The following is a 72,089-nucleotide window of genomic DNA, read 5'->3' as shown; positions in this document are numbered from 1 at the left end:
GGCTCTGTTGAAAACCAAAATGTATTTAACATTTAACTGGCAGAATTTCAAGCACATCATGAGGGTACTCCAAGGGGCCATAATCATTTCTTCAGCTTTTCAAGCAATACTGGGATATAGTGGAATAATGATAATATTGTCAAGGTATGAAACATTTTCTATGTTATTTCTTTAAAATACATCAAGTGAGGCACATTATGGGGCTTCATGAATGAGATTGTTAAAATGTTTTCAGCGTTATTAAACCCAAAACTTTGTTTATTGGTTGGAGACTTTATTCTCAAATAGGTGGCTAAAGGTTCAAGATGTACCAACCTTGAACAATGTAATGGTTATGATTTAACATTGAAAATCTTTCCGAGAATAAGGAGACTATTAATTTTAAGCTAATTTAAGAATATGGGTTTGTTCAATTATTTATCATTGCTAGTTCCACTATCTAGCCTTTTACTTTGTTTTTTGGTATTTTAGAAAAGAAGACTATTAGATTGTATTTCTTGATTTGATGTCAAATAATGCAAGTGAGTTGAATATATTAACAATAAGACTAATTAAAGAAGATTAATTTCCTATGATAAACATTATATGAGCAAACACAATCACAGAGTTATTGAGGAGAGATTGAGTTCCCGTCAACAACCAACCACCAGGAATTAATGACTCTTGGAAGGGTGGAAAATAGCGTAGAATGATATTTCCGACAATCCTCAAGCTACGGGGTAAATTTTCTTCAAACCAAAGAGTTTGATTTGGCCCAAATGAGGAGGTTCACAAGACAACGCCGAAGTGCCGCATGGCCAATGTTGAGTTTCTGGCATAGTTGTTGGAGTTTGTACAGAGAGGTGATGTTAGAGTTTCGACACATATACGACTCTGGAGTGTATCGGATAGGTGATGCTGGATTTTTGCATAGATGATGCCAAACTTTTGGTCATTGATAATTCATCCCAAATATGATTGAAGTGGACTTACGAATTTTTAGATGGGCTATTGAATTTGGTTCAAATTGGGATGTCCAAACTCCAAATAGACTTTGTTGGCTTGTTTTCTTTTGGACACAGGCTAATATCAATATGTTATTATTTTGGACGCAAATGGCGTTGTGATTCCCACAATGCATGTTAGGTTTGACCGTTCAATGGCGATGACACCGAGATCTTGACCATGACGAAACTTCAATGTGAGCGAGCAGGCACTACTGATGGAAATGTGTGAGGGCGTTGCTACTATTGGAGGAGACATTGAGTTGGCAATGACGGCCTAGTTGTTTCAACCTTTCTCCTTGTTGGGCTATTAGGGCCGCTTGGTGCAAATGTTGCTTGACCTTGCTTTTACTTCTTCATAATCACCAAACTGTTCTTGTAATTTCAAGGAAGTTTTTATCATATTAAACTCAAATTGATCATTAGGTTTCACCATGATTGTCCAGAAGTCTTGGTGGTTTCTTTCTTGTCGAACATCAATGGCTTTCGGTGGCATGAGTGGCTACAATTGGTTGATGTGGATCTGTTGAACTCCACAAGTGGAGGATCGATAGCTCTACTAATGTTACAATCCAAGATCCACTTGATTTCATTTCATGCTTAAATCCTATACAAGTCTATCATCACCTATCTATACACATCATTAATCAAGAATACAATTTAACTTGTGTACTCTATTTATATCATAACTAATACTTCGGGTACTACTTCTCATATTCCATGTTCAAGAACAATTTCTCTCTATTCTACACCACTGTTGGATGTTATTCTGTTGACCAGGCTTTAATGTGCGATCTGCTAGCTCATCATTCTTCTTTTCCTTTCTCAGGTTGATTAATCCTGTTGTTGTGTCCCCAACCATTGCTGCTGTTGGACTTTCTTTCTACAGCTATGGTTTCCCTAGGGTTGGTACTTGTCTTGAGATTGGTGTGGTGCAAATACTACTCTTAATAATGTTTTCTCTTGTAAGTTTCAGCTCCCTTTCTTCTACAGGTCAATTTCATTTCTCACACAATGTAACTACTTGGATTCATATTATATTCTATGCTACCCTGAATAATGTTTTCTTTAATTTTCCTACAGTACCTTCGCAAGATATCTGTTTTGGGTCATAGAGTTTTCCTCATCTATGCGGTATGTTACAATACTATCCTGTGTTTATTCTCTTTATTCTTATTTAGACCTCAATATGTAATATGAGCTCAAATGGGGCTTTTATCTCTCTCACTGGCCTGAGCTTCACTTGATTGATATGTTTCTCAGGTACCACTAGCTTTGGGAATTACATGGGGTGCTGCTTTTCTTCTTACTGAAGCTGGAGTTTATAGCTATAAGGGTTGTGATGTAAACATACCAGCATCGAATCAAATTTCAGACCATTGTAGAAAACATCTCTTGAAGATGACATCCTGCCGAGTTGATACCTCTCATGCTTTAAAATCTGCTCCGTGGTTCAGATTTCCTTACCCAATGCAATGGGGCATACCTATCATCCACTGGAAAATGGTTCTCATTATGTGTGTGATTTCACTGATATCCTCTGTTGATTCGGTGTGTTTGCTTTCCTTTTGAAGGAGCTACATCTTGACATTTGAGCTAACATTACATTACATAACTTAAGTAAACAGTTTGAATATGTTGTGAACATCTTTTCTTATGTGCAGAAAATGCTTATCCATCTCAGCATTTTCACATCATTCCACAACATTTTCTGCAGTTTTGGACTTAATGTGATGATGCATCATATTTTCATGAAATTCTAGTGCTCATTTGATTTAAGTTTATTTAATTTTTATTTGGAAAGAAAACTTTGTTTGATGAAAAAAGTGGACTATTTGTGTTACACGACTAAAATATCTTTTGTATAATATTTTAAAATGTTGTAAAAATATAAAGTAAGGGCATTTTAGTTGATGATGGGATAATGGGTTATTTGTATTAAATCCAAATGTCTTAGCTAGTTCTATATAAAACAACCGTAGTAGGATGTGAATTCCAAATGTTTTTGGACTTATTATTAGTGCTAAGCCTTAAGAGCTTCAATATGATAATATCAGCGGAGTTCGTCTGAGTAATTTGCTTCCTTTCGAAATAAGTTCTTACTATTGAGTAGTTGTACTACAGTGTGCTATTGATTGATAAATTTGCTGCCACTAACATGTTATTATTTCCATTTGATATGGCCCTGTCGGGTCCTGGTGAAGAGTCTGCTAAAAATTTGGTATAACATGTAAAACTGGCTGGAAATTTATGTTTTTTGCATGAAAACCTGACAGTTTCTGACATGGCAAATTTCAACCATCTTTAGCCCTAGATTGCATAACATCTAAATCCAACCTTTTAGATTTCTGTTATATTGTTTATGTTCTCATTGTGACATGCTTATGTTTTTATCCTCAATTTACAGATTGGTTCATACCATGCATCGTCGTTGTTGGTTGCTTCGAGACCTCCACCTCCTGGAGTCGTAAGTCGAGCAATTGGTTTTGAGGGCCTCTCTAGTGTGTTGGCTGGTCTCTGGGGCACAGGGACTGGATCTAGTACTCTCACGGAAAATGTGCACACAATTGCTGTGACAAAAATGGGTAGCCGCCGAGCAATAGAGTTGGGTGCTTGTGTTTTGACCATCATCTCTCTTGTAGGTATGTAATTGTTTGAAAATAAGTGTTTTCAAGTTCTTCTGCAGATTAGCCAAAAATTTGTGACTGGTAAATCCGGTTTGGTTTCAATGGTTACCATTTTCTTACTGATCCGTAAATTATATTGAACAAATCCAACCCCAGCATCTAAAGAAGTTAGTTGCTCCAGAACACATGAAGCTATCCAGGGATGGAAGATTTACTTTGAGAGAGATTTAGGTCTATCTAGTCAAAATGTTTTTGGTTCAGAAAATTCTAATTTTCTCTATAGTTTTCAATACAAGGTGACCTAATTATACAAGATTCTTGGTTTTCATACAATCATTATCAATATTTCTGGTTAAAGATGCATATAGATAGAAATGAACATCATTGTTCCGTGGACATACGGTTTGAGAAAGGCCAAGACTTAATCATGCGAATGTTCTCACCGATCCTGTTACAAATAAATAAATTTAAAGATTTAAAACATGTTAACTGAAAATATATAATTCTAAGGCAATTTAAAGTTAAGAAAAAAACACTTTTATTGGTGTTTATCTAAATAAAGATATATAACTTATTATTTTTATTTGAAGGTTTAAATTTTAAGGCCAATATAGTTGAATAATACGAGAAGATTAACTATGATTGTGTCTTCTAGTAGAAAAGAAGAACGCAATTTAATACCAATTACCGAATTTGTTTCCTATTATATTATTAGTTAGGAAGCTCATACATTTTTGTGTGCATTTTCATTCATTTTTCATGTCCATTGGGTTTTTCTGGGTGTATTTTATCAAATTTCTTATCGATACAAAATTCGATAGTATTTTAGACAATCATTTTCTGCTTTGGTTTATTTATAATGATAAAAGCGAATGCATTCCATGCTGACAGGTAAAGTTGGAGGTCTTCTTGCTTCAATTCCTGTAGTCATGGTAGCCGCCTTATTGTGTTTTATGTGGGCAATGCTTACAGCACTGGGCTTGTCGAATCTACGTTATAGCGAGGCTGGGAGTTCAAGAAACATTATCATTGTTGGTTTGTCTTTGTTTTTCTCATTGTCTATACCCGCCTACTTTCAGCAATCTGGAGTCTCTCCAAATACCAACTTATCCGTTCCAAGTTATCTTCAGCCCTATATTGTGGCTTCCCACGGCCCTTTCCACACCAAATATGGAGGGGTATGCAAATATATTTTTATATTTGATTGATTTGCTTTCTTTCCATTTTGTATGATGCAAAAGTCATTTTGCTTTTCCATTTCTTAAAGTAGATGCAATTGTTATGTATCAGCCTAGATGTCTAGAATTTGTAGAAGAAATACACATATGACAAAAATTGGCCTTAAGACAACCTTTAAGAGAGATAATCCAAAATCAAGTTGTTTCATTCATTATTCAAAATATAGCATACCTACTCTACTCACCTACTAACTACCATTGTACTTGTACTAATTCTCATATTACCTTTATAGTACTAATATTATTTACTGTATTATCCCTATACTACTATTAATTACCATATGATTCCTATACTAATATTAATTACCATATTATTATCCCCATATTACTACTAATTACCATATTTATCCCTATACTAGTTGTAAAGAAATTGAGAAACAGAAGTGTGAATCTGAGAGACTAAAGATGTCAGACAAAAGTCTTGTTTTTCTTATTTCTGTATTACAATTTTGTACAGTAGAGGACTTGACTAAATACAAGTAAGATATATTTACAAGGGTTTGTTCAGATTGGGATTATTTGAATAACCTTGTTCGGATTGTCATTTTGAAAAGTTGGGTTATTTGGTGAAAAGACTTAAAATGATATTAATATATAATAAAAAGTTGAAATTTTTAAAAAAGAAATAAAGGGTAGTTTAGTATTTTGTTTGATAATTTGATTGATCTGACCGATGAGGGGATAAGTAAAGAGATGAGGAGTAATTGGAAGATTATTCAATTAACTCAAACCTAGAAAGGCCCAATAAAAGGAAGCAAATATTATCTAATTTTGAGTTTAGGCTGACTTTTGTGGGTGTCACTACTAATATATCTGGTTGATTTGATTTGTGCATATTTACTACAATGAATCTAAATGCATGCTAAAAAAGAAGCATGAACTGAATCTTGGAAATCTAAACTAATTTTGTTGCAGCTAAACTATGTAATGAACACATTGCTTTCACTTCATATGGTGATTGCTTTCCTGGTGGCAGTTATCCTGGACAATACGGTTCCAGGAAGCCGACAAGAACGTGGTGTTTATGTTTGGTCTGAACAGGACCCTACAAGAAGGGATTCTGCAGTTACCAAAGACTATCAGTTACCATTTAGACTCGATCGAGCTTTCAAATGGGTCAAATGGGTTGGCCTTTGATTTTATAAGCCATTTCAAATCTTCCACGCTATTATTCTGGGACAGGTTTCAAATTTTATTTTTATTTTTTAAAACGGAAATCCTAACCGCAGGCAGCGGAGATGGGTTGTTTTGTGTACATTGGAGGATCTGGTTTGTGTTGTAAGTTTAAATGTAATCCAACCATGTAAGTAATTTTGAGCATTGGAGAATGTTTAGATGATTTTTTTTTATATTTGATTACTTTGATACTGTTCTTGTATATGTAGCAATGATGATTTATTTTTCTTAAGTTACTTATTACAGACGGAGTGGAATAACATTTGATTTACAGAGATATAAATTTGGTGTTACTTATTATAATGTTTTCAGTATGTACAACATTTTGTTACTTTGATACTTATTGAAGAAATGGAGATTAGTTTGTCTAAGTTACTTATTACAGAGTGGAGTAATATTTTATTACAGATATTGGCTCATATGGCAACTTTTTTTTTTTTATACATTTCAAATTTGTCGATTAGAAATGTACTAGTTATTTCTCATTTGAATTCATATACAGGAAAACATTCCGCGTGAGAATGGCTTAATTATTTGTAGCTTCCATATTCTCGTAGCCAACTGGAAAAAATGAATTCTGAAATTTGTTTATAAAGCATTAATATATGATAAAATTAATTAATCTTGTAATCTTGATACTCTATCCTTGTAATAGCTCTCTTGCACTTGCAAATTTGAGACCAATTAATGGTTACTTACTTGTGGAGTTTCTTGGAACACATTAATATACTTTTTATTGGGAGAAAAGAAAAACATTCACAAATGTTATTCACTGGAGGAGACAGCACAAATCTTGTATCAATGCATTTACTTATGGTTATTAAATTTTATATATTTATTATGCCAGTATTAAAATGAGATTGGAATTTGATTGGTAAACTAGAACAAAAAAAAAGGGATATGCAGTTCATGCAATTGTTTTGGATAATGAGATGTAATATTATCATGTAGCAAAAAAGAAGTCCCATATTGAGATGTAATGTTATTAATTATGTAGCAAAAAAGAGGTTCTTAGAAAAATGTTATGTATGTCAAGATTAATTTTAAGAAAACGTGGCACTTGAGTTTGAAATTTTTGAGTTATAACTTCATATATGACACGGTAAAAAAAAGTGTTATTTTAAATGTACCACAAAAATTTTTGGTGGTAAAAAATGTATATAGTTTTCTAAGGATTGTAATGAGTATTCAAATATATATAATTTTCTAAATAAGCTTTAAAAATAATGAAATTTTTATTATTATTATAGAAAATAATATTTTTGACCATCCATTCTTTTTTCTAAAATCATTTGAGGTTCTAATTCAAAAAGTTAAAGAATTTTTAAAATTTTAAAATTAAAACTTGAAAGCAAAAACTGAACTTAAATAAAGTACAAGTGTCTTTTTGGAAGAAGGCTAGAAGTTTGAGGGTCCAGAATTTCGAAAATATTGAAAATGTTTTGAAATTTGGACTTTAATGCCAGAATTGGCCCCTAGAAAAGTCCAGGGTCCAATTGCACAACTTCCCGAATAAGGAGAACTCCAAATTCATCTTCTTCGCAACATGTCTTTTCCTTTGTGCTCCATTGCCGCTTTCCAATGGCGACCCTAAACATGGAGTTCTTTCCACAATAACTATGCTTGAGGTAATCTCAAGAAGCCTCTTTTCGTCGCATCGATGTTCCGTTTGAGATCCTTCTATATATTGTGATCCACTTGAACAAAATTTAGAGTGGACTTAAAATAATAATGAGAAAATTTTGAAAAAAACAAGTATAAAAAAATAAAGTTTTACCATTTTTTTAATAATGAAATAAAAAAATGAATTATATTAAATTTTTAAAAAAAATTAAGAGTAATGTCATATTTCTACCGTAAAAATAAATAATTTTTTTTTCGGGGTGGTCTTCAGCCCACCCGAACCCCTACATAGATTCGTCCCTGCATGGTCTCATTCTTCAGTACAGCAGGCGACTTCCGGCAGATGACGGCGATCCGAAGTTAACATTCATGGAGCTACGAGCCAATAAAATTCTTTGAACTTCTCCTTCATTGAGACACACTTTTATCAGAGCCTCGACAAATCAATCGCATTTGAGTTTAAGTATCAATAAATTAAAAATTGTGAGTATTTATTACCTGCTATACATAACACTAACTGTTAGGATCTAGGTCGCCGCTGGTGGACCGGGGGTTGGACCGGTTAGCGGTTCTCACTCGTAGGGTGGTGGTTAATCCGGTTAGAGATTAACACCGGGGTTTCAATACTACACAACCTGTCACAAATCCTTGAACTAGGTTCAAGCGCGGAAGAGATTTGCTTTCAGGTTGAAGCGGCACGCTTGTATGATAGGCACGGTCGGTTTCGGATGATGGAGATTTGGAGATGGTGGGTCGGTTTCGGTAATCTAGAAATTCGGTATGGTTAGTATAGAGTCGGTTTGGAGTGGTGTGGTTTAGTTAGTCGGTTAGATAATGAGGCCGGCAGAGAGTAAATAACAAGACAGATTTTATGGATGTTCGGAGATAAAACTCCTACGTCATCCCTTCTTCTCGAAACCGCGAGAAGGATATTCACTAAGGAATACAAGTACAGGCCGATCGAGACTTATTTCCTGCTCGATAACACTCTTACAATTTACACCGAAATTGTAAAACAAACTTTAACTTTCAACACTTAGGCTTTCTAAAGCAGCACACTCTTATCACTTGTAGTAAATGCTCTTAATATCTCAATATCACACTGTTGTCTCTTAATGTCCCGCTTAAGTCACTGCATTTACTCTTCTTTAGCTACCCCTTTTATAGGTGAAATATGCCAACGGTCATATTTCACTGCCTTGAATCTGATTGGCTGATCAGAGATGCAGTGATTCAGTGTTTCAGAGGTTCAGACCTGCGGTCATTTCCTCAGACCTGATGGTCAACCTCAGACCTGATGGTCAACCTCAGACCTGGTATTCTATCTCAGACCTACCAGTCTGTAAGACAAACCTGCCGGGTTTGTCTTTTACTTGATGTAGTCACTGTCTGTTGGGCAGTTGTCTGTACTTGGAAGATTTCCTTTCTGGCTTATCCCGAAGTGGAAAGATCCGGTAGTACTGTCTTCTGCAGCCTACAGTCTTTCCTCAGACTTGCATGAATATGGAAGTGTTCAGTCTTCCTTTGGTATCGTTCTCAACAGATACCCGAAATGTCTTCTTGTACTGGTCGGTCATTTGACTTGGCCGAATGTCTTTTGGTAGTGATGTAACCGGACTTCTTCCGGTTATTCTTGTCTTGTGGATGATCGGCTGTTTGATGATTCCGGTTTTGAGCTTTGGCCGATCCTTTCTTTGTGCGGTCACGTTCCGAATATTCTTGATCGGTTTAGTAGCTTGACCGATTGGTTTTCTTTAGTCGGTTCTCTTGTTCATCCGGTCCGGTTCCTTGTTCCTGCATGGGAAGTTTATTTAAGTTAGGTTTATTTGAACCGGTATTAATTTATCTAACAATTTCTCCCTTTTTGATTATTTTATTTAAAATTATCAAAATCATGTAAGTTTGCAACCGTAGGCCGGTTGTTTTGTTTGTCCGGTTTTTGAAAAAGACTTAGAGAATTTTTCGAAAAATTTTGAGAGAAAATTTTGAGAAAAGTTTTGGAAGAGTCTTTATCTTTTATCTAAAAATTTCTCCCTTTTTGATTATTTTATTTAAAATTATCAAAACTAAGTAGAAATGCAAAATAATGCCGGATTCAAAAATAACTTTATATATTTATATATAGATGACCGGAAAAGACAAAATATATAGAAATACTAAGGCCAATAAGAAAAGAAGGATAGTCCCTATTCAGAGTCCGTGAAATCATAGACGCTCTTCTTTTTCTTCGGTTGCTGTTGCCCGGTCGGTTCGGAAGATCGTCGCCTTTTAGACCGGGACCGCAGTTGTTCTCCGACTTCGTCCTCGACTTGGTCGGCTTGCTGCGATGTACCCGTAATGACCGGTTCAGAGACCTCTTTGAGCAGCTCGGCTATCTGAACTTTCTTAGGGGCCTCCCTCTGTCTCTTTTTCGGTGCTGAAACGGAGGCGACCGCCTTCTTCTTCTTCTTTACTTCGGAGAATTCTTCCAGCTTCCGTTTTTGCCTTTCCAATCGTGCGGCATCCTCCGCAGCTCGGGTGGCTACTTTCTCAGCAAACCCTGGGAATATGGCCTCAGCATTTTTAAGTCGTGCGGCTTCCACTTCCGCTTCGGTCAGTTGAGACGATCGCGGTGCCTCTTTATCTTTGCTAACTTCGGCGTCCAGCGCATCCTGGACCCTCTTAGCTACTTGAGCATCAGCCGCTACAGCCGCGTCGTCCGCGTTCACCTTAGCCCTTAAAATTTCGGCCATCTGTTCGGAAAGTGCCTTTACTTCAGCCACGAGACTCTCGTTTGTCTTCTCGAGTTCGGAGACCCGGTTAAGTGTCGTGTCGACCCGTTCGAAGTCTTTCTTTAAATCGGAGGTCACATCCTCCAGAGTTGCGGTTCGCTGAGCCCATTTATCGCGCTCACCGGCCTCTTCCCACAGACCGTTGCCGAGTTCTGAGAGTCGTTCTTGATGTTTTTCCAGAAGCAGCCTTGTCACGTCGGTGAACTTCAGGGCCGAATCAACTATTCTGTTGGATCTATCCTTGAATGGTTGAAGCTCGGACACGTTGTGTTCTTGTATGCGGTCATCGATCCGTTCCGATATGGATGCTTCAAGCTTTTGAAGTTGGTCCTCAACCCATTCTTTAGCAGGCCATTCTTTAGTAAGGTCTGAGGCGGTGACTTCCGGTGGTGGGGGAGGTGATTGCTCCGTGAGATTTGGATCGGCTCTTTCACTGGATTCTATCGGTGCCGCATCCTCCAAGATCGGTGCCGCATCCTCCAAGATCGGTGCCGCATCCTCCAAGATCGGTGTCGCATCCTCCCTTGGAGGTGTTGGACAGTTAACCGGAAACTTTTCGATTACGGGAGCAGTATAGACCGGTACTTGCATTCAGCTGCATATCGTTTCCAGCCGCTCGATTTCTTGAATTATTTCCCTTTTGCCTTTTTCAAGCCTTGTTAACACCCGCGGCGCGACGGTGTCCACCGATCCCATCTTGTTGAGCTCTTCCTTAATTTTCCGGATGCGCTTTCTTAGTTTCCGAAGTTGGATCCTCGGTAACAGGAGACAGGTTCGGCTTTGTACCTCTTGAATTGTGTTGGATTTTGTGAGGCTCATCATCAGGTCCTCTACTTCCTCCAATCTGTCGATGCATTGCTTTTCCGTGTGGCCCGGTAGGATTTCTCTATATGGTGTACCGAACCGGTGCTCATGCCACTCCAAGTATAGCTCTTCAACGTCTTCTGCTCGCTTGTTGACACCCTGAAGGATTTTCTGGGCTAATCTATCGGCCTCTGCTTCTTCGGCCTCCTCCCTCTCTGTGTTGCCGCCTTCATCATCGACTTCTTTATCAACCTCTTCTCCACCCTCGGTGGTCTCAGGGTTGGTGTTCGGTGCGGCATCCTTAGGGCTCTGGACCGAGCCGTCTTCATTGAGGACCGTTCTATCATCCTCCGTCTTTTCGGTGTCTGTTCTCTCAAAAGCCCACTCCTCATCTTCTGTGTGCTGAGGTGGGTCGGAGAAGGTTATCTTTTCTTTTCCTTTGCCTCCGGTCTTTGCTTTGGCCGAGGCATCTTTCTTTGCGGCTTTCTTCTTTCGGCCACCTGTGGAGCTGGGGGCCGGCTGTGTCCTTTCAAGGAATTGCCTTGATCTGATGAGGCAGCGTTTTGCTACCGCAACGCCGGGACCGATGTTGAGATTTAAATGGAGGAATATCTTACCGAGAGGCACGGCGTATCCCCACGACCGGGTTGAGTCCGGTTTCACCATATCCATGAGGTTGCTGAACACCGATCTTGCCCAGTTGACCTCTTTACCCTCCATCAGACCGATTAGCATCTTGATTTTGTCCCTTGTGAGGTTGTTGAGGTTTCCTCCCCTTGCCAGGATCGCCCTTGTGAAGATGTCACATATCGGGATATACTCCGGCCTTAGCATTTGTTTGCTCCCGGATGTTTTGATCGGCTCATTGGTTGCCGATAGAATGTAGCAGGCCGACTCAAAGATGTCCTGGTCTATTTCTGCCGTTGCATCCTGGTCGGTTGTTGGAAGACGCAGGCTTTCGGCCACCAATTCTTCGGTGAGCTCTATTCGGGAACCGCATACAGTCGCGGTGATCTTGTCGTAGGCGATTGTTGCGGTTTTGAAGAACTCTTCGACCGCATCTTTGTAAATGATGTGAGGACCGCCGAGGAAATATTCCAGACCGGTTTTGATTACCCGGTCAATAACTGCTTTCGCCTCGGTCGTACCATTCAGCCGGATTTCCTCGAAATCCACCTGAGAGTAGAGTCTGAATAACGCCGAATCACGACCCATGTTAAAGAGTTTGAGAAAGTGAGAGAGAACCGCTTCAATGAGTTTTAGAGAGCTTAGAGAGAGAAAGTAGATTCGCGTGTGAATGAGGTAAAATGACCGAAAGTCCCTTTTATAGATGCGGTTTGGAAACCCAACCGTCCCATCAATAATGGGCGGGAATTTTCCCTCCAAAATGGAAGAGGCGCCAAACTATGGGCGGTAAACCAAAAGTGGGGGGCGACAATTTTTGGGCGGGAAATTTCCCTCCAAAATCTTTTGCTTATGTCATTGATGACGCAATAGTTCCTTTGAAACCGATTGATTGAACGGTTTCTAAGTCTAACCGGACATTTTGAGTGAACAGTTTTAAGCAGATTTCAAGTGGCCGGATGAGAACGCGGTTATAGTTTGAAGATGTTAACCGGTTACTTAGATAAATGTTCAAAGAATTAGGAAGACACGGTCATTTAAATTGAAATGATATTAAAATTCAAGTAGTAGATAAAGGAAACCGTCATAAGATTCGGTACAAAGATAGGCATACAGAAGGAATGCAAAGTACAGCCTATTGAAAAGACATTCTCCAGATTCGTTCTATTGTTGAATCCCTGTCGAGGATGTTTGAAGAGGAAGCCGGTGTGCCCGGTCCGAATTCTGGTCGGTTCCCAAGAATCAGCTTGCTGATATGCGGTGCATACCCGAGACCTTTCTTGGTCAGCACCATATTCTTTAGGTTTTCCCATATGACCGTTGACTAGTTGATGGCCGATTTGCAAAGAATGTGGGTCATGATGTTGTAGGTATTCCTAGAGTACCGTTGATTAGGTGATTGACACAGAATTGACTGGGTCACGATTTCGAGCAGTAGCTGACCGTGACTAGCAAGTTGGATTTTTGGCCCAAAGTTTTCCACCGGAAAAGGGGTGGCCGACAGGTATTGCGCGGTTTCAAATCCCGCAAGGTCCTGAATAGGAGGAAAGTCAGAGAAACCTTCAGTGGGTAGACCGAATAGTGAGACAAATTCAACCTCGTCTATCCAGAATGTATGGTCTCTGACAGTAGAGACGATATACTTCCCCCTGATGCAGGCGCTTCGAAAGAAGGCCTTGACATCGTCTAGAAGAATAGGACCGGCCTCTTCAAGGAACGGTTGAAGACCGGTTTCAACGAGAGAGTCATACATGAATTTCTGCTTAGTGGTACAGTCCCTTATGCCCGTGCAAGAGTTGAAATCGATGCATAGAAAGTTTCCCAGAGTTCTGCTCGGCATGATTTCGGAATTGAGAGAGACGAAATTCAAGAATATCAGAAGTGAGTTTGTGTTTTTCGGATGTGATAAAATGAGTAGAGAATGACTCCTTATATAGGATCGGTTTTGGAGGGAAAATCTGAGCATTGATGGTCAGTTTTGTTTTATTAAGGAAAGGAATCTTTACCTTTTCAAGGCGCATGGGGAAGTGGCAAATTTTCAAAGCCCTAGGTAAGTGTTGGTTGGGAAGTAACCAGTTTGGTTGGAAATTAAATGTGCGGGTGGTTGGGGGTTATCTCCTTGATTGGAATTATTTCATTAAATGCACTTGAACATAACCGAGATTAATTAGATAGATGCCGAAAATAACAGAGACAATGCCGAAAATGGCATACAAGAACGATGAAGAAACATGAAATCAAGAAAGACACAAGTAAAGCCGAAAGAAACATAGAAGAGGCCGAAACGATCAAACTTGAGTTGGTTAAAAATACACCCGGTGCATGAAGCAAAACGACCGGGTGCAGGAAGGAGTGACTCATGGTGCCTAGGGGTTGACATCACCCTTGTGGCGGTTTCTTCTCCTCCAGGCCCTCTCGAACCGCCTATAGAATGGGTCGGTTACTTCTTTGGTGAGCACCTGAGCTTGGTTTAAACCTTCGCCGGGACAGGTTGGGACTCCAAGCTCCACAAGGAGGCTGCTTATTTGAGGAATGAAACCAACTGATCGGATGCCGATCATCCAGATAAGGGTGTCAAAGAGCACCCTAGACCAGTTTACTGGTGTGCCGGTGATTATGGCCACCATCATGTTGAAGTTCGAGACACTGTAGGTGTTTGTGACGTCCCTACCAAAAATGCTTTTGCCGATCACATCATTTAGAAGCTGATATTCAGCTCTCAGACGTGATTTTGCTCCATGGTCCTCAACCGGTTCGTCAGACCGAGAGAGGGCGACGCAGACTTCGGCTTTTACATCCCCAGGGATGTCCAGATCTGTGATCCCGTGCCTTGGCAGGCTATGACACCTTGCGAAGTCCCGTTCAGTGAAATTGAAGACAATGCCTCCCACCTTGGATTGGATGTGGGTATCAAAGTGGGGGGTGTCCCGAAACACCCTTGCATTGTGGAAGAACTCCAGAACGGAGTCCGGATAGATGGAGTGCTTATCACATTGGAAACTTTGGAGGCCGGTTTCCTCCAAAGATTTTATCATCTTGTATATTTCATACTGGTCTGTGGAAGAACAGGATTGAAAATCAACCTGAAGGATGTTGGGAAACTGAGACATTTTGTGCCTTAGTGAGAGGATGTTCTTGTGACTTGTGAGTGTTGTGGTGAACGTTTGCTTCACTTAAATACTAGTTTAGGGACTATCCTATTGTCCAGGCATTAAATGGGATGATGTCTATTAACTGCAGGATAAGAGATATTGCATGAAATAGGCATGTTTGCAGTCTAGGTGTCGGTCATAGGCCTGGACTGTGAAAGATATCAAAAGATCTTCACATCTTTTTAGGCGCGACCATGTTACTCTGAAAAGGCAATGTTTCAGAACAGATATCTACAAGCATTGATAGTTGTTCCACTTCTGTGTGAAATTCAAATAATCTAGAATGACCTGCTTCCAAACCGGTCAGGTATCAGTTGTTCATCCCGATGCGGTTATTTGGTGCATGCACCAAGTAGCCGGTCGGTTTACTCTATCTGATAGACTGGGCGGTTCTTCCACAAACACCCTGAGGATTCGAAATTCAACAGCTTAGGAAGAATTATCGGTTTTGTCTGTCTGAACCGGTTTCCCTTTAAGCATCCTTTGGAAGGATTTGGCTAATGTCGGTTAAGCCGAGAGTAAGCCTGAATTGAGAAAATTTAGCTTCCTGTAGCGGCTTTGTGAAGATATCGGCTACTTGTTGATCGGTCGGTACGTATTCCAGCCGGATATGCTTCAGCGTGACATGCTCCCGGATGAAGTGATGCCTTATGTCGATGTGCTTGGTTCTGGAGTGGAGAACCGGATTGTAGGTGATCGCTATGGCACTCGTGTTATCACAGAAGATCGGGGACTCTTCGGCTATGATACCGAAGTCCTTCAGCTGCTGTTGGATCCAGAGGAGTTGAGAACAACAACTTCCGGCCGCCAAGTATTCAGCCTCTGCAGTAGATGTGGCCACAGATGTCTGCTTCTTGCTATGCCATGAAACGAGCCGGTCACCAAGGAACTGACATGTTCCGCTGGTGCTCTTTCTGTCAATCTTACAACCTGCATAATCTGCATCTGAGTAACTTGTTAGATTGAAGGACGAGTCCTTTGGGTACCACAGGCCGACATCAGGTGTGCCCTTCAGATACTTCAGTATCCTCTTTGCGGCTGTGTAATGGGATTGCTTTGGATTTGCTTGAAATCTTCCACATACACCAACTGCAAACAAGATGTCCGGTCTACTCGCTGTCAGGTACAGTAGGGAACCGATCATGCCCCGGTATGCAATCTGGTCTACCGATTGGCCCTCATCATCTCTGTCCAGTTTAATGGATGGGCTCATTGGAGTAGCCGCCGAGGAGCAGGTGTCCATACCGAATTTCTTTAGCAGCTCCTTGGTATATTTAGGTTGACTGATGAATGTTCCTTCTTTGAGTTGTTTGACCTGAAGACCTAGGAAGAAACTTAATTCTCCCATCATACTCATCTCAAACTTGTCAGTCATCATTTTTGAAAACTTGTCACATAGCTTAGGATCGGTGGAACCGAAAATAATGTCATCTACATAGATTTGAACAAGTAGGATATGTTCCTTCTTTTCAAATTTGAACAATGTTTTATCCACCGAACCGATGGTGAAATCATGTTTTAATAGAAATGCGGTTAGTGTATCATACCAGGCTCTAGGTGCTTGCTTTAGACCGTATAAAGCTTTATTTAGCCGGTATACATGGTTTGGAAATGCAGCGCTTTTGAAACCGGGTGGTTGTTCAACATACACTTCTTCACGTAGGTCACCGTTCAGAAATGTACTTTTAACATCCATTTGAAAAACCTTAAAGTTTTTGAAAGCAGCAAATGCAAGAAAAATCCTAATGGCTTCAATTCTGGCTACAGGGGCAAATGATTCTTCAAAATTAATGCCTTCTTCCTGTTTGTAACCTTGAGCCACTAATCTGGCTTTGTTCCTCGTGACCAAACCGTCCTCATTGAGTTTGTTTCTGAATACCCATCTTGTTCCTATGACCGATTGATCTTTCGGTCTGGGAACTAAGTACCAGACTTTACTACTCTCGAACTGGTTTAGCTCTTCTTGCATTCCCAAGATCCAATCCGGATCTGACAATGCTTCATCTATTCTTTTCGGTTCAATCTGGGATATAAAGGCTGAGTTAAAATATCCTTCCAGAAGTTGACTCCTAGTTCGAACAGGTTCTGAAGGGTCACCTATAATTTGCTTAGGAGGATGTTTACTGTTTCTTCTGAGATTCGGTTCAGGAGTGTCTACCAAATTACCGTTAACTTGACCAAGGCTAGACATGGCGGTAGGCTGAACAAGATTGTGAGACCGACCGACTTCCTCGGATTGGACCGAAGTGTCAGCTTCCTGTTGTGGAACAGCTTGATCCGGCTGGGTATCAATATTACCCATTTGGTCATGGACAAACCGCCTGAAGACCGGAGCCTCATCTTCACTATCAGAATGAATATCATTATTTTCCAGTCTGTTGTGTAGATCAAAGCATGAAGCAGTATTGCTTTCAACCGATTCATCGAAAACAACGTGAATTGTTTCCTCCATGGTTGCAGTTCTATTATTATACACTCTATATGCTTTACTTACTGCCGAGTACCCTAGCATGATGTCGGTATCGGTTTTTGCATCAAAAGCGGTGAGTGGGGTTTTACCATTTATATGAATATAACATTTACAACCGAAAATCCTGAGGTATTTGAGTTTGGGAACTCTGTTAAAATAAACCTCATACGGTGTTTTGTTGTGAAATCTGTTTATCAAAGACCGGTTTTGTGTATGGCATGCAGTGTTGATAGCCTCAGCCCAAAATTTCTGAGCAATGCCGGAATCGGCTATCATGGACCGTGCGGCTTCCTTGAGAGTCCGGTTTCTTCTCTCGGCCAGGCCATTTTGTTGAGGAGTCCTAGCACTAGACAACTCGTGTCTAATGCCGGATTCGTCAAGATATGCAGTTAATGTACTATTTGTAAATTCGGTACCTCGATCACTTCGAATGCTATTAATACGAGTTAATTTTTCATTTTGCAAACGCTTAAGAAGTGTGATCTGGTTTGATACAGTTTCACGTTTAGATGGTAGAAATATTACCCATGTATATATCTAGAATAATCATCAATAACTACCATGGTGTAGAGCATACCTCCTAGGCTGATGACCTGAATCGGTCCAAATAAATCCATATGAAGGAGGTCTAAGCATCGGCTAGATTGAATGTTTCCTTTACTCTTAAAAGATGACCTAGTTTGTTTACCCATTTGGCATGCTGAACAAACCTTATCCTGGTTAAATACTATATCAGGAATACCTTCAACTAGCTTTTTACCGCGAATGTAGTTTAAGGTTTTCATGTTTAGATGGTTGAGTCTTTTATGCCACAGCCAGGTTTGATCAGTCTTAGCTATCATGCATATAGGATGTTCTACTCTAGTTTTCCAGTCTACCTTGTAAATGTTACCTATCCTATTTCTGGTTAGTAGTACGATGCCTTGAGAATTCTTAACTAAGCATGCATGTTTAAGGAATTCTACCATGTATCCGGCATCACACATCTGACTAATGCTAAGTAGATTAAAACGTAGGTTTTCAACTAGAAGTACATTATCAATAGTTAGGTTACCATGGACAATCTTACCCTTGCCCACAGTTTTACCTTTTGAGTTGTCACCGAAGGTAATTAGAGCACCGATTACTGATCTGATGTCGGTTAGCAAATTGCTATTTCCGGTCATGTGCCTGGAGCAACCGCTGTCCAAGAACCATTCGGAGTTTCCTAGCTGTTTCTTTGGATCCTGCAAAATGTACATATTTACAACTATTTGGTACCCACGTTTACTTGGGTCCACATGCGATTAGTCCCTTAGGTATCCAAACCTTGATGAACCGGACAGTCTTCTTTGCTAGGGTCTTAACTGTCCTTTTGACACTTGGTTTTGTGTATTTCGGTTTTCCTTCAAATGTCCTAAATGGTGATGGTCTTTGGTTCGGTGATCTATGGTTTGACCTACGCGGTTCAGGGAAGTTTTTCTTATATCTGAGGATTTCGGCTTTTCTTTTCTCAGGGTCAAGCCATGAATCGGTTGGACCAACATAGTCGTATTTTAGCTTTTCTTCCCTATAATATGCGGTCTCCTCTTCTTCAGCGGTACAGGTGCTCTTAAGAAATTTTATAAAGGGAAGGTTTCCTTTTGTAAGCCTTGCTTTCTCTATGGGTTTTCGGTCTTTAGAGCTATTCTCTGTGTATCCCAGGCCACGCTTACAACGAGGATGCCTGTAGTGTTTATTCATGTTCTTTACTATATCGCTAGATCTCTTATAGGCGGCCATCTTATATTGAAGTCTGGCATTTTCTTCCTTGGTTAGTTCTCTAGTCGGTTCACTAGGTTGTTCGGTCTTAAGATCTAACTCGCTTTCTAGGGTGTGGGTATCATCAGGTTGTATGACTTCCGGTTCGGTTATGATGGGTACCTCTGGTTCTATTGGAATAGGTGTTATGGAGTCGGGCTTGATGTTGAGGTGCTTAGGTAGCATGGTCAATAGGTTCTTATATTCTTCTACCATGTCATTTAATGCATTGTATAATTCATCCTTAGTAAATTCTTCACAAGGAGAGTCAAATACTTGTTCCTCATTTGCCATGAGACATGTGAGTTCATCGTCACTATCACTGCGAGCCCATAGACTTCCTCCATCGTCGGCTATCAGTGCTTTCGGTACCTCACTTCCTTCACCGGCTTGTTGATAATTGTTTCTGTCATTTTGATAGTCCGGTTTCTGGGTATCCCTCCTCGGTTTCCTGCATTCCCACTTAAAATGTCCCAAACAGTTACAGTTATAGCATCTTACATTGGATTTGTCACCATAGTAGTTGTTTGTCGGTTGGCTCCTTTTCATGAACCTTCCAAATTTCTGTGCAAGCATTGCCATGGCATCTTTAGTGAACTGTTCGGCGGTTCTGATCGGTACGGGTGCAGGGGCCGGTGCCGGTGCAGGTGTAGGAGCAGGTGCGGCCGGTTCTGTAGATGTGATTAGTGCTCTGGTTGATGTTGAGGCCGAGACTTCCTCTTCAGTTCTGGATCTCATCTCGAACTCATATGCCTTAAGATCTTCGAATACATCGTATAATTTCATCTTACATAGGCTCTTTGATTCTCTCATTACCATCGTTTTTATGTCCCAAGCACTTGGAAGAGATCTCAAAACCTTCATAATGACCTCTTTGTTGTCATACTTCTTGCCCAGAGTAGCTAACTCATCTAACACACCAGTGAACCGGTCACTGTATTCCTTCATAGTTTCTCCTGGTTTCATCTTGATGCTCTCAAACTTTTGTGTGGCTACCATTATCTTGTTCTCCTTTGTTCTTTCATTTCCCTCAAAGATCTGGATAACCGTGTTCCATGTCTCCTTCGCGGTTTGGCAGTCTATGATCTTGCAGTATGTGTTTCTGTCCACGCTGTTGGAGATCCGGTTTCTAGCATGATTGTCCAGATTGTTTCTTCTCCTATCTTCAGTCGTCCATTCCTTTCTGTCCTTATCAATAATTATCGGTCCTTCGGTCAGAATGGACTCCATTTCATCATCCAAGGTGACTAGGTGCAGGTGCATGCGTGCCTTCCAGTTGGCAAAGTCATCACCTTCTAGCATGGTCATGTTTGCTTGAGTATTGAAACTAACTGCTCTGATACCAATTGTTAGGATCTAGGTCGCCGCTGGTGGACCGGGGGTTGGACCGGTTAGCGGTTCTCACTCGTAGGGTGGTGGTTAATCCGGTTAGAGATTAACACTGGGGTTTCAATACTACACAACTTGTCACAAATCCTTGAACTAGGTTCAAGCGCGGAAGAGATTTGCTTTCAGGTTGAAGCGCCACGCTTGTATGATAGGCACGGTCGGTTTCGGATGATGGAGATTTGGAGATGGTGGGTCGGTTTCGGTAATCTAGAAATTCGGTATGGTTAGTATAGAGTCGGTTTGGAGTGGTGTGGTTTAGTTAGTCGGTTAGATAATGAGGCCGGCAGAGAGTAAATAACAAGACAGATTTTATGGATGTTCGGAGATAAAACTCCTACGTCACCCCTTCTTCTCGAAACCGCGAGAAGGATATTCACTAAGGAATACAAGTACAGGCCGATCGAGACTTATTTCCTGCTCGATAACACTCTTACAATTTACACCGAAATTGTAAAACAAACTTTAACTTTCAACACTTAGGCTTTCTAAAGCAGCACACTCTTATCACTTGTAGTAAATGCTCTTAATATCTCAATATCACACTGTTGTCTCTTAATGTCCCGCTTAAGTCACTACATTTACTCTTCTTTAGCTACCCCTTTTATAGATGAAATATGCCAACGGTCATATTTCACTGCCTTGAATCTGATTGGCTGATCAGAGATGCAGTGATTTAGTGTTTCAGAGGTTCAGACCTGCGGTCATTTCCTCAGACCTGATGGTCAACCTCAGACCTGGTATTCTGTCTCAGACCTGCCGGTCTGTAAGACAAACCTGCCGGGTTTGTCTTTTACTTGATGTAGTCACTGTCTGTTGGGCAGTTGTCTGTACTTGGAAGATTTCCTTTCTGGCTTATCCTGAAGTGGAAAGATCCGGTAGTACTGTCTTCTACAGCCTACAGTCTTTCCTCAGACTTGCATGAATATGGAAGTGTTCAGTCTGTTCCTTTGGTATCGTTCTCAACAGATACCCGAAATGTCTTCTTGTACTGGTCGGTCATTTGACTTGGCCGAATGTCTTTTGGTAGTGATGTAACCGGACTTCTTCCGGTTATTCTTGTCTTGTGGATGATCGGCTGTTTGATGATTCCGGTTTTGAGCTTTGGCCGATCCTTTCTTTGTGCGGTCACGTTCCGAATATTCTTGATCGGTTTAGTAGCTTGACCGATTGGTTTTCTTTAGTCGGTTCTCTTGTTCATCCGGTCCGGTTCCTTGTTCCTGCATGGGAAGTTTATTTAAGTTAGGTTTATTTGAACCGGTCTGAATTTATCTAACACTAACACTCTTAAAACTTTCCTCTTCAACAAATATTATTTCTTTCCCAATTTTTTTTTAATTTTCATTCTTAATCATTGTTATTAGAAGATTCAATAATCAAAACCAACATTTGGTATAAGAGGCTATCAAAAATATGTCGTCAAAATCAATCATGCGACGGCAATGAAGATCGGAAGAGAAGGGAACGTGATGCTCTCATATTCATTACTCGCGAAGAGTAACTACTTGGTGTGAGCGTTGAAAATGCGGATAAACTCACAAGTACAAGGAGTGTGGGAAGTTGTGATTCTCGACGAGGTCGACAAACGGAAGGATAAAATAACTATCGCCGCCATCTATCAAGCACTCCCTGAGGACGTCCTTCTCATGGTGGTCGAGAAGGATCCTGCAAGGCTAGCGTAAGAGATGCTAAAGATGATGCATGTTGGAGTAGAGAGAGTCAATGAGGCAAAAGTGCAAATCTTGAAGACATACTTCGAGACGATTCACATAAAGAACGAGGAATTAGTGGATGATTTCGCCACGAAATTGACATCCATCGTGACTGGTATTCGCTCATTGAGAGAGAAGGTGGAGGAGATATCCGTCGTCAAGAAGTTCCTTAGAGCCGTACCACAATAATACATGCAAATCGTTACCATGATCGAGCAATTTGGTGACCTCAAGAATATGACCGTCGAGGAGATTGTTGGTCGTCTCAAAATACACGATGAGAGACTTCACGGTTACGAAGACCAAGAGGAGTAGCACATATTGCTCATGCATGATGAATGGATGTCACAAATGAAAAAAAACGGAGAAGACAATTTTTCTTTTGGGTCGTCGAGTCGTAGCGGCAACGATGGAGATAATTGAGGTCATGGAAAAGAGCAAGGTCGAGGGCGAGGTTGTGGAAAAAGCTTATTTCGACAAGAAGACACCAAGCCCAGTAAAGACAAGAGCACGGTGAAGTGTTACGCTTTTCAAAAGTATGATAACTACGCATCTAAGTGCCCTAATAAAAGGCCCAACGATGAGGCAATCCCACTAGCTTCTATGACGAGGAGCCATCATTAATTTTTATTATGGGAGTGACAAATGTGTTACCCAAAGATGAGGAGACAAACCTCGAAGAGTTCGTGCAAGAATCGTCCAAGGAGGAACCAAAGGTGGTGTTTCTCAATGAAGAGAAGCCATGGAGAACCTCCTCGCAAATGGCGATGAGTATAATCACACCGGCATGTGGTACCTTAACAATGGAGTAAGCAACCATATGAAGGGTCATCGAGAGAAGCTCAATGAGCTCGACGAGAAGATCACCAGAAATGTGATGTTCGAAGACGGAGGCAATGCGCACAAGTTTCTTGATCCAATTTGCGAGAAAATCTATGTGAGTAAATATTGAGTAGGAGAAGAGGTGGGAGTGGTGCAATGACAATAATGAGCTCGTACAAAATTCTGTGGAGTTCGGAATTCTACGAGATTTTTATGCAGAGGCACCACTAGTAGAGATGAATTGTTGTTGTTCACCACTAATGAGCCAATAACATATCACGAGGTGACAACCAAAGAGTCATGGTATGAGACCATGAAGAAAGAGCTCGAGTCCATCAAGAAGAACAAGACATGGGAGCTCACCGACTTACCACTCGTTCACAAGACCATCGGGTTAAAGTGAGTTTTCAAGTTGAAAAGAGACAACAAAGGCAACATCCTCAAACACAAAGCGAGATTGGTAGCGAAAGACTATGTGTAGAAGCAAGGCATTGACTTTTTAGAAACACGTGTTGACGCCTTAATTGTGACAAGATCAAGCATCAAGGGCGTTGAGGAGTTCAAAAAACAGATGATGAAAGACTTTGAGATGAGTGATCTTGGGCTACTCTCGTACTACCTTGGTATCGAGGTGGACCAAAAGAAAGATAACATAGAGGTGAAGCATATAGTTTATACAAAGAAGGTGTTGAAACAATTCACAATAGAGGGTTGCAACCCGAGCAAGTATATAATGGAAGCAAAATTGCAGCTCGGAAAGGATATAGAAGGAAGTTTAATGAATCTGAAGGAATATAGGCGTATCATCGAGTGTCTCAGTTACTTGACGCACACTCGACCCAATATCCTATACAATTGTCAGAATGAGTCGATACATGGAGCAACCTACCACTCTACAGTCTACACTAACATGCAGTAAAACACATTATTCGTTACGTGAAGGGAACGACGAGCTATGAGATTAAGTTAAGAAGAAGATGAGAAGTTGAAGAGCTCGTTGGTTTGACTAACAATGACCTAACCGGTGACACATATGACGGAAAAAACACTAGAGGGATGGTGTTTTATCTCAACGGAAATCTAATCACCTGGCAATCTCAGAAGTAGTAAATTTTCGTTTTATCTTCATGTGAGGCGGAGTTTATGGCAGCTAGTGCAGCGTCGTGTCAAGGACTTTGGTTGAGAAACTTGGATGCAAGCCAAGGTCGGTAACCCTCTATGCCGACAACAAGTCCACATAGCATTAATGGAGAATCCAATGTTTCATGGACACACCAAACACATCGATACTCAGTTCTACTTCATCTGTGAATGTATCAAGAACTGACATATCGTCGTAGAGTTCGTAAGTATTAGAGAGCAATGTGCGGACATTCTCACCAATGTGCTAGTAAGAGTCAAATTCGCAGAGATGTGAGAGTTGCTCGACGTGAAGAATCTCAAACCAAATCAAGCTTACGAGGGAAATTGTGAGTCTATGCATTGATTGTCAGTAAATTAAAAGTTGTTGGTCTTTATTTTCTTGTATGAAATTAAGGCTTATTTAATTATTAATGGGATTGAGCTTGTATGTATAAGTAGTTTAAGGTTTCTAGGCTAATCTACTCATTCAAAAGGGTTGTTTATAAAGTTTGATACACAACACTTAAGACTCATACAACTTTTCATCTTCAACAAATATTATTGTCCTTCCCAGTTTTTCCTTAATTTCCTTTCTTCATCATTGTTCACAGAAGATTCGATAATCGGAACAAACATCACACACCTAAGCTCATTTGCTTCTTCCTTGTTGTAAACGATTTCCGACGTATATCAGTTATGTCCGTTGAGCTTCTTTCATTGTGGTTATGAGCCAAACAATGTCAAACTATTCCTCTTCGTGGAGTTACACTTTGATTTGTGTTTCTCTTTAAGTTCGGAGACGATCGCATTACTCGAACATAGAGTTCATTATTGCTATGTCCGATGATGAACTAAAGCGAGTTCAACATGTACAAATTGAAGGTGAGATAAGAGAAGGTCTAACCTAGCACATTCTTAGTCTAATCACATGAACTTCTATCCTAGAATCTAACCGTTAGGGTAACCACATCATGTATGAAATAAATATTCAATTCAAAAATCAATAGGTACTTCTAAAAATCTACACACTAATTTATAAAAATTAAAATAATTATTTTGACTTATTTTTGAATAAATAAAATCAAAAAAATTAACCTCATGACCAAAACCAAATTAAAACAATTAATTAGACTAATTATTGTGATAATTAAAATCTAATTAATTAAAGAAAATGATCAAAATAAAAAAATATATATTTGGGATAAATATTGTACTCATTTATCTTAAAATAATTTTAGAAAGAAAACAAGGAATTAAAATAAATAATTGAGGATGAGATGAGATACACATTTCATCCCCAAAAACTATTTATTTAACCCTAAAAATATATATATATATATATATATGTATATATATATAAATCGGTAAAATATTTACAATATTTATTTTAATATTTTGTGTATTTAAAACTATCAAAATCAAAGCCAAAAGGGTGAAAGCAATCAATTTCAATCAAACCTTAATATTTTAAAATGAAAATAAAATCATAATCGGGTGTAGTCGAAATTCAAAAGAATAGTTATAGCTGAAACCACAACCGCTAGATTTTCATTCAATGACCCAGAAGTGCCTACGTAGCCCGCTGCAACCAAAGGACCGTGCGTCCGCGAAGCATTGAACTCACTAACGCGATGAAATGTGTTGGGAAAAATTAAAAACAAAGTAAAGAAAAGAGCTAAATAAGTAAGAAATAATTAACTTAGAAATAAATAAAAGCTATTAAACATTAAACAACGGAATTTTGATGATGTTTAATATAAAGCTATGTTGTCTATTTGCTTTTGTGCAGGTTCATATATAAGGCTATGCTAATTTAGATGCAGTCTAAAGCATGCTAAATAGACGTGAAACATAGTTAGACGTGGTAGTTTAACTCCTTTAGACGAAGTCTAAAGGGAAACATAGTTAGACATGGTATTTTAACTCCTTTCGTCTAAAGAGAAACGTAATTAGACGTGGTAGTCTAGCTTCTTTAGACAAAGTCTAAAGGGAAACGTAGTTATACGTAATAGTCTAGATCCTTTAGACGAAGTCTAAAGGGAAACATAGTTAGACGTGACAGTTTAACTTCTTTAGACGAAGTCTAAAGGGAAACATAGTTAGACGTAGTAATCTAAGTCCTTTAGACGAAGTCTAAAGGGAAACGTAGTTAGACGTGGTAGTCTAACTCCTTTAGACGAAGTCTAAAGGGAAACGTAGTTAGACGTGGTAGTCTAACTCCTTTAGACGAAGTCTAAAGGGAAACATAGTTAGACGTAGTAGTCTAACTCTTTTAGACGAGGTCTAAAAGAATGCGTAGTTAGACGAGGTCGTCTAACTCTTTTAGATGAGGTCTAAAGGAATGCGTAGTTAGACGAGGTCGTCTTACTCCTTTAGACGATGTCTAAAGGAATGCGTAGTTAGACGAGGTCATATAACTCCTTTAGACGAGGTCTAAAACAATGCGTAGTTAGACGAGGTAGTCTAACTCATTTAGCCAAGGTATAAAGGAATGCGTAGTTAGACGAGGACGTCTAACTCCTTTAGACGAGGTGTAAAGGAAAGCACGACTAGACGAGGTCTAAAGGAAAGCTTAATTATACAATGATGTCTAACTCCTTTAGACGAGGTCTACAGGAAAGCGTAGTTAGACGAGGACGTCTAACTCTTTTAGACGAGGTCTAACGGAGCACGTCTAATGTCTTGCTTTAACAGTCGTCTACAGAAAGCATATGTTTAACCACGATCAACTAGTTGTCTGCTACTCCTACTCCACTCACTTTCGTGTAGTCTGTCAGCCAGTTAATATTCTTCCAACTACTTGTCTGGTACAAGACAATTTTAGAGGATATTCGGCACACTACTAGTTCAGTACGATCACGATCCTTTTTCTCAAAGTCTGTTGTACTATATTACTATGGGTGCCCTTCCAACGGACACTTGCCACGTGTCTACGAAGAAGATTCGACCGTTGATATCCTTCTACTACAATTAGATGCTCAAAGATAACAAACGAATTACTTGATTTACCAATTACTGAATTCATAAGTTTACTCTTGCTCTTACTGATTTCATACATCATTCAAGCTTGAAAGAAGAGATTCAATTACTATCTAGTTGAGAGAATATTGTTGAGAATATTGTAAGTTGAACAGAGGCTGTTCTATTCAATAGAGTGTAGCTAATTCAGTAAGTTGTATTCGATTCAAAGAATTTAGTGGATATCCTTCCGGTTGTGGAAAAGGGGTGACGTAAGAGTTTTATCTCTGAACATCCATAAAACTTCCGATGTTCTTTACTTCTACCTTTTTCCTTCAGTCGTTCAAAGCTTTAAATCTGATGAACACTTCTGCGCTTGAATCTGTTTCAAGTGTTCGAAAGATTGGTTAAGAATAGAAACAAATATTAGTCCCACACAAGATTACTATCGAATCGTTTATCATAAGTTGTTAATAATAGCCTGACCTCAGTCTCTATTATTAGCACTGATCCTATCAAGTGGTATCAGAGCCTCGTTTTTTATTCTCAAGCTTCTAAAGAACCTGAATCGTGACTAAATATGCCAGCTCCTCCAAGATTCTTATGTTTTCGAAAGAAAACTAGATCGTGTGGAAGAAGAGAGTTCGTGTTCATCTTGCTTCCATAGATGATGACATGTGGAGTGTTGTCACATAAGGTCCTATCAAGATAGAGAAAGACAAATCTGAGTGGACAAATAAAGACAAGAGGAAGAACAACCTCAACAACTTGTCCATGGATATCTTATACAGATCTCTTGACGATAACATGTTTAACTACATCATATCATGCGAGTCTACCAAAGAAGTTTGGGAAAGACTCACTCAATTGTGTGAAGGCAACAAGCAAACCAAAGAAAACAAGATTATGGTTGTCACCTAGTAGTTTGACAACTTTAAGATGTGTCCTAGAGAGACGATGTTTGAGTTTGATGCAAGATTCAGCAAAATTGTCACCACTTTATCTATTCTGGGCAAGACTTACAGCAATAGAGAGATTGCTATAAAGGTCATGCGAGAATTGTCTGAGGAGTGGGACATCAAGACTATGGCGATGAGGGAGTCCAAAAACCTCAATAAGATGGAGCTCTTTGACTTGCTTTCCGATCTAAAGTCCTATGAGTTCAAGTTGAACTCTAGAAATGAAGAGGAGCACCCCCACATCCACCATCATAACCAAGGCTTTGGTGACTGCTAAGGAGTCACCAGTTGCCACTGAAGTAAAAACTACTACCCAATAGCTCAACAGTAACGCAATGGCTCTTCTCGTGAAGAAATTCGACAAATTCATGAAGAAGAGCAACTCTAACTCAAGCTCTTCAAATAATAATAACAATGATAACAAGAATAAATCTAAGGATAACGTAAAGTGTTTTAACTGTGATAAACTGGGTCATTACAAATCGGAGTGTAGGAAGTCGAAACGTGACGAAAAGAAGAAGGACAACGAGAAAGAGCTGAAGGCTCTCATGGCAGCTGACAACAAAGCTAAATGGATCTATAGAGACTTAGATGATTCATTGTCCAATGATAGTGATGATGAAGAGGTTGTTTCCTTTATGGCAAGAGAAGAAGAAGACTATGAGGAATCTGAGGTATTTGATTTCTCTTCAGAAGAGTTTACACGAGATGACTTGATAATTGCACTCAATGACATGGTCATGGAGTACAAAAAACTACCAGACTCTCAAAATGAAATAAGGTCTATATCTAAAATCTATAAACCTATTTTATCTCAAATTTCTGAACCAAAAGCTTTTGAAAATAACATGGTCAAGCTCTCATCTCAACGCTCAAGGAAAAGATTCAAATTCTTTCATCTGAAAACTGTCATTTAACTTATGTAGTCTTCTTTTGGACAAGGTCTAGAGAAGCTGTCAAACATCATATCAGTATGTTAAGGCCTGCAGGATATGACAAAGCTATCCCAGATAAGTCCAGTAAAAAGTTAAACTCAACAACAGACAAGTTTAAGTCAATAAACTTTGTCAAAGAAAGTTTAACCGAACATGAAACTGGTCCAAGCACTGAGGATCTAATCTTAAAGGATAAAATTATCTATGTTTCGCTAACTATAAGCTGGATGAAACCTAGGAAGGAAGCATCCAGGAAGTTTGGCATATCAAAATCTGACATGAAGTCAAGAAGTTTTAAACAAAAATCATCCTCTAAGGTTAATGGATCAACTGCTAGCAGGAAGACGTCTGCTAAACCTAAATCATACGCACTAATTACAACACAAAATGAGAAGTCCATCAAAATAACTCAAATATGGATTCCTAAGGGACTGATTGACCGAGGACCCAAGTGAATGTGGGTATACCAAAAGCTGTAAATATATTTTTGTGTAGGTGATACATGACAATTTCATGGAGAAAAAATGGAGCACACTCTTTTGAGAATATGCTCCAGTAGATCAACGAGTGGTAGATTTGTTCTCAAAACCACTTCCACAGACTAAGTGTTTCTTCCCTAAAATTATTTAGGTGTTCCTATGGGCAGGGTGAGGCTGTTAATCCCTATCGTATTTTCAATAGAAACTCCGTGAAAGGCACCATAGCAAGGTTGAAGCTCTCAAAGGAAGTAAATCTTGGTTCATCTAGCCAACAGACGAGTGGTCAATCGATCACTCGGTCGAAGCGTCAAGCGACCTCCATCCACTCTACGGGCGCTAAAAGAACCAAATCTTCTATCATGGAGTTTGCGGCTAGATCTAATAGCCAGAAGAAAGCACAGAAGAAGGATTCTGGAGCAGTTGACTCCATTGATGAAAGGTCTAGACAAGAAATTCCTCCCCTCGCCGCCATTCCAATCTCGTCTCTTTCATTCTATCCCAACCCGAGAAAGAAGCGGGCTAATTCGTCTACTCCTGTTGTTGATCAGACGAAGGCGTTTAAGGTCGCCAAGAAGTCTACCAAGGTAACTTTCTCTACTCCTCCGGCCGTAGTGTCAAGTATTGATGTTCCTGTGTTGGAACAAGCTGAACGACCGACTGTTGAGCCAGTTGGTCCAAATATTGAATGATTTGAAAGGGATTTATCGTCTGTCCTCCGTGAAAAACCAGTAACTACTGAGGCTACTGATAATGTCGATATTGTTACTGAAATAGAGCAAACAAGTTCTCCCACACCTATTGTTGTTGTATCCTCTGAGCAAGCTCCTATTCAGCCGAATGTTGAGACGCTTGTTGTTGAAACCGCTGAAGAACCACCCACTGTTAAGGGAACTGGAATTATGTTTGTCCTTCCAGAAGGGGTCATTCCTAAGGCTCTGTCCCCTTATGAAATTATGAGAGCACTTAGGGGGGATCCTGGTATCACCATCAAAGAACCAATGCCTACTCCTAAAACAATTGAAGTTCCTGGTAAAGGAAGGGGAATAGTTGAAGAAATACCGGAAAAAGTTTTGGAGGCCAGTTGTATTGTCAATCTTGTTATGGAACATGTTGAAGAAAAAGCGGTTGAGAAGATTGAAATCTTCAACACCTAGGTGAGTCACCGACTAATCTCGTATTTGATGAAATCATCTCCGGTGGAGAGATTGAAAAGGAATGGAAGAAATTGATCAAGATGGAGAAGAGAGTCCTGAAATGGGCAAAGACATTTGAGGTCTCTAAAGCTCTTAAAATAAAGGATCTTGTTGAGGCAAACGTTATGGGTAGAGCACTCTTTCCTCTACTTGAGGCGAGAAAGGCAAACTTCAATCCGCTTGCTAGGGATGCTCTTGCAGAACAGAATGCTCTGAAGCAACTCGATTTGGTTATGAATGATTATTGCTCCACATTCCTTCAACACATTCACTACACCGAGTCTTCCCGGTCAAATATATTTGATGACATGTCTTCTAGTCAAGACGAGCTCATGCAGATCATTGAAGATAATCAGATTGTGTCTAAAGAAGAAGAGCAGGTTGTTGCCTATCTCATTGAGCTGGCCAATATATCATTTGAAGAAAAGCGCTTAATGGCCCAACATATTGTTGAACAGACTCCTATCTTGGTTCAATCTGAAATCAACATTGAAGATGAGGTAGTAATTTATGAAGTTGTTCAGACGCCCATTCCATAGAAGGAGACATCTGAAGTGGCTCCTCCAATATATGAAGTAGAAAAATATCCATTGGTTGAGGAACACTCACCAAAGATAGCTGACCAGACACTAGGGTCACAGACTGAGGAGGAACCCTTGAAACAAGTAGATTCAAAGAAGATTCCCTCTACTGAGGGGGAACAATCTAAAAAAGTTGAGTCCTCCTCATCCTCCGAAGAAGCACCATTGGAAGAAAATCCTATTCCTTCTCCTCTTGTTCACCGATCATTCCCCATCAAGACAGTTGCTCATATTGTTGAGAACGTTGTTGATCTACCTCTTCACTCTGAAGATATTTCAGAATGTATTCATCGGGTATGTGACGATATTCTAAATGAAAAGGAAAATTCTAGGAATGTTTCAAATGCTCTCTCTTCCCCTCCAAAAGACAAAGAACAAGAGCAATCTTTATAAGTAAACATGCATGTGAATCCTATTCGAACTGCTCCAGCGCACTCGCAAGTTGTATCATATGTTGCCCGTTCCTCTAAATAAGATTCTCTTGGAGGAGTAAACTTTTGTAATGAGATTATGGATACTCTGAGTTCAATGAAGCAAAATATGATGGACATGTCGTCCAGACTAGACAACCTTGAAAAAGAGGCCATATCAAGGAAGGAGGATATCCTGTCAATTCTTGCTAATCAAATAGAAACTGAGAAGACTCTAAAGAGAAATACATACGAAGTTAACATCCTCCATACTCGATACAAGAAGTTTGAAAAGAATTTCTTTCAACGTCAAACGGATCAACATGCTAAGTCAAATAATTTCAACATGGAGATTCATCAAGAGACGAGGTCCTCGATTGAACTTCTTTTGTCTCAAATGATGTAAATGTCTAATTCGTTAAGAAGAGTAGAGGCTGAGCGATTAGAGCAGACTGACACATTTGCAAGGAAATTTCAAGCCGTAGAAGAGGCTGAAGTTGCCGCTGAGAAGGAAAGAGCTCTTGTTGCTGCCGACACTGATAATGTTAAAAAGGGGGAAGTAAACAAAAGAGGGGAGTCAACGTCTGCTAGGGAACTCGGTCGAAATCAAAGCGAAAAGTTGCTGGAGGTGGCGAAGACAATTGTGCACCAAAAAGAAGAGGTCCAGGTCATGGAGGCGACAGAGGAGATGGCAGTGGAGATCGAACGATTACTCGATTCCATGACATCCTAACTAGAGAATCAATTCTTGAAAGTTGCGTGGATCCAAGGGTGAAAAGGGAAAGACTCTAAATCTTTCTTTCTGATTTCTCGTACTTTAAAATTATGTTTGAATACTTTTGTGAAGTACTTTGATCTCAATCTCATTTGAATTCTGATTTATTAAGGTTGCATAGTTGTAACATTATCAAAAAGGGGGAAATTGTTGGAGAAAATGAAAAACAAAGTAAAGAAAATAGCTAATTAAGTAAGAAATAATTAATTTAGAAATAACAAAAGCTAAAAAACATTAAACAACAGAATTTTGATAATGTTTAATATAAAGCTAGATGTTTAAATAGAATAAAACTAAGTTGTCTATTTGCTTTTGTGCAGGTGCATATATAAGACTATGTTAATTTAGATGCGGTCTAAAGAAGGCTAAATAGACATGAAACGTAGTTAGACGTGGTAGTCTAATTCCTTTAACGAAGTATAAAGGGAAACGTAGTTAGACGTGGTAATTTAACTCCTTTAGACAAAGTCTAAAGAGAAACGTTGTTAGACGTGGTAATCTAACTCCTTTAGACAAAGTCTAAAGGGAAACGTAATTAGACGTGGTAGTCTAACTCTTTTAGACGAAGTCTAAAGGGAAACGTAGTTAGACGTGGTAGTCTAACTCCTTTGGACGAGGTCTAAAGGAATGCGTAGTTAGAGGAGATCGTCTAACTCCTTTAGACGATGTCTAAAGGAATGCGTAGTTAAATGAGGTCTAAAAGAAAGCGTAGTTAGACAAGGACGTTTAACTCCTTTAGACGAGGTCTAACGGAGTACGTCTAATGTCTTGCTTTAGCAGCCGTCTAAAGAAAGCATACGTCTAACCACGATCAACTAGCTATTTTCTACTCCTTCTCCACTCACTTTTGTACAGTCTGTCATCCAGCTAGTTGTATTAAATGAATGAACGCAACATATGCGAATATTCTTCCAACTACTTGTCCGGTACAAGACAATTTCAGAGGATATTCGGCGCACTACCAGTTCAGTACGGCCACGATCCTTTTGCTCAGATGCTGATGTACTCTAGTACTATGGGCGGCCTTCCAACGGAAACTTGTCACGTGTCCACGAAGAAGATTCGACCATTGGTGTCTTACTACAAATAGATTCTCAAGGACAACAGACGAATTACTTGATCTACCAGTTACCGAATTCATAAGTTTACTCTTGCTCTTACAGATTTTATACATCATTCAAGCTTGAAAGAAGAGATTCAATTACTGTCTAGCTAAGAGAATATTGTTGAGAATATTGTAAGTTGAAAAGAGACTGTTTTGTTCAACATAGTGTTAGCTAGTTCAGTAAGTTGTATTCGATTCAAAGAATTTAGTGGATATTCTTCCTGTTGTATCTCCGAACATCCATAAAACTCCTAGTGTTCTTTACTTTCTGCATTTTTCCTTCAATCGTTCAAAGTTTCAAATCTGACGAACACTTCTGCACGTGAATATGTTTCAAGAGTTCAAAGGATTTATAAAGAATAGAAACAGATATTAGTCCATCACATGATTACTATCGAATCGTTTATCATTATCTATTAACAATAGCCTGACCCCAGTCTCTATTGTTAGCACCGATCCTATCAGAATGGACGAAACGCATATGGAACGCTCCGCGTCCGCGTTTACACTAGAACGATGTGTTTTTGATCACCACCTTCATTTTCGTTGCGATTGCCGGAGGGATAAACATCAAAGACCCGTCTTTGATTTTTCCAATTTGGAACTAAGTCGATAGTCCACCTTTTTGGCCAATTCAAAATCTGAAATGATCACCCTACTTTGGTGATCATTTCTGTTACTTCAATAGGGATGATTCATCCATATTCCGGCCAACTTGAGGAAGAACAACCAAAATATCATAAATGGATTTTGGTTGATTAAATCCACTTGAAGCCTCCACCGACTTAGGGATGCACCCCTTGAGTCATTCCGAATGTGAGAGATAACATATCAAGCCCTAAATCAAAAGTTTTCGAAAATTCTCCATTGAAGCTTCAAAGCTTCTGATTTTTCGAAATTTTTGTATAGCCTTAAAGCTTGAATCTGAGCATCCCAAAAGATTCCTTAAGGATTAAGGAGTGTTCTCAAATTCTTTGTAAGGTTCCAATCACCCTCTAATTCATATTTACAATTTAAAATTTTTATATTTCAAATTGCATAAGCTTGTATGATTGTTGTTTATGGTGTTTTATGGTTATAAATACCACATTGGATGAACTTTCTGGGTATGTTAGAAATAATTAATCAACCTAAAACAGAAAACCTAAATTTGAATTTTAAAAATCAAAAAATGTATTTACTGTTTTTGGGATAATTCTCTTAAATCACAGTCTAGAAAGCATCCAAATATTAATGTAATCATGTTGGGAAACTGTTTAGATCATGTTTGATCAATCCCTATCATGTTTGATCAAAATCAAAATTTTCAAAATAATTGAAAATTTTGAGTTCTTGATTTGGTTAAAACGAACAGCTGGTGTTCTTATTTTGGTATCAATCAAGTATATGTGATATAAGGAAGCTATTGGATAACTCATTTCTCCTCAAAACAACTTTAAAATCAAAAATCAAAATTTTGATCACAAACTGTTTTGAATTATTTGATCATCATCTAGGTTGATTGATACTTTGAGATGATGATCAACATGTTCCTGGGAGCTTTGTGAAGTTACCCAAACTCTTAGATCAAAGAATTCGAGCTTAAAATAAAGTTTTCAAAAATTATACCCTTATGTTTATGAGAACTAAGGCTTGTTAGCTTAGGACCGAGAGATCCGTGAGGATCCTTAGTCTGGACTGAGACCTAGAACTGAGAAACCTAGGACAGATAATTTCAATAGGACTGAGAAGTTTGACTAATATTCTTAAGCTAAGACCGAGATGTCTGACCGATGTTCTTGAGCTAGGACCAAAAGGTCCGACCGAGAATTTTTTTATTTATAGGACCAAGAGATCCAATTTAGGACCGAGAGATCCAACCTAGGACCGAGAATTCCAAAACCTAGGACCGAGAGGTTCAAATTCATGACAGAGAATTCATAAACCTGAGACTGAGGAACTTAGCTCATAGCTAACCTAGGAGCAATGGGTTTGTACACCTAGACCGAGGATCTCAGCCAAGGACCGAGAGTCCTTAACACCTAGACTAAGGGAGTTCGACACTCTAACTAAAGATCTCAAGCCTCGATCGAAAGGCTCCTCGATCCGAACTGAGGATTTTTAGACCCCGACCCACAAAATGAACCAAGGCCTAGGACTCCGGTCCTAAGGCTTGTTCGGTACCACTTTTCAAAATCCAAAATTATTTTTATAGTTTTGGGACTTCAAATCATTTTCTAAAAATTCCAAAAAAATAGAAAATGATTTTAAAATATTTTTGGAATATTTCCACAAAAATATTTCGAAAAAGGCTCATTTGGGATTTATGTTTAAACTCTAATGTCTTTAAAAATGAATGATGTTCTTTAGTTGTTTCCCCTAAGTCAACGACATCAACAACATGTACCAGCATTTAAATATTATTATTACAATATTTTAAATAACACACAAAGTTTATACATGCTTAGAACTAGAAGAATAATCGGTAAGGATAAAACATGATACAACCTTTTCAAAAGCCAAATTTATAAGTAGAGATCGTTTTTAAAACGGGTATGGAGGATGAAACACGAAAGCCCTTTCCCAAATATCACCAAACTATGAACTACAAGAAACTCTGGCCAATAAGTTTATACAATACGCTAACTTTTATTGATTTTCAAAAAATCAATTGGCGACACTATTTCAAAACAAATAATCTTTAAATTAATTATGTACAAATAATTTAAACTTAGAGATTTCTAAAATTCGAATTGTGATTTGATTACCGCTGTAAGCATGAAATTATAGAATACCCTAATTTTATAAACAATATTATTATTTTATAATAATATTAAAATAATATTTTGAATTTTTAAATTCAAAATAACCCAAAAAGAGTTTAAAAATCAAATTAGGTTTAATTATTGTGATAATTAAATCCTAATTAGAAAATTAATTAAAAATAAAAAATAATTTGAAGTTAAAATGTTGTATTTATGTTACCCAAATTAAACTCAAAAGGGGTTGAAATTATTTAATTATGATTTTAAACATAAATTATATATAATTTATGGCTTAAAACAATTAAATAAATACTCCAAAATACTCAAAAATACCCAACAATAAAAATAATAAACATAATTGTTACTATGTTTCCAAAAATATTTTTGTGCAATTTTGGTGAAAAAACCCGCAAGTAAGGGGTTAAAATTCGATTTCAAATAACCTTTTTATTAAAAATATTAATTGATAATCCCGTGTAGCAGAAATTATGTTTAATTATTGCAGCAGGTTTCTAGGTCATCAGATTAGCGTTGGATTTTCATCTAGCGCTTAAGAACACGCCACGCATCCGGATGTAATAAAACACGCGTGTGTCCGGGGCCACACTAACTAATGGGACAATTAACCCTGTTAGCCCAGACACCTGAACGTGAACGGATCTCCAACGGAATGCAACGACACATGTTAATTAAACGAAACGACGTCGTTTCGTTCGTCTTTCCCGATCGAACAGGGCAAACGTTGGAGGTCGCGCTCGACGCCATCGATTCTTTTAGAAGGGTTATCTTCTCCTACATCCATCCTTATCCCTTCATTTTTTTACCCATGTACACGTCTCCTCCTTGTCATTTCCCCTAGATCTAGAAGTCAAAACCTACGTTCTACCTAGGCTGCAAAGGACAAAAGAAAAATAGAGAAGAATAACTCCGATAGCCAAATCGAAGTTAAATTCGACTTCGATTGACCAACCTAACTAAGTATAAATACTCCCTAGGTTTTAAGCTTCCAATCCATCAAACAATAATAACATATTACGGTCTAATTCGAAGAATCAAGAATTCCGGTGAAACTAGATTTTTGTAAAATCTTCACCAGTAATCAAAACTTCGATTTAGGCTTCTAGAAAGCTTCCTAACATCATTGGAGTGTTCTCTAATTATTGGTAAACTTCTATATCCACTATAATTTAAATTGTTATTAAAAGTTGATTTTTTTCAAGTTTGATCGGGTTGATCATTTTAAGGCTCAATTTCGTGTTTTATTTATTTAGAATCACTCCCTAGATGATTTATAAACTTTCTGTTGAAAGAGATTTGATCAAATCAACCTAAAACGAAAAAAATGAAAATTTGGTTTGAAATTTGAATTTTTTGAATTTAATGTTCTTGAACTTTTTGCCTTGAATTTTTATTCAAATAGTTGCATAACATGTTTGTAAACGTGTTAGGATGATTTCTAAATCATAATATAAACATCTCGATCATGTTTGATCCAACTGAAATTTTGAAAAAAAAATTGATTTGAATATCAATTTCAAAAGTTGTTACAGAGCTTCTATGATGTTCTTGTTTAGGTTGTGTTCGTCTTTAATCATCATTTCAAAACTATTGGAACAAGAATTAGGCCATGAGATGACCTAAATCAAAAGTTCCTAAATTTTGCTTTAAAAATAATTTTGAGAAATTGATCTTTGTAGAGACTAATGTCGTGGACCAATGTTTTTGAGCTAGAACCAAGACCGAGAAACAGGACCAAGAACTCTCGGTCCTAACCGAGGCCAAAGACCAGTTTTTTTGAGCTAGAACCAAGACCTAGGACCGGTGTTCTTGAGCTAGGACCAAGACTTAAGAATGGTATTCTTGAGCTAGGACTAAGACCTAGGACTGATGTTCTCGAGAAAGGACCGAGGAATTCAACCTAGGATTCTAACCTCGGACCGAGAGGTCTGACTTGGGACCGAGAGTCCTAGGTCCATGACCAAGGAAGCTAGACTTGGGATCGAGCCTCCAAGACCTAGAACCGAACAACCTAAGTTCAAGATCGAGCCTCTTGAGCCCCAGGATCGAGCCTTACAGTCCCATGACCGATGTATTCCGAACCTTGGTCCAAGCCACCCAATCTAGATTGATCCCGTCTGAGCCCGTCTAAGCCCAAATAGGTTCAAACGGACCCAAGCTCTAGGACATCGGTCATAAGTCTTGTTTGGTTCCATTTTTCAAAATTCCAAAATTATTTTTATAATTTTGGAACCCCAATCCATTTTTAAATAATTCTGAAAGGTCGGAAAATGATATTTAATATTTTCGGGATATTTCCTAAACAAATATTTTGGCAAAGGCCCCGTTTGGAATTTATTTTCAAATTCTAACACTTTTATGATATTTTCCATGTATTATACTTAATCTTATATCAATGCAATTGCAGGTACGCCCTTTTAAATAATTTTGTAAAATTATTTACGAAATCTAAATCTATCCTTGTTTAGGACTCCCAGACTACTAATTAAAGTGCATACATCTTTCAATAGCCAGACTTTTACTTAAAAAATAAAACCATCATTTGATGGGCGTGTAGGACATAGCGTGAAAGCCTTTCCTGAGCGTAACCAAAAAAGGAATCCCTTATAGAAACTTTGGTATAATTACGTTTATACACGTACCTTTTATTGATTTTCTAAAATCATTTGGCGATTCTATTTTTTTCAAATAAATAATCTTGTAAATTAATTATGTTTGATTAATTTAAAGCGGATTTTAATTAAATTATTATTTGATCCCAATATTATTAAAATTTGAATAAAATTAATTATTTTTATATGATTAATTTCTAAAACTCTCATGTATTTTCAAAACCTTTTAAAATATTTTTTTTTAAAAAGATGTATAGCATGTAAACAAAGATTGAAACGTATCAAACCTTGAGCCACATTGGGTCTCCTCCTATATTGCCACATGTCGTCCAAACACGTGTTAAGCTACGAGGGGGGTTACATCTTTCTTGACAACTCTGCTAGGGACCTCAAATTTTTGATTTATAAATAAACAAAACTCATGATTATATAAATATTTATTTATAACATTTAAAGAAACTTCACAATAGCCCACCTTTTAGGGCCCATCACCCCAAAAGGTACTTCGGCTCTATCCTAATAATTACCAAAAACCCAAAACGGGTATATCACCCGAGATTACATTAAGAAGTATTAAATCGGAATTCTGTACTTCTATGAATTACGTGAAGACCCGGTTGATTCCCTAAATAGCCATGTTCCCATTCATTTTTTTCCAAACTAGCCATGTTCGTTCGTTTATTCCCAAACTAACCACAATCACTATTTAAACTCTGTTAGTTTTTTTTAATAATGTTTCTATATTTTTTAATAATATTATTCAATTATTTTATTATTAATATTTATTTAATAGATAACTAATTTAAAATATTAAAAAAACATAATATACTATTTAATAATTAATAAAAATCTTACTATATTAATAGATATTACAATTAAAAAAATACTACAATTACTTAAAAATTAAATTTTTTTTTTTTTTTGTATTGGGGACATCGACGACTATGTTTTATATGACCATCTTGACCACATCTTCCACAAATTAAGGTCCTTATTAAATTATCCATTTTAGTTCGAATACTCTGATTTTCGTAGGGATAAGATTACCAACAAATTTCGAATCATGTGCTAGTGGAACGTCCAGGACCCAGAAATTATTATTAGGGTGGGCTTAAAAAAGATTAATTATTTTGTAAGATTATAAGAAAAAGATAATATTTACACTAATGTGATTTTAAAATTATCACACAAAAATAATATTACTTTTATTATTTTTAAAATGGAATATGTTTGTAATGATGATACAGCTATGTTAATTATTTTAATAAATTAATTATTTATTATAAACTATTATTGTACATAAAATAAATAAACATAATTGGAGAGATAAAAAATATCCACAAATTATAAAAATACTCATAATCATATCAAATAAATCCTAAAAATAATTATCATCCAAATAATCATAATCAAACAAATCCTTAGAAAACTAATAATAATGAATACATCTAAAGCTATTTGATATTAAAAATTTTATAATTTTATTCAAGACTTAATATTTTTTTTTTATGTTTCACTTTATTTATCTCATCATTTATTTTATTTATGAAATAATAAAATATTATTTATTTAATATATTCTCTAAATTTTTTCTCTCATTTATTTAATAGGTAAATTAATTAATTAATTTTAAAATTTTCATTAATGTAAAAATTAAATCAAATAAATATTTTATCTAAATTCTCAAATAAAATAAAAAATCAAGCAAGCTCTAATATCAATCACTCTCTCTCCCCTCAAATAACAACCAAATTGTAATCTCACTCAAACCTATATATATTAAAGAATTCTCAATAAGTTATATATATATATATAATCACAAAATTCAAGAGTGGGCTTAAGCCCACCCTAGCCCATAGGTATGTATGTCCCTGCGAACGGGGATACAATGTTGAAAGTGTTGACAAATTGTGAAATGACTCAATATATTGAGCCCAAATGAGATTGCATACCATACAACCAGCAATTACATGCGAGCATGGAGAGTGAAATTGATTACTTTTGAAATAATTAGGATTTGATACAATTTATAATCTTTGTTTATAATCTCTGTTTGTTTGTTTGATTACTACTAATTAGGTTTTTTTGTGATTGTTTGATTGTCATCCTTTAATCACAGTTAATGTTTGTCTAGATCCTTAACCTTTCCACTTTTGGAAATTTAATGAAATTTGATCGATAAGTTTGATGCAAAATTCATTGTTTGAAATTATTTTTTCGAAATCATTTTTTTCTCGTATGATGGATTTTATCGATTTATGTAGTTGGTCGTCGTGAAATGCAGATATATTCGATATTATCTTTAAATGTTTCTTAAGTAAACAAAAATAAATTTAAACTTATAAAAAAATAATTCTTAACATTAAATTTTGATTGAATTAATTTTTTATAAATTAAAATATTTCAAAATTAATTGAACTTATAGTTAAAATTGATACTTTTTTTTTTATATTAATAGACAACAAACCTAGTTATTTTTTATTTCAATATATATATATATATATATATATATATATATATATATATATATATATATATACTTTTGATCTTTGTTTTTTAAAATAATTTCAGTTATAATTATATTATTTAGTAATAAAATTTTACCATCCAATAAAATTTACCGAACATCAAATAACTAAACCAACCAATAAACCAAAATGGACTTTTGATTTTTTCTCAACCCAGCTTCAATATTTTGATCTTGCATTTCAATACACAAACCCTCCAAACTAAATGTTTGCACCCATATAATTATTATTGTGAAAATCTTACTCCAAACAATTCATTTGATAAACTATTTTATTATAATATTATAGTTAGACAAATATGGTAAATTGAAATTGTAAATATGAATTATGCAGGAGATTACTATATCTTGCAGATTTGATTGCAAATATTTGATTAAATATAATTATACACTTTCCATAGTTTGATAAACAAATAAATGATTATATTTTTTATGATTATTTATTAAATGACCTTTAAAGTTGGAGATGAATCCATCCATTACAAGAGCTTAGACAAAATAAAATTTATAGAATTACAAAACTTATTGATCACAAATTATTCAACCACCAAATAATTTACTAAATAAAATTGGTTTTCAAATTGGGCTCCTTATTATATAGTCTTTCAAACACTTTATTTAAAAACTCACAATTTCGAATTTTTTATTATCAAAATTGTATACAACAAAGTTTTATTTCACCGTGAAACCTTAACTTATTATATATTAAAATTTATAAATATATAAACAAAAATAAAGTATTTAATTACGGTGAGAAATTAACGGTTTTAACTACTAAATTTCAGAAAATCGTCAGTCAACCCTTTAAATTGTTGAAATTCGGTAGTTAATTTAAGGAAAATAATTTTATATTTATTTATAAATTACATGTAGATAATAAATTAAGGGTGTTTAAAATCGTTAAGACAAAATCTTGTATTTGTATTGTATAACTTTTTACAAATAAGTCCAAAATTATAAATTTGATAAAAAATATCCAGAATAACAATTAACCTCAATAATAGTCCGATCTAAAAATTCGACTAAAGAAAATTGTTACATAATTTTCCAAATGAATTGCTTCTCACTTTATATTTAAATATAGTTTTTTTGTCTTTAGTTACCATCAAGTTTAACTAATTTGATTATTTCAATGATAAAAATATAACCCTGTGAAATTTCTGAAGAAATTAATAAGTTCAAGATTAAAATAAATAAAAAGAAAGTTGAAGGATCACTTTTGTTTCATACCAATAAGTTGAAAGTTGAAACAATTAATTATTAGTTAGCCCATTAGAGGGAAAACTTCAACCTTGCAAAAACCCTAGATTTTTGGCCGACCCTGGCGGCAACGAGGTTATAAATCCCCTCTAAAACCTTGCATTATTCCGCCTCTTAGAAAAACCCTATTTCCTTCTCTCCATTTTCCATCCTTTCGATACACTCCTGTTTCTCTAACCTCCTATCTTAAACATCAATGGAGTTCTGGGGTAAGAACCTGATTGTTGCTTAAACATCCTTTGCTTGATTGTTTATTTGGTTTACTTTTTGTGTGATTCGTGTTTCTGTTTCATCAGACATTATACGTTCCTTGAACGTAGGCTGATTGTGAATCTGAATCATTTGTACTTAGTTACGTTCATCTTCAAGCTTTCGAAAGATTCTTGTTGATATTTTGATAACGTTTCTTTTATTTATGCTTTGTGTTCGTTAAGGATATATTCACAATATCATTCCGTTGTACGGATAAAGTTTTGTTTTTTCTTCTCATATCAATGCTTTTCTGATAGATTAGTATTATGTAGTTCCATTCATCATCAACCTTTCGTAAGACACTCGATATTTGGTTAACATTCATACCCTTTTATCGATATTCACCATTTTTTGCTCATATTAGTGCTTTCTGATATTATAGATGTTATTATCTGTATATTCTTTGGATTTCTGTCTGAGATTATGTTCCTTTTTCTATAGGTGTTGAAGTTAAAGCTGGAAAGTCACTTAAGGTTACTCCTGAAATGGGAAAAGTCATCCATATTTCCCAGGTATAGACAATGGATTGATTTTGATGAAGAATGCATTGAATAAATGCATACTAATATTCTCTTGTTTAATTTTGTTGATTTAAAACAATGTCCATCTTACTGCAGGCGGCTTTGGGGGATGTTAAGGAAAAAGGAAGTGGTTTGATCCCACTTCGTGTGAATGTTGATGATCAGAAACATGTATTGGGATCACTCTCATCTGAAACCATTCCACAAGTCAGCTTTGATCTCGTGTTTGAAAAGGAATTTGAATTGTCCCATGGCTGGAAAAATGGGAGTGTTTATTTCTGTGGTTATTCTGCAGATGCTCCAATTGAATATCCTTTCATTCTTTTGTTAAGATTTTTTTAATGTTTTATCTCAATATCAACATTATTTAGTTTTCTATACCTGGTTTCCTTAATTCTTCCTTTTGTCCCTCCTTACTGATGACTCTGAATTTGGTGAGTGCTTTAATCACTTAGTTTCTATTATATATCAGCCCTTCCTTTTAATATGCTAATTGGAATTTCTTTTATTATGACTTTTAGGTGATGATGATGATGAGGAGGATGAGGATGAAGATGAATTGGAAATTGTCCCTTCACCTGTGATTGAGAATGGTTAGTATATCTTGCCTATCTTCTAAATATGTGTTAGTTTGTTGTAAATTAATGTTATAACTGGATTTGATAAAATCTGAAACAAATATAGGAAATTAATTTAATCCTCTTTTATGTTAATTTAATTTGATTATTTTCTGGGTTTAATGTGTATGCTTTTACTATATAAACAAATTAATCCAGATTTTCTAATCCTAATAATTAAGTGAGTTTATATAACAACTATAAATAATATTAATTTAGATAAACACAGAATTTTGTAGATTAATTGATATGCTGTCAAAATGTTTCCTATCCAATTTTCTTTATAGGAAAGAAAGTGGAGGCAAAGAAGGGCAAAGCGGGAAAGACAAAGGTGGTGGAACCTGAGGAAAGCTCTGATGATGAGGATGAAGACTCTGATGAGGTATTTGTAACTATTTTCTCTAGAAAATGCTAATATACATTTATCTAATTTTAGAGTATGTCTCTGAGATCACTTTATGATTATGGTTTTTAAATTCAAAAGGCACTTTAAACTTTCAGTTCACATTTGGGTGTTTCTTTGTTTTTCAATGCTCTTTTTGATCTGGTTTTTTTTTTATCAAATCAATAATCTTTTGTTCATTCAAGTTATCAATTAAAATACCAAAACACTTTTTAATTTAAAAAGTATCTATATATATTCTTAATGTCTTTTTACTCCAGATTATATGAAATAACAAATTGGTTTTTCAAATTACCCCTGATCAAACATCTTTTGCTTAAATTGTATTCTATTTTCAAATATCCCCAATCCAGGACATGCTGGGTTCTGATGATGAAGATGATTCAGAAGAGGAGGAGACTCCAACTCCAAAAAAGGTTTCATAAAAAAACTTGATATTTTAATGATAATTTTTTGTTTCTTTTACATTTTGATGATATTTGAAATGATTATGCTTCAGCCTGTTAGTAAGAAGAGAACCAATGATTCTGCTACAAAGACTCCTGTTCAGACTAAGAAAGCCAAGGCTGAGACTCCTCAAAAGTCAGGTAATGAATTGACTCTGGTTTAGATGATTAAATGTAATAACAACCTAGTATAGTCCAAAGGAACATTTTTATTAAATTCTAAGTTATGTTAAATCTATATTTGAATATAATTTTGCAGATGGAAAGAAGGGTGGTCATGTAGCAACTCCTCATCCTGCAAAGAAAGGTGATAAATCATCAGCAGCAAAAGCAGCAGCTCAATCCCCAAAATCTGATAGCAAATCTATTTGCAAATCTTGCTCAAAGTATGTTTCCTAGTATTAATTACAATTCATTCTTCTTTTTAACTTTTCTTTTGCACTTATTTATATTTTTAAACAATTTTTTTTTTTCAGGACTTTCAACTCTGAAAAAGCTCTAGATTCTCACTCAAAGGCAAAGCATGCTGAGAAATAGGGTGTTTTGTTTGTCATATATCTCTTTGGAAATGCTTGTGGATGGAATGTGGGAGAGTTGGTTTTTTCCTTTAAATTTCTCCTTCTTTTCTTGTATGTGATTTTGTGATGAGAAACACTTGTCTGATTTTGTTTGATTTTGATCTTGGGTAAGTTTGAACTTGGAGATGGTTTGAATTGATATTTTATCAAAATTTTGAAGATGTTACATTAGTATTAATTTCTGTTTTCTTAAATATTTCCATGATTATTTTGTTCCATCATATATGCCCAATAACATTTTTTTGATTATTTACAATAAAAGCCTCAAAAGATTCACTCAAACTTAGGTATTTTGTTGTATAATATAGTTCAAACACTTTTTCTCTTTTGGACCACAAATCTGATTGTCTACAGAAATTTGATTCTTATCTGTGTGTTAGGGCTGTATTGTTTTTATCTTCTCACCATAGTATTTATGGTGTCCCATTTTTTTATAAATAAATTTCATCTTTTTATAAAAAAATTATTTAAGTATAATTTAAAATTTTAAAAAATTTATACAAATTACCTTTTTTTGGTTGGAAATGTGTTTTATTGTCCTTTAATTTAAAATGGTTCAAAATTAAGAAAATGTCATCGAATTTTGAATTTAATAAGGAATTACATTTTTTGAATTTAATAAGGAATTATGTTTTTAACTATTTTGTGTTATATTGCATATGACGTTGCCATATTTAGAACTCGTAGATGATTTTGAGGATAGCAACTCTTCTCCATGTTTAAATATTTGTTCATTTGTCCGATTATTTCCTTCAAAGTTTTTTTTTCTTCATTTTTTCTAATTTTGATATATTATAATTACAAATGAACTTTTTTTACGACGTTAATTACAAAATATTATTGTAAATTTTCTATCTATCTATTAGAAGTATAGTTTATGGACAGGATTTTTGCAGTGGACTTCAGTTGTTATGAGTTCAAAATTGTGCCGAACAAAACGAAATGAGGTTTGTGACATAATTAATCAAAATCAAGAAAAATATGCTAAATTGACTTTTTTGAACAAAAACTAGGACACTTGGTTTAAAGAAGAGACCCACGAATAAAATGAGATTGATGAGTATAATAATAAGATTGATAAATATGAAGAATTAGAATGAATATAATAAGATTGATAAATATGAAGAATTAGAATGAATATAATTGAAGTGTTATTCATTATCATTTCTAATAATTGTTTTTGATTTGGTTAGAGGGAAATGATTAACATGATCATTATTGATGGTGTTTGGTTTGTTTGTAATGGTATAGTATAAATATATCATGTCACTTTTTATTATAATTTATTTTTAGTTATAAATATAAATTTTGTAATTATTTATATCATAATATTTTAAAAATAATATATATATTTACATGTCATAATGTAATAAAATTATAAAAAAGATAAAACCTCTTAATCAATCAATATATACAAAGCAAATTGCTTTTCCGACCCATCTCATAATCTTAACTACATTCGGCACACTTCTCACTCACCTCCAAAATTACTTATTTATTCTATCACTTTTATATATTTATCTTTCTTATTTTATTTATTTTATTTTATTTAATTATTAAGTTTTTTTATCATTAAATATAATTAATTAATTAATTAATTTTAATATGTTTTTTCTACTTTATTTATTTAATTAAAAATACAAAATATTATTATTTTTATATTATAATTGTTTAAAATATATAAAATATTGAAGGGTGTCGTAATTTAATAAAATATAAATATTTAATATTTTATTATATTAATTAATTAATTATATATATATATTAAAATACTTATAAAAATAAGAATGGAATGATTCAATTTTTTATAAATAAAATTATTTATCAAAATAAGATAAAATCTTTAAAATATTATATATTAATAATTAGTATAATGTTTTACTTAATAATATTATAGGTTAATAATTAGTCAAATTAAGCCTAATATTTTTAAAAATAGGTTGTCTTACCTTTAGGGCCTCCTGAATTAGAAAAATCAAATCTAAATAATAAATTTGTTTTTTTTTTTTTTTTTTTTTTTTTTTGTTAATAACTCGAATCAAATATACTTTTAACATAATGAATAATCACAATTTCTGTTCATTTTTATTTTTAGATAGTTGGTCATTTGAGAATGATGTTCCTAGTAGGGATAACATCTCCAACAACAATCGCGATTATACACCCGAATTTACCACAAATCAGGTTAGTTATTATCGTTGTTTTATGCATATTTCTTATTTATTTTGGAAAAGATTAATATCAATTATAAAAAAATTAATATCAATCAATAAAACTAATTAAGTTCTTACACTACTATTTTATATAGATATTTGAAAGTAGAGAAGATATGATAAATTGGGCAAAGACAACTGGTTTGGAAAATGGTATTGTGGCAGTGATTAAAAATTATTCTAATTTAAAATGCGGCAAGTTGTCAAAGTGTCATTTAATGTGTGAAAGAGGAGGAAAATACAAACTGCCACGGTATTTTGTTGATAGGCAATCCTTTAAAAGGAATACAGGGACAAAAAAATGTGAATGCCCATTCGAGCTGCGAGGTATACCAATACCTCCAAAAGGTGTGATGTGGCGTTTAAGGGTTTAAGGGTTGTATGTGGTTTCCATAACCATCAATTAAAATAATCTATGTATGGTCATGAGTACCCATCTAAGTTAAAACCAATGGAGCGACAATTTGTGCTCGACATGGCCAATAACACCGCACCTCATGAAGTTCTTAATATATTGAAACAAAGAGACTCATCAAACACTACAGGGATCAAAACCATTTACAATGCCATTTTCACAAATAAATCCGCCAAACGGGCTGGCCTAAATCAAGTCCATTATGTCTTGGAGCAGTTAATTAAAAAAAATTACCTTCATGATTACCGTACAAATCCAGACACCAATGAAATCACGGATATTCTTTGAGTTCACCCTAAAAGTCTGTTTACTTTTTGTCAACTGTCCATCTGTGTTGATCATTGATGCCACATATAAGACTAATGAGTATCGCTCACCACTATTGGAGGTTGTGGGTATCACATCCACAATACGAACTTACTCTCTTATGTTCCCATATCTAAGCAATGAGAGGGAAGAGCAACTAACATGGGCATTAGGTACCTTAAAAAAGTGGATGCTTGAAAAGGGGACATCGTTGCCATCGGTGTTTGTTTCAGATTGGGATATGGCGCTTATTAATGCCATTGAAATATGTTTTCCTACGACACGTCTCATCCTCTATATTTGGCACATAAATTAGTGCGTAATGAAAAAATGCAGGCCTATGCTTGGTCTAAAGTGGAACAAGTTTAATGCATCATGGCACTCGCTCATTAATTCATCCACACAATGGTCTTACCATCATAAGTGGGAAGTCATGCGCGAGGAGTATAAACGATTCCAAGGTGCCCTAAATTACATTTGGGAGACATGGTTACACTCTTACAAAAAGCGGTTTGTTTCAGCATGGATTGATACATGTATGCACCTCAGGAGTAATTCAAGTCAAAGGTGTAATCACTTTTTAACTTTAAATATTGTAATATTTAAATTCCAACCATTATTAAAATTGTTAGGTCAAATTATTTTGACTAAGTGTTGAAATAGTTTGACTATTGGGATTTTAATGATGAAATGATTTATGCGTTTTGATGTAGGTGTATCGAAATCAGATTTCATGAGACTTGGTTCTAATGAAGTTCATTAGACCGATTTGGTATTAGATAATGTAATTAGATGTGCAGTCTAACTCATGGAGTTAGACGTGTAGTCTAATGAATTCGGAATTAGACGTGTAGTCTAATGAATTTGGAATTAGACGTGCAGTCTAACTCGTGGAGTTAGACGTGCAGTCTAATGAATTCGGAATTAGACGTACAGTCTAACTCGCGGAGTTAGACGTGCAGTCTATTATATTCGGAATTAGATGTGTAGTCTAATTGGTGAAAGTTAGACGTGTAGTCTAACTCCTTCAGACAAGTCTGAAGTAGAAACGTAATTAGACGTGCAGTCTAACACGTGGAGTTAGACGTGCAGTCTAATGGAACTCGTAATTAGACGTGTAGTCTAATGTATTGTGAAAGTTAGACGTGTAGTCTAACTCCTTCAGACAAGTCTGAAGTAGAACCGGAATTAGACGTGCAGTCTAACTCGTGGAGTTAAACATGCAGTCTAATGGTTTGTAAAAGATTAGACGTGAAGTCTAATTGAAGAAATTTAAACGTGTAGTGTAACTCCTTCAGATTAGTCTGAAGTGATTGTAATTAGACGTAAGTCTAATCTCATTAGACCAGGTGGTCTAATGGATTCTGTTCTTAGACGGGGACGCTTGATTTCATTAGACGAGGTCATCTAACTGAAATACGTCTAATGCTAGACTTAAGCAGTATGCTTGAAGCTAGCACCCTCCTACCCACATGCTATAGCTGTTCTCTACTCCTGCTCCACTTTCTAGTGAAGATCAGTACGATAGCTATACGCAACCAACCAACGAATGTCACGTAAGAGAATTTCCTTCACATTACTTGTTTTGCAGGTACATCTCTGATGGAATATTCGGCGCACTACCAGTTGGTGTACGACCACGATCCTCGTGCTTAGAACCTATTGTGTACTTTGAAGGCTTTCCAATGGAAGAGTGCCACGTATCATTATGAAGATTCGACCGTTAGTCTCTGCCCAGTATTTATCAAATCTCAAGGACAACGGACAATCTCTTGACAATCTCTCTATCATCTTGCTTACTGGAATTACTGAGAAAAATCTATTCTTTGAATATTCAAGATGTGAGTTGCTTTCCTGATTGTACTGTGTGTGAATCAAGAGAGAGCTAGAATCAAAAAACACCTTTAGATGAGTGATATTCTTCATTTTTTAAATTGAACAGAGTGTGTTCTGTTCAATAGTGAGCTAAGTGTGTGCAAATTGTATTTGATTCGAATCGTATTATAGTGAATCCTTCCGGTGGTTGGAAGAAGGGGTGACGTAGGAGAGTTTGCTTCGAACATCCATAAACAAACTGCTGTGTCTTTTCATTTGTCATCTTCACATTCTTCATCTTGAGCTTCAAACCTTAGTAAACAATTCCGCCTTGATTCTGTTTCAAGTGTTTACAAGGGTGTGCGTAGAATAGAAAACGAATTAAATCCCTAACAAGATTTCTTTCAAACCATTTTTCATAAGCCTTCATCAATAGCCAGACCCCCATCTCTATTGATTAAGCCGATCCTATCAATTGGTATCAGAGCTCTATTTCTATTATCAAGCTTTTCCTGAAAAATGTCGACCATAACCAAAGATGCCAGTGCTACAACCATTCTAACCTTCTCTCGAGAAAACTATATTGTATGGAAGAAAAGAGTTCGTGCTCATCTTTCTTCTCTTCATGACGACATGTGGAGTGTCGTCACAAAAGTTCCTATCAAGATCGATAAGGAGAAAGCTGACTGGACCACTGAAGAAAAGAGGCAGAACAACCTCAACAACATGGCTCTTGATGTTCTGTACAGATCTCTCGAAGATAGCATGTTCAACTACATTATCGAATGCGATACTGTCAAAGAGGTCTGGGACAGACTCACCAAACTGTGTGAGGGTAACAAGCAAACCATGGAAAACAAGATTATGGTTGCCACTCAGCAGTTTGATAGTTTCAAGATGCGTCCTGGTGAAAAAATAAACGGTTTCGACACCAGATTCAACAAGATTATCTCCTCCCTATCCATCCTAGGCAAGACATATAGCAACCGGGAGCTTGCTATTAAGGTCATGCGTTCTCTTCCAAAGGAATAGGACATAAAGACGATGACAATGAGAGAATCCAAAGATCTTAATATGATCTCTCTCTTTGATCTCTTCGCTAATCTCAAGGCCTATGAGTTCGAGCTGAACTATAGGATGGAAGAAGATCAATCCACATCCGTTATTATTGCCAAGGCGCTGGTGACTGCTGAAGAGCCACCAACCGCTCCGGATGTGAAGATGGTGGCTCAGCAGCTGAGTAGCAATGCCATGTCTCTCTTTGTGAAGAAGTTTGGCGACTTCATGAAGAAGATCAACTCTAACTCAATCTCTTCTAATTCTAATGACAATAAGAAATATAAAGCTAATGTTACGTGTTTTAACTGTGGTATTAAAGGTCATTATGCATCATAATGTCGAAAGCCAAAACGTGAAGATGCAAAGGATGATGGAAAAGAGCTGAAGGCTCTTATGGCAGGTGACGGGAAGAACCAACGAAACAACCGTGATTCCTACTTCTCATCCAGTGAAAGTGATGAAGAAGAGGTGGTCTGCTTCATGGCAAGAGAAGATGAAGAAAGGACTCAAGAAACTGAGGTGATGCAGGAGGATTGCAGGAAAGAAACAGGAAGAATACTCTTTTGAGTATACAGCCTAGAAGATCAACAATGGCCTTTGCCATTCCAGTAAATTAAATGTTTTTATTTGTTAAAAATATTTTTGGTTTTTGGACCACAAAAACTGCCTCTTATGCTTTTCAGTCCCTATACAAAATGAGAGGGAAAATTACTTTGAAAGAAAAGATACTCTCTAGACGAATAAACTTAATCGATCTATTAGACAAGGATGTCTAAAAGAAATGGTTTGTACTTAGACGTATTTTTGCTCACAATCTATACATCTAAGTCTATATGTTGCGGTTTAAAACCTACGCGGTTAGACATACACGTCTAATAGACGTTAGACGTTTTCACGTCATGAGCAAGAGAATGCTCACGTCTAACCAAACACACGTCTAACATGTGGTGTTCATGCGTAATTAGACGTACACGTCTAAAAGACATTAAACATATTCTTTACAACACGGAATTAGATGTATGCGTCTAATGGACCCATCTGTCTAATAGACGTTTAGTTGTATGGATTTGTGCAGTAAGAAAAACGTCTAACTACGTGCTGATTAGACTGTTCAAGGACAGCTGTCCCACGTGAAGAGCTATCTGTTTTTCCCGCTCAAATATTAAACAGTCATCTCATAATAACATGAAGACACATGTCTTTCAAGTTAAGAGAGAATGATTGATATACCCTCATTTTTAATGATGACTCTTTAGAAAGGAAGTCGAACATTAATTGATGGGCCTTACCCCTAAGAAAAGTGACGGTTATTTTGTACATTGCAGTTGGATTTTCCATCGGTCTACACTTTCGATAAGGAAATTTTTGCATGAGATTGAAAGCTTTTCATCTCTCGAGATTCTTAAGAACCCTAGTTTTCTTTGCACCTCTCTCTCAAAACCTCTCTTCTTGTGTCTTTTCATATTCTTCTAAAAATGGTGAACAAGAGAATCACGCTGGTTCATTGTACATTGTAGTTGGATTTTCCATCGGTCTACACTTTCGATCAGCCGGAAGTGGTGGATATGTTCAGAACCCTAGAGTATTCTGGTCTAAGAAAGTATCTTGGAGGTCCATTCATATTCTACGAAAAGGAAGTTCGCGAGTTTTTCAAATCTGCAACAATGGTAGGCGACTCTATCGTAGCAACCGTTAATGGCGTGGAAATATCATTCGACGAGACTGTATATGCGGAATTCTTTGAACTTCCGACGGAGGGTCATACGTTCGACATGCTTCTCTCATCAGAATTAATGCAAGAAATGAAGAAGGCTCTTTCTGCCGATGGCTCGGCTATTCATGTAAATGGAAGTAAGAAGGTTCTCAAACCTCATTTTGTTCTGCTGAACGATGTGATAACAAAAGCACTCCAAGGGAAGGATGGTTCCTTCAATCTCTATAGTCAAGATCGTTTTGACTATATGCGCGCCATCTCAAAGGGAATCCAGGTAAACTGGGCTTCAACTATATTTCAGAATCTTAGCTTTTCTATCAACCAGGCGAACAAGGAAAGCATAACGTTCGCGGCTCAATAAGTCGATTGTTGGTGTATTTGGGGGTTCCGATGAGTGAACCTAAGCAGATCAACTCTCCTAGGGTATTCTCTACCCTTACAGTCGCAAACACCCTAATGAGAATGAAGAACAATATAGAATCTCCCTCAGGTGCCTCTAGTCAACAGACATGTGGTAGGCCTACTACTCGATCCAGACAGCCGTCTACTTCTATTATGTCAACGGGGGCGAAATGATCAAAGACCATCAATGAATCATAGGCTAGTTCCTCCAGTCTGAAAATCTCTTCAAAGAAGGATTCTGAATCAGTCGATTCAAGAATCAGGCAAGGTCCAAGTGTACTTGCTTTTACTCCCATGTCCTCTCTGTCTTCTCCGACGACCATCCTGAGAAAGCCCTCGAGATCCTGTGTCTCGAAAGAAAAGAAGTCTAAGGCACCCCGCGCGTCTTAATCAATGAAGGTGTCATCAAAGGTAACTTCTTCTAGACCCTTGGCCGATGTGCCCAAGTTTGATGTTCCTGTGATGGAATAAGTTGAATCTGTTTTCATTCAAAAAGAATCTGCTGAAGGGCCCGCTGTTGAGTCAGTTGGTTCGAATATTGAAAATATTGACAGGATTGAGTCTCCTGTTAATCAACCTGATTTAGTAGCCGTAGGTGCTACAGAGATTTACCAACTAGAACAAGGTGCAGTCCTTACCATTATTACTGGTAATTCTACTGAAAAGGAGTCCTCTGTTTCTATTAGAGAGTCTCCATCGTTAAATCCCATTTCTAAGGATTCCTTAGTAACCAGGAAGATCACTCGTGGAGAGCTCCTTTCTGAATTGTGCAAGAAACCCCAATCTGCGTATGAGTTGATGCGTTCCACAAGGCTGTCGCGTGGAATTGTGTTTAGTGAACCTAGACCTGCTCCAAGACCTATCGAGGTTGCTGGAAAAGGTAAGAATGTTGCAACTGCGGTTAATGAAGATGTCTCAGAGGCAACATGCATTGTTGACCTCGTGTTAGATCAAGTCAAAGCCATTGCGGCTGAAAAAATAGAAATTTATGAATCCTGAATCCTAGAAAGACTGTCTGTCAAGTATGATGAAGCCTTAACAAATTCTGAAATAATTTGTGAATGGCAGAAGCGTGTAGCCAATGAAAAGAAAGTTCTCAAGTGGGCCAAAACTTTAGATGTTCCTGAAGCTCTAAAGAGAAAGGACCTTGTTAAAGCCTGTTTAAGAGGAAGAGCCTTATTCCCCATTCTTGAATCTAGAAAGGAAAATTTAATCCCATTGAGAAAGGTTTTTAAGTGGAAGCGAAAGTTTTGAAAAGATTAGACAACATCATGGCTGATTACGTCTCGGTTGTTACCCGATACGTTCATGGCGCTAACTACTCTGGAGCAAATCTTTTTGTTGATGATGAACCAATGGATATCCCTAATGATAACGATGATCCAAATGAGCTAGATGCTGCTCTCTTGATAGAATTTGGGAGTCTTTCTGTTAAAGAAAGACGTCTTTTGGATCAACCCGTTCAAGAGAATCCTCACTTAGAAGAAGAAGAAGTAATTGTTCAAGAGACTGAACAAGCTCTTCTAACTCATGAAGAAGTAGTTGTTGAAGAAGATGTTATTGGGGAGTTTGCTCAAGCTCCTAATGATGAAGAAGTTGTGATATCCCCTGTTGTAAGAACAGAGGAAGCCCAAGAGAAGGAGACTGAAGTAAATCAACCAGAAACTATCAGATCTGAGGGGGAACCGTCCAATGACAAAGATGCTGAAGAAGAGAGTTCCTCATCTGAGGAAGAACAAAATCAAAATGCTAGCTTTATTAGACCTCTTCCATTCCCTGAGATCAATGCGGCAAATGTTCATGAAAATATCAACAATCCTCTTCACTACAAGAGAAATCTGTAAGAAAGATTTCAGAGAGCTGAAAGGGAATTGGAAGAAGAAGGGCAGAATAAATCTGGAAATGTACTTGAGAAGGATCAACCTGAGCAATCCCTGCAGATCCATACCCATTTTGATCCTATTTAGAGTATGGCAGCAGAACCTCAAGAAAATTCATCTAATGAAGAATCCTCTACTGACGGTATCAAGCTTTTAAAGTCTATGACGTCTGTGCTCTCTTCTCTTCAGAAGAACGTGGTATCTATGGGATCAAATATGATAAAGACTCTGAATACACAGAAAGAAGAAAGAAAGGAATTCGCTAATTTTGTCAAAGTCCTTAATGAATTGGACAACACTCTGAAGAAGAATACATATGAGACTCATATCTCAAATTCGAATTTCTCCAAATTTGAAAAGAATCTCTTCAATCGTCAATCTAAAATGATGGACCTTGAAAGGAACATCAATGATGATCGTCATCAAAAAGCTATGGAAGAACTTAGTTTGATGAAAAATCAGATGGTAGAAATTCAAGGATGCTTAAGAAGAACAGATGGTGAACGACTGGAGTTTGCTGACTCTTTTGCAAGAAAATTTCAAGCAAAAGAGAATGCGAAAGCTAATGCTGAAAAAGATCAACCTCGTATCACCCAAGGTTAGTCAAGTAGAAGAAGTGACAATGTGTTAACCGGCACCAGATCTAGACGAGCACCGAGTAACGATGAAAATCCAAGGCCAACTAAAAGAGGCGGAGGTCGAAGCGGTGGTGATCGTGGAGGCCGAAGCAGTGGTTGTGGTCGTGGTAGGTAATCTGGTATTGATCAAAGAGGTCGTTCCAATGGCGGTGATCGTGGTGGGAGATCAAGTGGAAGCGGTCGTGGTGGTCGCATTCTTCCTTCTTTTCAAAATCTGTTAAGCGGTCAAGATATGAGCCCAACCGATCCTCGAGTAAAAAGGGAAGAACAATAATTTCTTATCTCCTACTCTGTTAAGTTTCTCAAACTATGTTTCCTTGATTATGTTCTAAATATTGGTTTTGGAAGTCTGTGAAGCTTGCTGTAAGTGAACATAAGTTTATTTATATGATGAATGCGTATTTTATTATATATATTTGCAGGCTTTCAATTTCATCATCAAAAAGGGGGAAATTGTTGGGTCAAATTATTTTGACTAAGTGTTGAAATAGTTTGACTGTTGGGATTTTGATGATAAAATGATATATGCGTTTTGATGCAGGTGTATTGAAATCAGATTTCATGAGACTTGGTTCTAATGAGGTTCATTAGACCGATTTGGTATTAGATGCATGTAATTAGACGTACAGTCTAACTCGTAGAGTTAGCCGTGCAATCTAATGAATTCGGAATTCGACGTGCAGTTTGACTCGTGGAGTTAAACGTGCAGTCTAATGAATTCGGAATTAGTCGTGCAGTCTAACTCGTGGAGTTAGACATGCAGTCTAATGAATTCGGAATTAGACGTGCAGTCTAACTCGTGGAGTTAAACGTGCATTCTAATGAATTCAGAATTAGATGTGCAGTCTAACTCGTGGAGTTAGACGTGCAGTCTAATGAATTCAGAATTAGATGTGCAGTCTAACTCATGGAATTAGACGTGTAGTCTAATTAATTCGGAATTAGACGTGCAGTCTAACTCGTGGAGTTAGACGTGCAGTCTAATGAATTCGGAATTAGACGTGCAGTCTAACTCGTGGAGTTAGACGTGCACTCTAACTCGTGCAGTGAGACGTGCAGTCTAACTCATGGAGTTAGACGTGTAGTCTAATGTAGGGCTGCAAATGAGTCAAGCCGCTCATGAGCTACTCGCGAGCCGCTCGATCAAAGCTCGACTTGAGCTTGACTTTAATCGAGTTCGAGCCGAGCTCGAGCCGGCTCGTTTAATATTCGAGCCGAACTCGAGCTCATATAATGCTTGCTCGATGCCTTGTCGAGCTTTTTCGAGCCTGATAATATAATATATTTTTTATTTATTTTTAATATTAAAATTTAAAACAATATTTTTTCTCTTTCCTCCTCTCTTTTCAAAGCCCATATAATAGGCTCAATCCATATTATTATATTATATTATCTAAAGCAAAGAGGCTTTGTGAAGATATCGGCTACTTGTTGATCGGTCGATACGTATTCCATCCGGATATGCTTCAGCGTGACATGCTCCCGGATGAAGTGATGCCTTATGTCGATATGCTTGGTTCTGGAGTGGAGAACCGGGTTGTAGGTGATCGCTATGGCACTTGTGTTGTCACAGAAGATCGGGGATTCTTCGGCTATGACACCGAAGTCCTTTAGCTGTTGTTGGATCCAGAAGAGTTGTGAACAGCAACTTCCGGCCGCCAAGTATTCAGCCTCCGCGGTTGATTTTGCCACCGATGTCTGTTTCTTGCTGTGCCATGACACCAGTCGGTCACCTAGGAATTGGCATGTACCGCTTGTGCTTTTCCTGTCAATCTTACACCCTGCATAGTCTGCATCCGAATAACTCGTTAGGTTAAAGGACGAATCCTTTGGATACCACAGACCGACGTCAGGTGTGCCCTTCAGATACTTTAGTATCCTCTTTGCGGCTGTGTAATGGGATTGCTTTGGATTTGCTTGAAATCTCCCACACACACCGACCGCAAACAGAATGTCTGGTCTACTCGCAGTTAGGTATAGAAGAGAGCCGATCATGCCCCGGTATGCGATCTGGTCTACCGATTGGCCCTCATCATCCCTGTCCAACTTAATCGATGAGCTCATTGGAGTAGCCGCCGAGGAGCATGTGTCCATTCCAAACTTCTTTAGAAGATCCTTGTTGTATTTAGGTTGGCTAATGAATGTTCCTTCTTTGAGTTGCTTAACCTGAAGACCTAGGAAGAAGCTCAATTCTCCCATCATACTCATCTCAAACTTGTCAGTCATCATTTTTGAAAATTTATCACATAGCTTAGGATCGGTGGAACCGAAAATAATATCATCTACATAGATTTGAACAAGTAGGATATGTTCCTTCTTTTCAAATTTAAACAATGTTTTATCCACCGAACCGATGGTGAAATCATGTTGTAATAAAAATGCGGTTAGTGTATCATACCAGGCTCTAGGTGCTTGCTTTAGACCGTATAAATCTTTATTTAGCCGGTATACATGGTTTGGAAATGCAGCGCTTTTGAAATCGGGTGGTTGTTCAACATACACTTCTTCACGTAGATCACCGTTTAGAAATGCACTTTTAACATCCATTTGAAAAACCTTAAAGTTTTTGAAAGCAGCAAAGGCTAGAAAAATCCTAATGGATTCTATCCTAGCTACAGGGGCAAATGATTCTTCAAAATCAATGCCTTCTTCCTGTTTGTAACCTTGAGCCACTAATCTGGCTTTGTTCCTCGTGACCAAACCGTCCTCATTGAGTTTGTTTCTAAATACCCATCTTGTTCCTATGACCGATTGATCTTTCGGTCTAGGAACTAGGTACCAGACTTTACTACTCTCGAACTGGTTTAGCTCTTCTTGCATTCCCAAGATCCAATCCGGATCTGACAATGCTTCATCTATTCTTTTCGGCTCAATCTGGGATATAAACGCGGAATTAAAGTATTCCGCCAGATGTTGACGCCTAGTTCGAACAGGTTTTGAAGGGTCACCTATAATTTGCTCAGGAGGATGTTTACTGTTTCTTCTGAGATTCAGGTCAGGGATGTCTACCAAATTACCGTTTACTTGATCAAGGCTAGACATGTCGGTAGGCTGAACAGGATTGTCAGACCGACCGACTTCCTCGGATTGAACCGAAGTGTCAGCTTCCTGTTGTGGAACAGCTTGATCCGGCTGAGTTTCAATATTACCCATTTGGTCATGGACAAACCGCCTGAAGACCGGAGTCTCATCTTCACTATCAGAATGGATATTATTATTTTCCAATCTATTGTGTAAATCAAAGCATGATGCAGTATTACTTTCAACCGATTCATCGAAAACAACGTGAAGTGTTTCCTCCATGGTTGCAGTTCTATTATTATACACTCTATATGCTTTACTCACTGCTGAGTAACCTAGCATGATCCCGGTATCAGTTTTTGCATCAAAAACAGAGAGTTGGTTTTTGCCATTTATGTGTATATAACACTTACAACCGAAAATCTTGAGGTATTTAAGTTTGGGAACTCTGTTAAAATAAACCTCATACGGTGTTTTGTTATGAAACTTGTTTATTAAAGACCGGTTTTGTGTATAACATGCAATGTTGATAGCCTCTGCCCAAAATTTCTGAGCAATGCCGGAATCGGCTATCATGGACCGTGCGACTTCCTTGAGAGTCCGGTTTCTTCTCTCGGCCAGGCCATTTTGTTGAGGAGTCCTGGCACTAGACAACTCGTGCCTAATGCCGGATTCATCAAGATATGCGGTCAAGGTACTATTGGTAAATTCGGTACCTCGATCACTTCGAATGCTATTAATGCGAGTTGATTTTTCATTTTGCAAGCGTTTAAGAAGTGTAATCAGGTTTGATGCGGTTTCACGTTTAGATGGTAGAAATATTACCCATGTAAATCTAGAATAATCATCAATAACTACCATGGTATAAAGCATGCCTCCTAGGCTAACAACCTGAATTGGTCCAAATAAGTCCATATGGAGAAGATCTAAACATCGGCTAGATTGTATATTTCCTTTACTCTTAAAGGTTCACATAGTCTGTTTACCCATTTGACATGCTGAGCAAACCTTATCCTGGTTAAATACTATATCAGGAATACCTTCAACTAGCTTTTTACCGCGAATGTAGTTCAAGGTTTTCATGTTTAGATGGTTTAGTCTCTTATGCCACAACCAGGTTTGATCAGTCTTAGCTATCATGCATATAAGATATTCTACTTTAGTTTTCCAGTCTACCTTGTAGATATTACCTATCCTATTTCCGGTTAGCAGTACAATGCCTTGAGAGTTCTTAACTAAGCATGCATGTTTAAGAAATTCTACAGTATATCCAGCATCACACATCTGACTAATGCTAAGCAGGTTAAAACGTAGGTTTTCAACTAAAAGTACATTATCAATAGTTAGGTTACCATGGACAATCTTACCCTTGCCCACAGTTCTACCTTTTGAGTTGTCACCGAAGGTGATTAGTGCACCGGTTGCTGTTCTGATATCGGTTAGCAAATTGCTGTTTCCGGTCATGTGCCTGGAGCAACCGCTGTCCAAGAACCATTCAGAGTTTCCTAGCCGTTTCTTTGGATCCTGCAAAATGTACATATTTACAACTATTTGGTACCCACATTTACTTGGGTCCACATGCGATTAGTCCCTTGAGTACCCAAACCTTGACAAACCGGATGGTCTTCTTTGCTAAGGTTTTAACTGTCTTTTTGGCACTCGGTCTTGTGTATCTCGGTTTTTCTACAAATGTCTTAAATGGGGGTGATCTTCGGTTTGGTGATCTTCGGTTTGACCTATGCGGTTCAGGAAAGGCTTTCATATATTTGAGGATTTCAGCTCTTCTTTTCACAGGGTCAAGCCACTTCTCAGAGTCGGTTGGACCAACATAGTCGTATTTTATCTTTTCTTCCCTATAGTATGCGGTTAGTTCCTCTTCAGCGGTCATGGAACTTTTAATGAATCTTATAAGAGGAAGGTGACTTCTTGTAAACCTTACTTTCCCTACAGGTTTTTGGTTTTTGGAGCTATCCTCTGTGTATCCTAGGCCAAGCTTGCAACGGGGATGTCTGAAATGACTACACAATTTCTTTACTATATCACTAGACCTCTTATATGCAGCCATCTTATATTGAAGTCGGGCATTTTCTTCCTCGGTTAGTTCGCTAGCCGGTTCACTAGATTGTTCGGTCTGAGGATCTAACTCGGTTTCTAAGATAGGGGTATCATCAGGTTTTACGACCGGAGGTTCGGTTATAATGGGTACCTCTGGTTCTGTCGGAATGGGTATTATAGGGTCGGTTCTAATGGTTAGGTGCTTAGGCAACATGACTAGTATGTTCCTATATTCTTCTACCATGTCGTTTAATGCATCGTATAGTTCATCTTTAGTAAATTCGTCGCAAGGAGAGTCAAATACATGTTCCTCATTTGCCATGAGGCAGGTGAGTTCATCATCACTATCGCTGCGAGCCCACAGACTTCCTCCATCGTCGGCTATTAGTGCTTTCGGTACTTCACTTCCTTCACCGGTTTGTTTATAACTGTTTCGGTTATCTTGGTTATCCGGTTTCCGGGTATCCCTCTTTGGTTTCCTGCATTCCCACTTAAAGTGACCCAAACAATTACAATTATAACATCTTACATTGGATTTGTCGCCGTAGTTGTAGTTTGTTGGTTGACTCCTTTTCATGAACCTTCCAAACTTTTGTGCAAGCATAGCCATGGCATCCTCAGTAAACTGTTCGGCTGTTCTGATCGGTGCTGGAGCAGGAGCAACCGGTTCTATAGGTGTGATCAATGCTCTGGTTGAGGTTGAGGCCGAAACCTCCTCTTCGGTTCTAGATCTCATTTCAAACTCGTATGTCTTTAGATCTTCGAATACATCGTGCAACTTCATCTTGTTTAGGCAGTTTGACTCCCTCATTACCATTGTTTTTATATCCCACGCACTTGGAAGAGATCTCAATGCTTTCATGATAACCTCTTTGTTGTCATACCTCTTTCCAAGTGTTACAAGCTCATCTAACACACCAGTGAACCGGTCACTGTATTCCTTCATTGTCTCTCCTGGTTTCATCATCATGCTTTCAAATTTCTGGGTGGCTACCATTATCTTGTTCTCTTTTGTTCTTTTATTTCCTTCAAAAATCTGGATAACGGTGTCCCATGTCTCCTTTCCGGTTTTGCAATCTCTAATCTTGCAATATGTGTTTCTGTCCACGTTGTTAGAGATCCGGTTTCTTGCATGATTGTCCAGGTTGTTTCTCCTTCTATCTTCAGCCGTCCATTCCTTTCTGTCTTTATTGATAATTATCGGTCCTTCGGTCAGAATGGACTCCATCTCCTCGTCCAAGGTGATTAGGTGTAGATAAATCCGTGCCTTCCAGTTGGCAAAGTCATCACCTTCTAGCATTGGGGGCCTATCTTGAAACATGCTTGCCTGAGTATTGAATACCACCTGCTCTGATACCAATTGTTAGGATCTAGGTAGCCGCTAGAGGACCGGGGGTTGGACCGGTTAGCGGTTCTTACTCGTAAGGTGGTGGTTAATCCGGTTAGAGATTAACACCGGGGTTTCAATACTACACAACCTGTCACAAATCCTTGAACTAGGTTCAAGCGCGAAAGAGATTTGCTTTCAGGTTGAAGCGGCACACTTGAATGATAGGTAGAATCGGTTTTATATGATGGAGGTTTGAGATTTGATGGGTCGGCTTCGGTAATCTGGAGATTCGGCTTGGATGGAGTTAAGTCGGTTATAGCGGTACGGATCGGTTAGATAATGAAACCGACAGACAGTAAATAACAAGACAGATTTTATGGATGTTCGGAGATAAAACTCCTACGTCACCCCTTCCTCTCGAAACCGCGAGAAGGATATTCACTAAGTAATACAAGTACAATCCGATCGAGACTTATTTCCTGCTCGATAACACTCTTACAATTTACACCGAAATTGTAAAACACACACTTTAACTTTAGCACTTAGACTTTCTAGAATAGCACAATCTTATCACTTGTAGAATAAATGCTCTTAGAATTTCTCACTTGTCTTACTTGTTCCACATTTACTCTTCTTCAACTGCCCCTTTTATAGGTGAAATATGCCAACGGTCATATTTCACTGCCTTGAATCTGATTGGCTGATCAGAGGTGCAGTGATTCAGTGTTTCAGAGATTCAGACCTGCGGTCGTTTCCTCAGACCTGATGGTCAGCCTCAGACCTGGCATTCTGTCTCAGACCTGGCGGTCTGTTCTTCCGGTGTGTAAGACAAACCTGCTGGGTTTGTCTTTTACTCAATGTAGACACTGTCTGTTGGACAGTTGTCTGTACTTGGAAGATCTTCTTTCTGACTTATCCCGAAGTGGAAAGATTCGGTAGTACTGTCTTCTGTAGCCTGCAGACTTTCCTCAGACTTGTATGGATATGGAAGTGTTCAGTCTGTTCCTTTGGTATCATTCTCAACAGATACCCGAATTGTCTTCTTGTACTGGTCGGCCATTTGACTTAACCGGATGGCTTTCGGTATGGATGATATAACCGGACTTCTTCCGGTTATTCCTCTGCCTTGTGACTAATCGGTTGTTTGATGATTCCGGTTTTAAGCTTTGGCCGATCATTTCTTTGTGCGGTCACGTTCCAAGTATTCTTGGTCGGTTTACTCACTTGACCAGTTAGTTTTCTTTAGCCGGTTCTTTTGTTTATACGGTCCGGTTCCTTGTTCCTGCATGGAAAGTTTATTTAAGTTAGGTTTATTTGAACCGGTCTGATTTTATCTAACAATTTCTCTCTTTTTGATTATTTTATTTAAAATTATCAAAATCATGTAAGTTTGCAACCGTAGGCCGGTTGTTTGTTTGTCTGGATTTTTGAAACTGACTTAGGAGAATTTTTCGAAAAATTTTGAGAAAATTTTTGGAAAAATCTTATCTTTTATCTTATCAATTTCTCCCTTTTTGATTATTTTATTTAAAATTATCAAAACTAAGTAGAGATGCAAAAGATGGCCGGTTTCAAAAATAGCTTTATATATATGATAGGTAACCGGAAATGATATATATAAAAATACTAAGACAAGTAAAGGAAAGAAAAGCCCTTATTCCGAGTCCGAGAAATCATATATGATCCTCTTTTTCTTCTCCGGTTGCGGTTGACTGGCCGTTTCGGAGACTCTTTGCCTTGTAGACCGGGTCTGCAGGTGTTCTATTTCTTCCTCTTCGTCTTGAGTAGCCTGCTGCGATGTACTCGTAATGACCGTTTCAGTGACCTCATTGAACAGGTCGGCTATTTGAACTTTCTTTGAGGGTTCCCTCTTTCGCTTTTTCGGCGCTGAAACGGAGGAGGCCGCCTTTTTCTTCTTGTTGTCTTCTGCGAAACTTTCCAGCCTCTGTCTTTCTCTTTCTAACCGCGCAGCATCCTTCGCAGCTTGAGCGGCTGCTTTCTTTGTAAGTCCCGGGAACTTAGCCTCTGACTGTCGAAGTCGCTCGGCTTCCTCTTCTTCTTCGGTAAGTTGGGATGATCGCGGTGCCTCCTTCTCTTTACCTGCTTCGGCGTCCAGCGCATCCTGGACCCTCTTAGCCGCTTGGGCATCAGCCTCTACAGCCGCGGCGTCCGCGTTCATCTTAACCCTCAGCAGTTAAGCAACTTGAGCGGAAAGCGCCTTCAGTTCGGCCTCGAGACCCTCATTTTTCTTCTCGAGTTCGGAGACCCGTCCGAGTGTTGTGTCGACCAGGTCATTAGCCATCGTTGTCAATCGTTGATCGGTCTCTCTTTCGAGCCGGTCGAAGTTTCCCTTTAACTCGGAGGTCAAATCCTCCAAAATTACGGTTCGCTTAAAATATTTACCGCGCAGAGCCGCCTCTTCCTGTAGGTCTTCGTCCAGTTCTGAGATCCGTTCCAGATTTCTGTTCAATAGATACCTTGTGGTGTCGGCGAACTTGAGTGCCGAGCCAATGATTCTTTGGGATCTCTCTTTGAATGGTTGAACCGCGGAGTCTTCAAACTCTTGAATGCGATTATCAATCCGTTCTGCGATTGAGTCTTTAAACCTTTGAAGACGGCCCTGAACCCATTCCTTTGTGAAGTCTGATGCGGAGACTTCCGGTTGTGAAGGAGGGGATTGCCCGGTGAGTTTAGGATCCGCTCTTTCATCGGATTCTTTTGATGCCGCATTCTCCCTTGGAGGTGTTGGACAGTGATCCAGACTTGTTTCGATCCGGGGAGCAGTATAGACCGGAATTTCTCTTTGACTGCACATTGCTTCTAGCCGGTCAATTTCTTGAATAAGGTTTCCTTTGGCTTTTTCAAGCCTTTCTAACACCCGCGGTGTTAAAGTGTCTTCCGGTCCCACCTCTTTGAACTCCTCCGTAATCTTCCGGATGCGTGTGATTAGCTTCCGTAGTTGTACCTGTGGTTTTAGGAGGCAGGTTCGGTGTAATACCTCTTCGATTGTATTGGATTTTGTGAGATTCATGATCATGTCTTCCACGTCCTTCAGTCTTCTGATGCATTCCAATTCTGTGTAATCCGGTAGGATTTGCCTATACGGTTTGCCGAACCGGTGCTCGTGCCATTCCAGGTATAACTCCTCAATCGACTCGGCTCGCTCTTTGGCGATCTTTAGGAGTTTTAGAGTTACCCTATCGGCCTCTACTTCTTCGGCCTCCTCCTTATCTTTGTCGCCGCCTTCATCATCGGCTTCTTTATCACCTTCTTCACCATCCTCTTCACCACCTTCGGTGGTCTCAGGATTGGCGTTGGGACCGGCTTCATCGGCGCTCTGGGCCGAATGCTCGTCTTCATTGACCGATCTTTCGTCCTCGGTCTTCTCTATATCGGTTCTTTCAGAGGGGGAAGTCGACTCTTCATCCTCCGTCTGCTGCGGCGGTTCCGAGAAAGTTACTTTCTCTTTTCCTTTGCTTTCGGCCTTTGCTTTGGCTGGGGCCGCTTTCTTGTCGGCTTTCTTCTTTCGGCCACCTGTGGAACCGGGGGCCGTCTGCTTCCTTTCTAAGAATTGTTTCGTTTTGATGAGGCATCTATTTGCGACGATGACGCCGGGACCGATGTTGAGATTGTGGTGAAGGAAGATCTTACCGAGAGGAACGGCGTATCCCCATGACCGGTTTGAGTCCGGTTTCACCATATCCATTAAGTTGTTGAACACCGCTTTTGCCCAATTAACCTTTGTTCCCTCTATCAGGCCGATCAACATCCTGATTTTGTCCTTTGTTAGGCTGCTATAGTTTCCTCCCCTTGCCAGAATCGCCCTTGCGAAGATGTCACAGATTGGGATATACTCCGGTTTCAACGTTGATTTGCTGCCGGATACTTTTATCGGCTCCTTAGTTGCCGAGAGTATCTAGCATGCCGCCTCAAAAGTCTTGATCTCGATGTCCGCCGTTGCATCCTGGCCGGTTGATGGAAGGTGCAGGCTTTCTGCTACCGATGCCTCGGTGAGCTCTATTTCAGTACCGCATACAGTTGCGGTGATTTTGTTATCGGAGATAGTTGCGGTCTTGAAGAATTCCTCGACCGCATCTTTGTAAAGGACATGAGGACCGCCAAGGAAATATTCTAGACCGGTTTTGACTACCCGGTCAATAACCTCCTTTGCCTCGGACGTACCTTTCAGTCGGATTTCCTCGAAATCCACCTAAGATAGATGCTTAAACAAAGCCGAATCGCGCCCCATCTTAGAAATTTTGAGAGAGTTTGAGAAATAACCGCTTCAGAGAGTTAGAGAGCTTAGAGAGAGAAAACAGATTCGCGTGAGAATGAAATAAAATGACCGAGAGTCCCTTTTATGGATGCGGTTTGGAGGCCCAACCGTCCCATCAACATTGGGCGGGAGTTTTCCCTCCAAGTTGAAAGGAGCGGCAAACCATGGGCGGGAGAGAATAGGCGCCAAACCATGGGCGGTAAACCAAGGGGGCGGGAGTTTTGGGCGGGAAATTTCCCTCCAAAACTTTTGCCTACGCCATTGATGACGCACTCTTCTTTTTGAGACCGTTTGATGGTGCGGTTTCTAAGTTTAACCGGTTATGTAGAGTGAGCATAGTTTTTCCAATCTCTTGAGTTTAGGCGGTTTTGAAACCGGATAAGAGCGCGGTTGTTTTGATAATGTTAATCGATTACTTAGATATTTTAGATGTTAAGAAAACTCGGTCATTTAAACTGAAATGAGACATTGCAGAAAGAAGACCGACAGATAAATCGGTATTGAGATAAGCATACATAAGCAATGGAAAAGTACAGTCTATGGAAGAAACATTCTGGAAATCCTTTCCTCCACCGAATCCTTGTTAAGGATGTTTGAAGGGGCGGCCGGTGTGCCCGGTCCGAATTCTGGCCGGTATGATAGGATTAGTTTGCTGATGTGTGGTGCAAAACCAAGACCTTTCTTAGTTATTACCATGGATTTCAGACGTTGGAAGATGACCGTGGACCAATTGATGGCCTTGTTGCTAAAGATGTTGGTCATCATGTTGTAGGTATTCTTTGAGTACCGCTGATTAGGGGACTGACAAAGAATGGACCGAGTGACGATCTCAAGAAGAAGTTGAGCATGTCTCCCCAGAAGATTTTTGGGCCCATGGTTTTCCACCGGTTCCATGGTTCCAGAAAAGAGGAGTGAGTAATAGAATTCATCAAGCCCCTCCAGAGGTGGAAAATCGGAAAACCCTTCTGTGGGTAGGTTGAATAGAGTGGCGTATTCGGCTTCATCGAGCCAAAAAGTGTGGTCTCTCACCGTAGAGACAATGTAATTGCCCCTAATACAGGCGCTTCTGAAGAACGCTTTAACGTCCTCAGTCAGAATCGGACCGGATTCTTCGAGGAACGGCCGAAGGCCGGTAAGAATGAGAGATTCGAACATGAGTTTCTTTGCGGGCAGCCCGTCCCATTCCTCCATGCATGAATCGAAATCGATGCTTAAGAAATTTCCCAAGGTTCGGCTCGGCATGATTGCAGAGAGAGAGATAGAGTGCAAGAGATGTCGAGAGTGTTTTGTGTGTTGAGTTGATTAGAAAGTCCCTCCTTTTATAGAACCGGTTTTGGAGAGAAAATGTGACAGTTTTGTCTTTTTAGAGAATAAAATCTTTGCATTTCCAAGGTCATTGGGCAGAGTGTGCTTTTTGACTATTTGCGGTTCTCGAGGTAAATGTTTGTTGAAAGGTAACCAAGTTAGTTGGGTATTGATTGCTTAGTTAGTTGAGAGTTACCCTATTTAATTAAAAAGATCCCTTTATCATTAATGCACTAACATAATGAAGAGTAGACAAAAGAGACCGAAGGAATCATAAATAAAACCGAGGAAAGACATAAGAAAAGCCGAAATGATCATGATGATGTTGGATAAGGATACACCCGGTACATGCAACAAAACGACCGGGTGCAGGAAGGAGTGACTCAATGTGCTTGGGAGTTGACTTCACCGTTGGGATTGTTACGGCGGTTCCTCCTCCTCCACGCCCTCTCAAACCGATCATAAAATGAGTCGGTTATCTCCTTGGTTAGCACCTAGGCTTGGTTCAGACCTTTGCCGGGACAGGTCGGAACACCAAGCTCCACAAGAAGGCAGCTTATTTGAGGAATGAGGCCGACTGACCGGATGCCGACCATCCAAATGAGGACGTCAAATAGCACCCTGGACCAGTTCACCGGTGTACCGGTGACAATAGCCGCCATCATGTTGAAGGTCGCGGCACAGTAGGTATTGGTGACATCCCTTCCGAAGATGCTCCTACCTATCACATCGTTGAGGAGCTGATATTCAGCCCTCAGGTGTGACTTAGTGCCGTGATCGTCAACCGGCTCATCAGACCGGACAAGTGAGAGAGAGACCTCGGCCTTTATGTTGGCTGGTGGGTTGAGGTCTGTCAGCCCTTGCTTAGGCAAACTAAAGCACCGAGCAAAATCCTTCTCGGTGAAGTCAAAGATGATACCCCCACCTTGGATTGGATGTGGGTATCAAAATGAGGGGTACCCCTGAACACCCTGGCGTTATAGAAAAACTCCAGGACTGATTCAGGGTAAACGGTGTGTTTGTCATCAAGGAAGTACTGGAGGCCAGTATCTTCCAAAAATTTTATCATTCTATAAATAGCGTAGTGCTTGGTGCTGGTGCAGGAGCGAAAATCAACCTGAAGTATGTTGGGAAACTGAGACATTTTTGCCTTAGTGAGAGATTCAGTTTTTGACTTGTGAGTATTTTGGTAAGTGATTGCTTCACTTAAATAGTAGTTGGGGGGCTATCCTATTGTCCAGGTATTAAATGAGATGATATCTATTAACTGCAGGTTATAGGACATTGCATAAAATAGACAAGTTTGCAGTCTAGGGTGTTGGTCATAGGCCTGGACTGTGAAAGATATCAAAAGATCTTCACGTCTTTTTAGGCGCGACCAGTTTTACTTTGAAAGGGTAATGTTTCAGAACAGATATCCTTAAACACTGATAATTATTCCACTTCTGTTTGAAATTCAAATAATCTAGAGTAACCTGCTTCCGAACCGGTCAGTTATCAGTTGTTCATCCCGATGCGGTTATTTGGTGTATGCACCAAGTGACCGGTCGGTTTACTCTATCTGATAAACTGGGCGGTTCTTCCACAGACACCCTGAAGATTCGAAGTTCAACAGTTTAGGAGGAACTACCTGTTTTATCTGTCCGAACCGGTTTCCCTTTAAGCATCCTTAGGAAGGATTTGGCTAATGTCGGTTAAGCCGAGAGTGAGTCTAAATTGAGAGAACTTAGCTTCCTGTAGAGGCTTTGTGAAGATATCGGCTACTTGTTGATCGGTCGATACGTATTCCAGCCGGATATGCTTCAGCGTGACATGCTCCCGGATGAAGTGATGCCTTATGTCGATATGCTTGGTTCTGGAGTGGAGAACCGGGTTGTAGGTGATCGCTATGGCACTTGTGTTGTCACAGAAGATCGGGGATTCTTCGGCTATGACACCGAAGTCCTTCAGCTGTTGTTGGATCCAGAGGAGTTGTGAACAGCAACTTCCGGCCGCCAAGTATTCAGCCTCCGCGGTTGATGTGGCCACCGATGTCTGTTTCTTGCTGTGCCATGACACCAGTCGGTCACCTAGGAATTGACATGTCCCGCTTGTGCTTTTCCTGTCAATCTTACACCCTGTATAGTCTGCATCCGAATAACTCGTTAGGTTAAAGGACGAATCCTTTGGATACCACAGACCGACGTCAGGTGTGCCCTTCAGATACTTCAGTATCCTCTTTGCGGCTGTGTAATGTGATTGCTTTGGATTTGCTTGAAATCTCCCACACACACCGACCGCAAACAGAATGTCCGGTCTACTCGCAGTTAGGTATAGAAGAGAGCCGATCATGCCCCGGTATGCGATCTGGTCTACCGATTGGCCCTCATCATCCCTGTCCAACTTAATCGATGAGCTCATTTGAGTAGCCGCCGAGGAGCATGTGTCCATTCCAAACTTCTTTAGAAGCTCCTTGGTGTATTTAGGTTGGATAATGAATGTTCCTTCTTTGAGTTGCTTAACCTGAAGACCTAGGAAGAAGCTCAATTCTCCCATCATACTCATCTCAAACTTGTTAGTCATCATTTTTGAAAATTTATCACATAGCTTAGGATCGGTGGAACCGAAAATAATATCATCTACATAGATTTGAACAAGTAGGATATGTTCCTTCTTTTCAAATTTAAATAATGTTTTATCCACCGAACCGATGGTGAAATCATGTTGTAATAAAAATGCGGTTAGTGTATCATACCAGACTCTAGGTGCTTGCTTTAGACCGTATAAAGCTTTATTTAGCCGGTATACATGGTTTGGAAATGCAGCGCTTTTGAAACCGGGTGGTTGTTCAACATACACTTCTTCACGTAGATCACCGTTCAGAAATGACTTTTAACATCCATTTGAAAAACCTTAAAGTTTTTGAAAGCAGCAAAGGCTAGAAAAATCCTAATGGCTTCTATCCTAGCTACAGGGGCAAATGATTCTTCAAAATCAATGCCTTCTTCCTGTTTGTAACCTTGAGCCACTAATCTGGCTTTGTTCCTCGTGACCAAACCGTCCTCATTGAGTTTGTTTCTAAATACCCATCTTGTTCCTATGACCGATTGATCTTTCGGTCTAGGAACTAGGTACCAGACTTTACTACTCTCGAACTGGTTTAGCTCTTCTTGCATTCCCAAGATCCAATCCGGATCTGACAATGCTTCATCTATTCTTTTCGGCTCAATCTGGGATATAAACGCGGAATTAAAGTATTCCGCCAGATGTTGACGCCTAGTTCGAACATGTTTTGAAGGGTCACCTATAATTTGCTCAGGAGGATGTTTACTGTTTCTTCTGAGATTCAGGTCAGGGATGTCTACCAAATTACCGTTTACTTGATCAAGGCTAGACATGTCGGTAGGCTGAACAGGATTGTCAGACCGACCAACTTCCTCGGATTGAACCGAAGTGTCAGCTTCCTGTTGTGGAACAGCTTGATCCGGCTGGGTTTCAATATTACCCATTTGGTCATGGACAAACCGCCTGAAGACCGGAGTCTCATCTTCACTATCAGAATGGATATTATTATTTTCCAATCTGTTGTGTAGATCAAAGCATGATGCAGTATTACTTTCAACCGATTCATCGAAAACAACGTGAAGTGTTTCCTCCATGGTTGCAGTTCTATTATTATACACTCTATATGCTTTACTCACTGCTGAGTAACCTAGCATGATCCCGGTATTAGTTTTTGCATCAAAAACAGAGAGTTGGTTTTTGCCATTTATGTGTATATAACACTTACAACCGAAAATCTTGAGGTATTTAAGTTTGGGAACTCTGTTAAAATAAACCTCATACGGTGTTTTGTTATGAACTTGTTTATTAAAGACCGGTTTTGTGTATAACATGCAGTGTTGATAGCCTCTGCCCAAAATTTTTGAGCAATGCCGGAATCGGCTATCATGGACCGTGCGGCTTCCTTGAGAGTCCGGTTTCTTCTCTCGTCCAGGCCATTTTGTTGAGGAGTCCTG

At 38.2% G+C, this 72,089-nt stretch overlaps 3 protein-coding genes across 4 annotated transcripts in view; 2 read left to right on the top strand and 1 right to left on the bottom strand.

Moving 5' to 3' along the window:
• LOC124911892 (nucleobase-ascorbate transporter 12-like) overlaps positions 1 to 6,322 on the top strand; it is a 9,717-nt gene extending 3,395 nt beyond the window's left edge. The window contains exons 4-10 of the mRNA XM_047452423.1: positions 44 to 144; positions 1,813 to 1,948; positions 2,067 to 2,117; positions 2,247 to 2,534; positions 3,391 to 3,625; positions 4,502 to 4,788; positions 5,764 to 6,322. Of these exons, the coding sequence (XP_047308379.1) occupies positions 44 to 144; positions 1,813 to 1,948; positions 2,067 to 2,117; positions 2,247 to 2,534; positions 3,391 to 3,625; positions 4,502 to 4,788; positions 5,764 to 5,985 (1,320 nt within the window). The 3' untranslated portion in view covers positions 5,986 to 6,322. The remainder of the gene's footprint in view (positions 1 to 43; positions 145 to 1,812; positions 1,949 to 2,066; positions 2,118 to 2,246; positions 2,535 to 3,390; positions 3,626 to 4,501; positions 4,789 to 5,763) is intronic.
• A 36,578-nt stretch (positions 6,323 to 42,900) lies between these two features.
• Positions 42,901 to 45,853, top strand: LOC124911924 (histone deacetylase HDT1-like). 2 transcript variants are annotated; one of them, XM_047452458.1, is made up of 10 exons: positions 42,901 to 43,054; positions 43,539 to 43,609; positions 43,715 to 43,926; positions 44,036 to 44,052; positions 44,140 to 44,211; positions 44,523 to 44,617; positions 44,992 to 45,054; positions 45,138 to 45,225; positions 45,344 to 45,470; positions 45,561 to 45,853. In XM_047452458.1, exons 1-10 carry the CDS (start codon positions 43,042 to 43,044, stop codon positions 45,619 to 45,621), a joined length of 819 nt encoding a protein of 272 aa, XP_047308414.1. In that variant the 5' UTR covers positions 42,901 to 43,041; the 3' UTR covers positions 45,622 to 45,853. The 2 variants fall into 2 exon arrangements, with proteins under 2 accessions (XP_047308414.1, XP_047308415.1); XM_047452459.1 differs by having other exon boundaries at positions 44,036 to 44,053; positions 44,147 to 44,211.
• An 18,311-nt stretch (positions 45,854 to 64,164) lies between these two features.
• On the bottom strand, positions 64,165 to 64,689 carry LOC124913388 (vicilin-like seed storage protein At2g18540). The gene has a single exon (XM_047453971.1). It carries the CDS (start codon positions 64,687 to 64,689, stop codon positions 64,165 to 64,167), a length of 525 nt encoding a protein of 174 aa, XP_047309927.1.
• Positions 64,690 to 72,089: the final 7,400 nt, after the last annotated feature.

The sequence above is a fragment of the Impatiens glandulifera genome, chromosome 8, assembly GCF_907164915.1.
Source record: "Impatiens glandulifera chromosome 8, dImpGla2.1, whole genome shotgun sequence".
NCBI lineage: Eukaryota > Viridiplantae > Streptophyta > Magnoliopsida > Ericales > Balsaminaceae > Impatiens > Impatiens glandulifera.
The sequence above is the reverse complement of the archived record's forward strand: the minus strand, read 5'-3'. Positions and strand labels throughout refer to the sequence as shown.

Excerpts from the sequence above, each read along its gene's own strand:
- LOC124911924 (XM_047452458.1), top strand. Across the intron at positions 44,212-44,522 it reads TTCACCTGTGATTGAGAATG|GAAAGAAAGTGGAGGCAAAG; the intron begins GTTAGTATATCT and ends TTTTCTTTATAG. Across the intron at positions 44,618-44,991 it reads AGGATGAAGACTCTGATGAG|GACATGCTGGGTTCTGATGA; the intron begins GTATTTGTAACT and ends TCCCCAATCCAG.
- LOC124913388 (XM_047453971.1), bottom strand. The coding sequence starts at position 64,689 with ATGAACGCGGACGCCGCGGCTGTAGAGGCTGATGCCCAAGCGGCTAAG.